We start from the raw sequence: 72,089 nt of genomic DNA, 5'->3' as shown, positions 1-72,089 counted from the left end.
ATACCAACCTAGCTCATCAAGAACATATCATCAGCACGGTAATCATTTCAATTTTAACCGACGCAATCTATCATGAACCGTTTTTCTTGCAAGATCGATGTTATTTGGCTTCTTTGTTTTTTTTTGTTTTTTTTTTTTGTTTTGTTTTTTTAACCTTTTTGGATTCGACATCACTGATTAGTCTTTTGAAGACGAAACGCGCGTCTGGCGTAGATATACAATTTAGTCCTGGTATCTATGATGAGTTTATGTATATAGTAATATGATTATAGAATGTGTAAACAGCATGAAAATACATCACCGGTTGTTTCACGTCAAACAAGCATGGGTTCTGACTCGCTACTCGAAATAAGGTCCAAGTTATTCGTTTAAGTATTTGAATAGAATTATTATAAGATGAATAAATCAAATTTCCTATGAATACTAACTTGTAGACACCCAACACGAGTAATGAATCTCCATACTTGTGTTCACTTACATAAACTGATGAATAAGTATGCAACATGATTAAAACAACTTTGATGAAAGAATTTCGATTTTATGCATTAGACAGTGTTAAATTATCTTTCAACCAGTATATATAGGTCAATATTGTCAATATTGTTAATGAATCTAGCAGCTACACGTATAATACACATATTCACTGTTTGGATGTTTATGCATGATTCATAAATATTGTTTGTAATGAGAGACTTGAAACATTTCAATTTGTTCAACATATATAAGTATTGACAAAGCAATCTTTATTCGCATACAATTGACAATTTTTCCAGTTGTCTATTTTCGTAGATTACAGTATAATAAAAAAAAAGTTATTGACTCAAGCATTAATGTTAAGTATGCAATTGTGTCAGTTTGTCATGATTGTGAAGTGTAAAATATGGTTTCATCTGGGGAATTTTCCGGTTTCCTATTTTTGTCCGATGAAATCTTCTTGTTATATATGATATACAGCAACAAATGTCGACCAATAAGAATGTGGCGGGATAAAGCTTGTAATGGTGCCTAACCCTTCCATAATATAACCTGGGAAAGTGGTGTAACAGGACAACATAGGAACAAACTGTACATGTCGATATGGAAGCTAGTTCAGAACCAGTTAAACTAATAAACATCAATGCATCAATGACTTCAAAATTAAGCAGTACACATCAAGACTATAATATGATCTTGTGCAATGCAAAATTTTGGTATCGACATAAAAGAAGACTGCAAATATTCATAGCTGTTTAGCGATAATAAATAACTTTTTATTCTACATTAGGGAGATATATCCCTATTGCAAAGCTATGATTCTTTAAAAGGCTTTGGCTATAGTTTTTTGTCGTTTTTGGACAATGAGCTCTTCATCTTTTAAATCAGTTTAGAATTTTCTATTGTTTTGGCATCGAGAATACCCGACGAGACATTTATTGCCGAAAAGCAAATCTGTTGCCGAAAAATTGGTTCCGTTAACGTAATTGATAACGCGATCAATGTTTGTACCGATAAAACATGATTCACCGATATTATTTAAGCATTAAGTGGATTAGCTTTTGCAAAAAAGTTTATTTAAATGATATATTTGTTTACACGAATCTTATATAAATTTACGGGCTCTTTAAACAATATAACTGTTAAGATTAACTTTTGATATCCAGTTTGTAATGGATTTAAAGATACAACGAACTTCCAATTCCAATTATAGATGCTATGCAAATCCCTTTTTTCAGTAGATATATATATATATATACGCCGCTAGATTAAAACTGACGTGGAAAGGTAACACATGCCCACCGAAAGCTCTTCCTCCGGAAACCCTCCTTGTCACTCTAGATGTCACCTCATTGTATACCAACATACCTCATGATGACGGCATACAATCTTGTAGGGAAATATGGGACTCGCGCAACATTTTAGAACCACCTACTGAATGTTTAGTCCAGCTGCTTACTCTGGTCCTGAAATGCAACAATTTCACCTTTAATGGTGAGCATTACCTTCAAATTAACGGGACAGCGATGGGGACGAAAATGGCACCGTCTTACGCCAATATTTTCATGGGCAAATTAGAAAAACAAATTATTGCAACATCTTTATCCAAACCTTTGTCTTGGTTCCGTTTCATTGATGATGTTGACATGAAATGGATTGAATCTCAACAAAAACTGGATGATTTCATCAGACATGCAAACAACGCCCACCATTCAATTAAATTTACGTATGAAATTTCCGACTCTAAGATATCTTTCTTAGACACAACCACATCTATAAAGGATGGTGTCATATCAACAGACCTTAACTGTAAACCCACAGATAAACATCAATACCTTTCTCCCCAAAGCTGTCACCCCAAACACTGTACAAAAAGTATCCCGAACAGTCAAGCTCTCAGAGTCAAGCGGATTTGCTCCTCTGAGGAGGCTGTCACGAAACGGTTACAGGAACTTCGCGGATTTTTGACAAAACGAGGTTATAAGAAATTGGACATAGATAAGGGGGTTGCACGCGCTAACAATAACAGCCGCAATGACCTCTTACAGTACAAACGGAAGAGGCGCAGCAAAATAGTCCCGTTTGTTCTTACATACAATCCAGCCTTTAATAACCTTTCACGTTTGATCCGTGCCAATTGGCAAACTATTGCCAAACACCCTAAATTATCCAAGATCTTTCCCAATCCTCCTGTCTTACCTTTTCGGAGACCAGCAAGTCTGAAAGACTTATTTGTTAGAGCTGACGTCTCCTCAAATAAAAGCTGTTCAATTGCAGGATGGTGCAAGTCATGTGGTAACAGACGTTGCCTGACTTGTCAACAAATACTGAATACTCAAACATTCACTTGCCACTCGACTGGGTCTGTGTACACTATATATTGCAATGTAACTTGCAAAACCCAGAATGTTGTATACCTCCTTCAGTGTCGATGTGGCATGCAGTATGTTGGCGAGACAGAGCAGCAGTTTAACAAACGCATGAATGGTCATCGAGGTGACTACACTTGCAAGCCCGACCTACCCGTAAGTCGTCATTTGAGATCACCTGGACACACACAAGCTAATCTCAAAAACCTTACCATCACGATCATAGACCACAACGAGGGTTGGTCGAAGGTCGACAGAGTCGCTCGGAAAAGATTTTGAATAAGAAAGTTACGGACAGTCTCCCCAGAGGGTATAAATGAAAAAAACATAGAACGAGTCCCTCATTTTCCCGTGACCACCTGTTTCAAACAACGCCGGATTTAGTACTGGCTTTACAGTTCGAAATTATTTTTAAAATAACAGTTTAAATAACAGGTTTTCATTGATTCAAAAGTACGTTGCCACGTTCAATTATTTTACCTCATTACATGTATACAAAACTTATTTTTTCAATCATTATCAGACTGCTATTCGTTTGGGAGGCTTAAATATGTAGTTTCTGTTGTAATTGCCCTACCGTTGCCTAATTTATACCATCCTAGATCGGTTAGGACATTTTATATTTTTTTGTTTGAGGACTGCCCTCAATGCAGTTATAACATCTCAACTGTCACAACCTTTGGAAATCTAGAGTTGTGCCATTTCACATCGTAAATAACTACTTTTATTTTTGGCATATTTCTGTAGTCTTTGCGGTGTGTTTGGAAATTTTAAAATTGTTCCAGCGTTCGCCTAAATTGTATAAATCAAGATTTTGATAGAGTCCCAATTTGAATTGACATGATTCATTTGTCATTGTGCAATTACCGAAAAAGGATATCTGATATTCGAAATATCTAATATTTGTATATTTTATAGTTATTTAATGGTGATGTTGTACCCTTTTTGACTTGTTATTTATTATATTTTGTAGTGTACAGAATCATATTACATGATCCATCGCCTTGTAAGATTGATCGTTGACTATTTATTCAGTCATTATATATATATATATATATATATACAACTCGTCTAAACATCAACCCAACAATGTTAGATCTGTAAATTTGCTTTCGCAAATTTTATATACTGTGAAAGTACTTTTATTCGTGGGGTACCAATTTTCGTGGTTTTCGTGGATGACTCAATCCACGAATTTAAGTGTCCAACGAAATATAACAACCATTGTCCAAATCAAGACATGGAAAGATCCCCATGAAAGTTTGACTACTGATATGATCTAGAGAATATATTGAATAACCTCGAATCTGAGAATACTTTAATATCAGTCACAGAACTACAACATGTACAACTGTATGCAGAAGTATTCCCATATAAACTGTACAACTTTTGATCTTTTATGAAAGTCAGATTTCCGTTATTGATATGCAAGTATGATAAAGTGTTCATTTTATATCTAGATTTATATCCTCATAGTTCTCGTACATATGGTAAAATATTATAATAATTTCATGCTGGGCTTGAATTATTTTACAATATTATAATAGATACGTTTATAGAATTTGTGTATAATACTGATTTCTTTAGGAGACATGTTTATGGCCTAATTAACACCTTTGATGGTCCTTAATCTGTTGATCACTTTACCTGTGGTTAATTAGTGTTGTCACTACGATTTACACAGGTCAATGTTGACTTTGCAATTTCCTTTAATCCAGACTATTTGTAACCTTCATTTCTAAAGGCTTTATTTTTTACTTTTTTTAGAAAACTAAAATCCACGAATTTAAAAACCCACGAACATGTAAATATTGGTGAAACCACGAAAATTGATACCCACGAATTAAAGTACTTTCACAGTATTATATATATATACATAAGTACGTCTGAGTCAGTGACAACTCTACAACAGATGTATCCATCGGATCGCCATCAATGATGGTGATACATGGCTGTGTACATAATGTATATACAACTCGTCTAAACATCAACCGAACAATGTTAGATCTGTAAATTTGCTTTCGCAAATTTTTGGTTCTTCCCTCGCCGGGATTCGAACCTATGCTACTGTGATATCGTGACACCCAATCGCCGGCACTGCAGCCGTCCCGCTAGACCACACGACCACCTGGGCTCTCATAAAAAGAGCTTTTGCTGGCCATGTGTTACCTTTCCACGTCAGTTTTAATCTAGCGGTGTACTACAGTACATGATATATAAGGCATGAAGATGTTATTGTTACTGCCCGCGTCACATGTCCCGATTTTAACGCCGATGACAACACGATTATGGAAATTTTCAAAATCGGGACTGATCGTATCCAGATTGGCTTTTCGTAGTGCCATCTTTAACCATCGGCCACTTTTTCTAGCCTTCGGGGACAACTTGTTAAAAAATCCAGGAATGTGCGTCCGATGTTGAGGGTTCGTATTGAGTTCGTATCACCATCCTCACCATCGTAATGTCACCGGGAATGCATCTTTGAACATCGTATTGCATTCGTGTTTCCATCGTTTCCATCGGGCAGTTTTGACATAACGATGTCTACACGAACGAATCACGAAGCTACCCGAAGGTCTTACGATGGCAACTCGACTTCGTGAAGACCTCGAAATCCCGTCGTGTTGCCATCGAATAAAAGTGCGAAGGCGACAAGATGGAACTTCGACGGCAATAAATCCAGCTATATGTAAGTTAATTTTAAAAAAAAATTAAAGTGCCATGCGCGATATGCACTGGTCAGTCTAATACGACAGTTAAAAAAGACGTTCACAAAACATGGAGCTCATATCATATGATTATATGAGAACAAGAAAGGCGACAGCGTTGTTTCCATGAATTCAAATGGAACAAGAACAGTAGCTATTACAGGCTCATGATTTACTTTTACAAGTAAAATATTATTTTTTGTCAATTTTTCATATCAAGTAATATAATGAAAATCATAAACGCGCCTCGTACACCAACACTGCAGGTACACATATATAGGGAAACCAACTTTTTCTTCATTATTCTGATTTTTTTATGTCAGAAACTATTTTGTTTTCTATATGTCATATTTTGCCGCATTTGTTGCCTTCCCGACATCCTTCCTTTGTCTATATTATTTTGATATTTTCTGGAAAGAACTCTTTTTGAATAAAAGGGATCTACGAACCCATTACCTTACTTTTAAGATAGATCAGTAAACATGGGCATAATTATGGGTGATTATTCAGACTAGTGCACACATTTGACAGTTCAAACAAGGCAATGCCGAGCGTGGCATCCCTTCGTATGTAACATATTGGGGACAAATATGGACAATATATTTGCATATGACACATGCAGAAAATGGTATATTGAATAAAGATATAGGAAGATGTGGTGTGAGTGCCAATGAAACAACTCTCCATCCAAATATGCATATTTGATACATAAACTATTTTTTTAGAAATCCACCAAAACATTCAGTTACTGAAAATACCTTTAATATTGTCTTTAGAACCAGCAGTTAAAAAATGAGCAACCAATTTCCTGTGTATTATGCTATTTCAGGGAGAAAAAACAAGTCAATCTGCATGACCTTGTCCTTTGGCCTTGAACGTAAAAAATGTCAGATCATTACAAGAAGGAACAATATACCAAATGTGGTTAAAATCTTTTGAAGCATATTGGTTTTAGAGTGTCCACAAGGGTGATATTGCCTTGTATTACAACTGTTACTGTGACCTTGACCTTTGATATTTAAAGTCAATAGCGCTTAAGATATTCTTAACGAGTAACACCATACCAAGTTTTGAGCATTTTGGTTCTAGAGTGTCCATAACAATTTTATCTACACGCAACTTACATGTAGTAAGCGAGGGGACAATAAACTAAGTTTCATAAGAATTAGACAAAAAGATTGATTTCCCGCAATGCATGGCAGACTTGTATAGAAACGATATGTTGTCGAAATTCTGTTCGTATCATAAAAAAGTTCAAAACAGGTAGAACGCACTTTTAGAACGTTTGTACACTTGTATTATGTACATACATGTATTTTACCTTTATTTGTCTTCTTTAAACGCGTGATGCCATCGGCATATAATTTAAATGCATCGTAGGCTGTACACGACGTCTTTGAGACATCGTATGGCCATCGCGCCATCATCGTAATCCATCGTGTAGCCTTCGTGATCCATCGTGTATACTTCGGCTGATATATGAAGCTTAAATACCGTCTTCGGTTAACCTTCGTATGTTCATCTTTTGCTATCGTATATAATTTCGGCACCATCGTATAGACTTCGTTATTCATCGTACTAGCTTCGGTCATTTTTTGGTAATTTAACGAGATCGGGACCAACTTCGTACGAACTTACAATTTTCTCATTCGGGTGTCCTTCGTATATAAAAATCGGGACAGTGTGACGCGGGCATACAGATCAGCTAAATTATCTATAGTAAAGGATCCTACAAATTAATGTAAGATACAGTCACAGAAAATAATTATATTCATAAGTACGTCTGAGTCAGTGACAACTCTACAACAGATGTATCCATCGGATCGCCATCAATGATGGTGATACATGTCTGTGTACATAATGTATATACAACTATACAATCTAAACATCAACCCAACAATGTTAGATCTGTAAATTTGCTTTCGCAAATTGTTGGTTCTTCCCTCGCCGGGATTCGAACCCATGCTACTGTGATAGCGTGTATATAGGAAGATGTGGTGTGAGCGACAATGAGACAACTCTCCATCCAATAACAATTTAAAAAAAAAGTAAACCATTATAGGTCAATGTACGGCTTTCAACACGGAGCCTTGACTCAAACCGAACAACAAGCTATAAAGGGCCTGAATGTTTTGTGCACAAAAGCAAAAGAAACAAAATAAGTGTTTGTGATTTGCAAATACATAAATGAAAACAAAACACCTTTGGTACAATACCTTTTGTATATACTTCGAAAAGAAAGCTCTTCTTTAAAGCATTTCATGTAAAGTCGGTCATGGAATACTGTCTCAACCAGAAGATAAAATGAATGTTAAAATATTCAAAATTTGCAAATCGAAACGCTTAAAACGAATGCATGTCTAGTAAAAAAATATATATTAGAACGCACAAAACCAACAAATATACCATACTTAAACCCCAGTCGCACAATGGTCCCAATGAATCCGGCTTACGGAAGTATAGACAGACATATATACTAATTAAAGGGTTAATAGATTTGCTTTCGACTCTGGTGATTCGAAAAATAAAAATAATACAACAAAAAACGGAAACGGAAATATCATACTTAGTTAAATACATATTATTTAGGAGGATGTTCACCTAGTGTTTTCCAAGAATGTCGATGTTATATAAAAAGATTTCACAAGTCGAGGTCATGTGTTATCATAGCATTTGAAACCACATCATGTTACAAATATTTGTCTTTAAAATACTTTTCTCATATCGTGATATACATCACATTTATCAGGGTCTAAAGAATGACATCCAGGGTTATATTCGTGACTTCATTCAGTAGGACTAAACCCTGAAACATATACACAAGAAAACATAAGTATGGATATTACAGTACATTTGTACTAAAACAATATTCCATATAGTAAATTTCTCAACCTATTTCCAATTGCAGTTTAGCAATAGCACTAATCATGTTAATGTACAAAGTAAAAAAATCTGCACATGGCCAAGTTCAATAGTTATCAAAAGTACCCGGATTATAATTTAGTACGCCAGACGCGCGTTTCGTCTTCATAAGACTCATCAGTGACACTAAAATCAAAATTGTAAAGCCAAAAATAAAGAAGTACAAAGTTGAAGAGCATTGAGAATCTAAAATTCCAAACAATTGTGCCAAATACGGCTATTATATGGTAATATATGCATGGGATAAATAAATCCTTAATTTGTCGAATAATTCAAAGTTTAGTAATCAGGAAATATATAAAACAAATGACTGCATAATTGATTTTCATGTCAACACCGAAGTGTTGCCTACTGGGATGGTGATACCCTCGGGAACGAAACGTCCACCAGCAGTTGCATCGACCCAGTGGTGTAAATAGTTAGCAAAGGTACTTGGATTATAATTTAGTACGCCAGACGAGCGTTTCATCTACAAAAGACTCGTCAGTGACGCTCAAATCAAATTTTTTAAGCCAAGTTATGTTTCATTTTACATACACATATTGTTCAATGTCGGGGACAGTAAACATAAAAGCAAAATGATAAAATTGAGAATGGAAATAGGGAATTATTCAAATAGACAACAACCCTACCAAAGGGCATAAAACCGCTCAAGGCCATCAATTTGTTTTCCAAACAGCGACAAAATCCCGCAGAGTGAGGCGGTCTTCAGCTGGCTTCTGTACAAAAATGTTTACTACTTCATTGTAAATGGACCTCACACTTAAACCGAAAAATATAAATGAATTGGAATTAAAAAAAAACAAAAACATACAAGACTTACAAATGCCAGGAGATCCTAAACTGAGACAGCTACAAAAAAACGGCTACCGGTATGATAAACATGTATTGTGAGATCTCAACCTTCTCCCTATACCTTTAGCTAATTTACACAGAAAAACTCGCAGTAAAACTTAGTTCAAAAGTCCGAGTCCGATAAATACCGTTAATACAATACAAATGTACAAATACAATAAAATTACAAATTATCTGTTTCACACATAATGTAACGTATTGGTGGACTTCTGATGTTGTCTGCTCTTTTGTCGGGTTGTTGTCTCTTTTACATAGTATTCTTATCTTAGTATTATTATCCTATAAAATAAAACTAGAGCTCTTAAATACGAGAGACATAGAATTGATATATCAGCATCAGCTGATTAATATTCGATATGACGAGCTTAGTGTGAAGATGGCCTTCTATGTTTCAAATATTATACAGTACTGTATTATTAAAATCATGCTGTGAAGTAATTTGGTCATATCTATTAATTCAAAATACATGTTCGCAAACTTTCATACAAATAGTGAAACATTAATGATGAGAAATTTTAGTAAATGACCTGTTAGTTTGGAATCAAAAACCAAAGTTAACTATCTGTCCTAGCTGTCTGATTCCTCGTCAAATGGATTATGCATAATGGGTGGAGTGGTCTGTAATGACTAAAATAGTATGTTGTCCTCCTTTATACAGTTCTAACGATGAATGTAACTGATGTTGGTAATTACAGCCCTTTCAAACTTTCTCCCTCTTTAAACATCTATCACAATGCATTATCAATTTTTCAATAAAATAAAATTGAGAATGGAAATTGGGAATGTGTCAAAGAGACAAAAACCCGACCATAGAAAAAACAACAGCAGAAAGTCACCAACAGGTCTTCAATGTAGCGAGAAATTCAATGTCTTTATTTATAAACTGCTGCAAAATCTAGTATCAGACTGATGGTCCAGTCTCTAACTAGATAATACATTTCATCATATAAGACTGCAAGCACCGTTGACACTTATCAGCAATTTCTGATTGGATGGCTAAACTATAGATCAGTACGTCGTTGATGGATCGGCAAATAGTTGTTGGACTGTTTGGACATATAGGTAAAGAGATTATTTCATGTGTCTGCTTGTCTTTTTTCTTTTTCATCAATGGCGTTGTTAGTTTATTTTCGATCTATAGGTTTGACTATCCTCTGGTATCTTTCGCCTCTCTTTCCTGGTTATCTGTCCGTTTTCAATGTTGTTGAATATTAAGCTTTTTCTTTTCTCTCTCTTTGGTTTTGGTAAAGGCGTCAAACTATTAAATTAAGCAGATAAACGACATTACTGATTCATTGATTTTATTCATCGTCTATAGAATCCAACTAAGTCAAAAGAACGTTTTATATTTTCTGGCCAACCGTTTTTATACTCCTCGGCTTGAAAAGATTGTTTGGTGTAAGGTTAAATATTTTTCTTTGGAATTTCATTAAATACCAGTTGGACCTTTCCATATTTTCCACAACAGTGCAAATATGATAACATCTTTATATACTGATAAATTTATAGTAAATCTCCTAAGATGTCTTTTATAAACCGCTGATATGTGGTCGAAGAGTTTGAAATTACAAAAATCATTCTATAATATTCGAAAAATCCAAAATGTCCAACTGTGAATGAACTGCGTCCTTCGTGTTTTATTTTATTATTATCACTTGATGGTAACCGTGGACTTCACATTTATAGTACTAAAATATTTATTTTCGGGTTATGTAATCTCAGATTTCCTCCATTCTTGATAAACTATTTGCGTCCTTTTTATATCTATTTTGAACTGACGATTATCTGAGCATATTCCCAATAATCCATGTTACATCTTATCTAATACTGCATTGGATGTCCAGGGGCTGTCATGATGCCTATCTGTAATACTTTACGAAGATGACTTCTGACTTCTTTATACATCAGATAATGTTCTTTGAAATGACGGTGATCTTTAAATTCAATTCTGTGTTACACATGTTTAAATAACCTACATATCCTACACCTGTGTCATCTTTCGAAAACAAATTATGATAACGGGTGAGTGTATATTGTTTTTTTTCTTTTCTAGTATTTCCTGTGTAACTAGTAAGTTTTTGGTAAATAAATGTACTTGTTCCATTAATGTCTGGTCAAATTCTTTTGTAGCTTTTGTCTGTGTTTTCAAAATAGTGACTTGTTGTATCGCAGGGTTAACTGGATTAGGTATAACTGTATATTTACACAGGGGTCGAATTCAAGATTTTGTGTTTACTGGCACAACTCGTTCGCTATGTCCGCGTTGTTTGTTGTGACGTTTTTGATTTTTACAAACGTAATCTATATAATACTGATAAATTTTCAAGCCAGGGATTTCGTTACCCCAAATAAATTTAAACCTTTACTAAATTCCTCATAGATATAAAGATTTGGGTTTGAAGTTCGATTGTCCCCGTGAAAACATTTTAAAACTTCAAAGTTCATTTTTATGGAGATGTTGTTTACCGTGCCCGAACATTTAGAAAGATAAAATGATCGATGCTTTCAATAAACTTATTCTTAAAGGTTTCCAATTTAAAACTGTAATTAGATCTTTGAATATCGTTTTAATTGGTATTCATATTGATTGTGTTATCATTAAATTGAAGCTAAGTAACATTCTTCTTATATACATATGCACATTCATGGATCTACAATCTGCCGATACTTGTATCTTGGCATTGCACAAGGTCATTTTCCCCTGACTGTTTATAACGTCTTTACGCTAAATCTATTGGATGTTGGATGTGTTCTGATCGATAATTTAGTCTAAGATGGCTGATGCATGTTTTTTTTTATATTAGATGTTAGTAGCGTTGAACTAGCTCTCAGAAACCGCGAATACTCTCAGAACTGTACTTAATGTCTTTTTGTTGTTGTGTCAGATATACAAATACCCGTACACGTCCACTATGTGCTTCTTTTTTTATATATATATTTCTTTATTTCTATCAATCTGACGAGTTAAACTGTTTAAACTGAAGTTGATAGTTCGTTCTTAAGTTGTACCGGATAAGGTGGAGGGTAAGAATCCAGCCAGTTTCTGTTTGTATGACCTGTCTCAAGTTAGGAGCCTGTAATTCAGTAGTTTTCTTTTGTTGCTGTGTTACATATTTGTTTTTTCTTATTGTTATGTACATAATTTAGCCTGTAAGTTTTCTCGTTTGAATTGTTTTACATTTGCCATCTCAGGGCCTTTAATAGCTGACTATGCGATATGGGTTTCGCTCATTGTTGAAAGCCTTATGGTGTGCTATAATTGTAAATGTCTGTGTCATTTGGTCTCGTGATTTTAGAGCCAATAAATTTAGATATGATCCATATATATGCTTATTGGACCTTTGAATAAACTTATTCAAAAGGTTATCATGTTAATACTTATTAACATGAACAGATCAACATCTTGTCTAAACTTATATTTTGGCATTGCACAAAGTCATAACATGACATGACACTAAATCCATTGTATTTGTACGGACTGATATTTTATCTTGTAACACATATATGTTAGTGGGAACCCAACTCTTCTCTCAACCTGGAACAGTGGTGCAACAGTACAAAATAAGAACGAACTTTATAATCAGTTGAAAAAAGCTGAACTCATCAGAATGATACAAATACAAATACTACACAGAGTGGACGTGGCCAGGTACTTGTATATCCCAACAACAAAAAGACAATGACAACAGATCTTATAGTACTCGTAGTTACTGGCAGCTAGTTCTTAGTCACTAACAACTTATAAAAACCATGCATCTATAACTTAATTATCAATCAGTACACATCCAATAATGGACTTTAATAGAATAAGACGTCATAAACAGTCAGAGAAAAGCACTACCTTGTGCAATGCCAAGGTACAGGTATCAACAGATTATATATCCATGAATCTGCAAATTTATATAACAACAATATGTAGTGTGCTTTTAATTTACTGATTATAAAATGAATATGAATACCAGTAAAAACAACATTCAATGAACTTATTACAATGTTAAATTGGAAACCTTTTAGAATAAGTTTATTTGAAGGATCGATAAGTTTACCAGGATTGTTAATTTCTGTTGTTTAAGAAGTGTTTATTTCAGTTGTTTTTATGATTTCTATTGTTCTAATGAATCAATTATTATCAAAGGTACAAGGATATTATAATTTAATATGCCATATGCGTGTTTTGTCAACATAAGACTCATCAGTGACGCTCAGATCAAAATAGTTATAAAGCCAAACAAATACAAAGTTGAAGAGCATTGAGGACCCAAATGTCCAAAAAAAAGTTGTGCCAAATACAGCAAAGGTAATCTATTCCTAATCTTTAGTTTTTGTTGAAAAATTCAATGTTTTGTAACAGGAAATTTATAGTCTTTTTCAAATGACTTTTTAGTTTGTTCTTGTGTTGTTCCACCATTGTCCCAGGTAAGAGGAAGGACTGGTGCCTAGAAACATGTTTAACCTAGCCACATCCTGTATGGGTTTGATCGAATTCATGATCTTAAGAGATTGGTTGTTATTTATCATATTGTTTGATACATAAATAAGAATATTAGATATATTTAAAAAAAAAATCCATGTCAGGGAATTTTACAGCTTGCTTTGTCATGTTTGCAGGATGTGTTTTACATATTGTTAAAGGCTGTTTGATTACCTTTAGTTTCTAGCATCTACCGTATATGGTCTCTGGTGCAGTCATACCATATCTCTTTAAATTAATTTCATTTATATATAAATAATAACCAAAACAATTTGTTTTATTTTCAATATGATTTTAATTTCTTCACCAGAACATACTGTTCATAGTGAATGCAGGCATGGTTTAATTTGATACTTTGAGGAGTTAGCAGTCATGAGTTGTGTGCAAGTTCAGTTGATGCATTAAAACATATACTATCAAAACGACACTGTTTACGTATTTTTCATAACACATGAATAAAATATAACCTTAAAGTTAATTTCGCTGAGAAATGGTGAGCAAATATCTCCCTTTCAATTCAATAATATTTAAAAACAGTTTAACAAAATCAAGCACAATTGGAAACATTAAACCTGCATAAATAATAAAACTTAACAAATGTATAATAAAATGGATATATTCAAAACACACCAGGTGTAATTTTTAACTTTAACTACTGGATATAAGTATAACTAACATAACAATATATACATCACTACAATAGTTCACCAGTACATATTTAGTGTCATTTCTAAATAGTGTAAAAACAAAATAATAAAAATTGCTTTATTTCTATTGTTAATAAAATCTTTGTGCTAATAGTGTGGATTCTATTTCAACTTTGAACGACATAAACAAATGGATAATTTTACAATTCCATATGTTACTTTAAAATTTTGTTGTATAATTATAGGCAAGAAATATTTGCATTTTTTTTTTGCAGTATCATTATAGAAATCATTGGCAGTGATTCATAGTAAATAAGAAATCTCTAAGTAAAGATAAGCCTCTCAATTTTGAGTTATACTCCCATTTGACAGTTAAGCCTGCATGTGTAGATGAAATAATTCAACTGTTAATTATTAGATCCAGATATATAAAGTCTCTCTCCTGACCCTGGTATTAAAAAAAAATCAAAGTGCCTGTAAGCACTGAAGGGCAAGAATATCTTTAATCTATCAATGGAAGATCAAATTATACATTGCATTATATAAAATATTGGTTAATTATGGACAATGGAAGCTATTTCCAATTTTTAATGATAACTTTAAAAACAATGACATTATTGATAATTTTACCCAATTTTTACCAAAAAATATCATTTTAATCGTTCAGATTTCCAAAAGATTGACAGCAGATATCAATATTTATATTTTAGATTTTTTCCATACAGATTGTCATTTAAAGGAAATTCCAAACATTTTACTATTAGTGCAAACAAGCAAAACCTTCAAAAATAGCCTCATTTTGAGATCGTGTCATTAATAAATACATATTATAGATATAGGAAGATGTGGTGTGAGTGCCAATGAGACAACTCTCCATCCAAATAACAATTTAAAAATTAAACCATTATAGGTTAAAGTACGGCCTTCAACACGGAGCCTTGGCTCACACCGAACAACAAGCTATAAAGGGCCCCAAAATTACTAGTGTAAAACCATTCAAACGGGAAAACCAACGGTCTAATCTATATAAACAAAATGAGAAACGAGAAACACGTATATATTACATAAACAAACGACAACTACTGTACATCAGATTCCTGACTTAGGACAGGTGCAAACATTTGCAGCGGGATTAAACGTTTTAATGGGCCCAAACCTTCTCCCTTTTTCTGAAACAATAGCATAACATCACAACATATAAAAACATACGATAAAATATCAATTAGCAGACTTAACTCAATCAAAAAACGTATGATTATAACACAAAGAACGAATAAATTTGATCTGCGATATCTGAATACAAATGCACAGTTAATTAAATATTAGAGACAAACAGTCATGACCAAAAGGCTATCAAACAAATTCAAACACACTGAGAAATATTTAACCAATCAATGTTCACTTTAGAAAAAACCCCGTTTTTTTATAATCTTGAAGTTTATACAAATGTTGTAAGAATAAGTGAAAAATTGAAGATATTACAAATAATCAAAGCTGGTATACAGCCAAGATCCATATAAATAAAAAATGACAAAAAAGCATTATAAACAGTATCAACAGGTCGAATTAACAAGAAAATACGATTTGAGAGTACTCGCAGTTACTGACAGCTAGTTAAAAGCCAAAACCAATTAATAGTAAAAAATCATGCATCAGAGACTAAAATCGACTAAAACACATCACAGGGATTTAGTATTTTAACGTCATTAATAGTCAAAGAAGACATGACTTGTGCAATGCCAAAAATAAATGTATCGACAGGTAGTAGTATAGTGAAGAGCGACTTCTATAGAAATAAAAGTTAACGTGGCTGTGTCCCCTATACATCTCGCCTCAAAAGATAATGAAATTTAGTTATGTTTTAATTTGCTAATGACAAAATCAATATTAGTGCCAATGTGAACTATATTCAGAGATCTAATTACAATATTGGTACGATAACCCTTACTTATAAGTTTGTTTAAAGGTTCGATGAGTTTACAAGGATCACATAGTGATTTCCTCGCTTTAAGTACAATATTACCATAAAATTTAGGATGAGAAATACCATTTTTAATAAGCTTTCTACAGGTATAGCCAAATTTACTAATCAAATCTTTGTATCTATGAAAGAATTTAGTAAAAGTTTCAAGTAATTTATGGTATCGAAATCCCTGACACAACAATTTACCAGTGATGCATTGATTACGTTCGTTAAAATCTATGACATCAGAACACACACGGGCAAACCGAACGAGTTGCGATATATAAACACCGTATGATGGAGCCAAAGGCACATCGCCGTCTAAAAAAGGAAAATTAACAATAGGAAATGAAAAATCGTCTCTTTTGTCGTAAATTTTAGTGTGAAGTTTCCCGTTTGAAATTGAAATGTCTAAATCTAGAAAAGGACAACTGCTGCTGTTTATGTTAGATTTAGTTAAAGTAAGTTCGTTTGGGTAAATTTCTGAAGTATATTTAGAGAACTCTGGATTATTCAACGAAAAAATATCATCCAGATAACGGTAGGTATTTTTGAATGTATCAACCAAATGTAACAATGATGGGTCTTTACTGAGTTTGGTCATAAACTGAGATTCATAGCAATATAGAAATAAATCTGCTATTAAAGGGGCACAGTTGGTGCCCATAGGAATACCTACTACCTGACGATACACTTTATCGCCAAAACGTACATAAATGTTATCAAGCAGAAAGTTTAAAGCTTCAATCATATCCTCACATTTCCAGTAAGTGTATCTAGCATACTTTCCTTTTTCGTTACAGAAAAAGGCCATAAACGAGTTACAGCAAATAAAATTACAATGAGATTTTTTGCCTTTATCTAAAATAATGATTTTCTAACAAATGTATTTTGCACAGATGTTTTAATGATTACTGAATTATCTTTTAGGGTTAGGCAGTGGATGATACTTTTTTTTAAATATGTGTAAATTAGTTGATTAAGGACCTACATTTCACTTTTAACATGTTTTGGACATCACAACTTTCTGTTCTTAACCAGTGTTTTCACAAAGGCAAGTATACAACTTCAAGTGTTTTGTTGCAATTTTAGGGGGAAACATAATGACTTTAATTATACCTCCTCCCTATTTTTGTCACTTTTTATACAAAATATATTTACTTAAGATAATAATTGTTTTAATGTTAATACTATAGGCTCTGGTAAGTATGTTTGACATTACCAGGGTTTCAAAAGCTGTCATATTTACAGGAGCTTTATTATACTAAGGTGTTCTTGAAACAATTTGACTTCAAAGAAGTAAAGATAAAGGTAGCTCAGGATAGTGTTTTTTTTTGTATTATTTGTTGTAATTGCAAGAGTACATTGATCAACTTTTCAATTTAAAATAAAAGTTCATAATTTTTATTTTCTTGGTATTCTATAAGATCTAAAGTGTTAGTTTAACGAAAAATAACCAAATTATACCTAAATTGCTATTATAAATTTATGAAATACATAAAAATGGCCATGTGTAATATAGTAATTTTGATTTTCACAGTCTGTATCATAATAATATTTGGTTATTTTCTTTGGGGTAAGGGCTGTAAAAAAAATAATCTAAGACCACTGCACACTTAAATTGCAGTCATCTTACAATTGTTGTTGCCATCCATATGGTGACATCCTTATCAACTAAATGATTATCACAAAATTCAGTAAAATGTTTTCTATTGAAGTGTTAGACATGGCTTTTGATAATAACAGGATAAAAAACCACCTGAACATTCTATTTTCATCAGGGATTTTCATAGACACAACAGAACTTTGATTTATAGCAAAGATTCTTTATAGTTGATCCAAAACCTTAATAAATAAATATTATCACTTCACAAGTACATTAAATTAAATGTATAACATGTATAATATATACATATACTGGTTAAATATATAGTACCTGATTCACTCTCCAGTGGCATAAATATTCATATAAATATATCAAATAATACCCAAAATTGAATCTTGCATAAAATTCCTGATAATATTTCCTTACAAAGGATAAACTGTCAACATGATATAAAATTAGCCTTCAAGTTCTAGCTCTTCCAACAAATCATCAATAAGTCTGAGTTTTTCATTAGCTTCCTCCATCTCTCCATATGTCTGTATACTAAATGTTAAATGAAACCTAATATTGTCAATGATATCTATGGTATCTGTCTCCTGTCTACCTTTCACTTCAGCAGCATCCTGTTTTACCAACTCTGCAAAATCTTCCTGTTCTAGGATCTGAAAAAAACATACAACAGTTTGCAATATTTTAAATAATACAAAACTTTTTTGCTCTCTAAAATTTAATTAACAGTCTTACACTGATTTCAATGTTCACTGAAAAAGGGACACACATACTAGCTGGACATCGTGTCCTATAGGCACATAAACTTGTTGTTTTGTAAATTTTGTATAATTTTATCTTTCAATATCTTTTATTCAATTTATCATTTCCAAAATAAAATATTATTTCTATTTGACTTTCAACCTGTTAAAGTTATCAGATGAATTACTGTGATTGTCATGGGCTGGTGTATATTTCTTAGAAACATATTATTTATTAAACATATATTTTAATGTATAATCATAATATCAACATATATATGTTTTGCATGCCTAAATGTGTAAAGAAAAAAAAAGACAACTGTCATTATTTTCCAGACTAATTATTAAAAAAGATTTTTTGAGTTTAATTCCAGGAGGGATATTCTTAAGTTGAAATCTGCTTATGATAAATTACCATTTATCTGATCTAAATTTAACTAAAGTTTAATGTGAAATAATCTAAAGAAAACAATTTACCTTCTCAATATTATTAGCAATAAACTCAGCACATTGATCTTCAAGTCGTGGTAATGAAAACAATTTTGCTGTCCTTGTAACCTGTACAACATTGGCAGTATTTAGATGTTTTCCTATATAATTTGCACAATGTCTCTTCAAACCAGGAAGTAAATAAAGATCAGCACAACATAACACATCATATACTGTCTCCTCAGATAGCTAAAATAGAATTTAGTAATTAATAAAACATAGAATCATTGGACAGCTGAAATTTATTTCATCATAGCATAACAGTCATACACATTCTCAGCAAAGTTCAGCTTTGATGACTAATATAAATAAACATGATAAAAACTATGCCTTTTTCAACTGATTGTTTAGGCATTCTTTAGGTGCCTGTTTCTAGTCAGTAGACTGTAGTTAAGTGGTTGTCATTTTTGAGAATAAAGTGCAAATGTTAACATTATGTTTTTTCACATCTATGCTTATGACGTTTCTTTGTACTTTTGTATGGACGCCTTCAATATAGATTTTGATCATAAAAGTAACACATTACAAAGTATATATATAGGCTTATTTGTTTATTACAATACATTTTGATGCGGTGACCAGGATGTCGAGAAAAAAGTACAAATGTTAAGGTTTTGTTTTCCTGTATTTACGTCTTATGTTGATCCACATTTCTTTGTACCTTTGTATAGGCACCTTGGATAGAGATTTTGATCATAAAAGTAACACAAAGCAAAGGAAAGGGACTCATTTGTTTATTACAATACAGTTGTTGGTCCATGACTGTCATAATTTTTTTTATACATTATTTTGTTATGAATTAGTCTGTTCATTTTCTTTACTTAATTGTTTCATCTTTTTTCTTGTCAGGGCCTTTCTCATCTCCTTATTTTTGTACAGTATGCAATTATATATTTTTGCAAAACCTATCCTGTCTCACTTTTTGACAACAATAAAAACATAGCAAGAAGGAGTAACTTCTAAAGGAGTCTATATTGGCCATAAAGTATTTTAATGATTATGCATGAAATATTTGACACAGGATGTTAAGCAACCATTGATCAATCTCTTTCAATAATCTTGATAAAATTGTTTAAATTTTTAGCATAACTGTGAAGAAAATCTTGTTTTTTTTGGCAAGGAAGTGCTGCAAGTGTTAAATATAAAATATCCAACTGACTTTTGAACCTTACCTCACAGCTATCTTGGTAAATATAATACAGAACTTTGGTGAATATATCAGAATTAACCTCACAAAGTCTGACAACAGGTATAGTACTCTCAGTGTCATTCTCTCCAAAATGATTATTGAGCAAAGCTTTAAAATAATCACTTCTTTCACAGAAAAAAGCCTGAAAATTAAAAAAATCAAATCAAATCAAAACAAAACAACTTGTTTTTTCTTTATCATAAAACTCTTAATGAACATTTATATGATCTTTTTCTGAGTTTATTTGATTCTTTATGATTAAATGAACAAACGCTCAGTGTTGAACGTTTAACTTGGAGAGAGTTTTCTCATAGGCACTCATACTACTTCTTCTTACATATATTGAAACATGTTCTACATCATTCAATGCATCTCTCAAACTATCATTTAATCTAAAAGAAATTGTTCTAAGTAGTTCTTAGCATTTTGTTAACATATGAAAGGAATAACCATAATTTTGGCAGATATATATTTTTTTATTCACATCACAAAACAGAAATGCTATGTTGTTCTTGTTAATATTCAAAAATCAACTTACTATCTCTGAAAATAAAAAAAAATAAATAAATAGATTACAAACTCTTACTTACTTTATGACCCAAAAATTTGTGACCTTCCACAGTAAAACAGATGTCTGGATAAACAGACTGATACTCTGGTTCAAATGGCAGTTCTCCATGCATCTATAAAAGATAGAAAAATGTATAAAATATATGAAACTGAATGCAAGTAGGCAAGGTCATATGATTAGATGAAAGAACTAACAACAATTGAAGAAAAAGGCTTTGGTAATTTTTGACTTTTTATCTAGAAAACTTATTCAATTTTACTGATTTATAAGGAGGCAGTATAATAAAAGCCATTATTCAGCCCTCGAAATTGCAAAAATAGTAAATTTACTTTATAAGTCTTTTACAATAGTGTTTTCATTGATAAAATGAACAAGTTAGTATAATCTGGACACTTTAAAGCAAACAGTTTTTTAGGACCCATTCCTCATTAGTTAAAAGTCATGTCCAATTCCATCTTAAATGAAAACCAAACTGACCATTCATGATCATCATTTCATTGGGCATGTTTAAAGCTATAAATTAGGATCAGATGCATATATTGCTGCTACATATATACAATCAGAAACAACAAAACTGGAATACTAATGACAACATCAGTTTGAAATTGTGTAAGACAATGCAAAAATAAAAGTTTGAGAACCTTATATAACAATTTAAAATCTAGTTGAATATATATGTGTGTCATACTTTTGTAAAAGTTTATTCCTGTAACTTCTTCATATTCAAATTAAAAATGCAGAAAATAAAATGATGTAATATTGTTTGGATTTACCTGTGTACAGAGTTCTGCGGGTAATGCTAAATCTGCCAGTCTACTGAGCTCCATCTGAAGTTCTTTACTGTCCAATGGCTGTTCCAGTACAAGGGTTGTCACATTTACACCAGGTTTGGTTAGTTCTGAACATGAAATCATTGTATATTTCAAATAGTTTCCCAAATTTTTTTATAATATCAATAAATTTATCAAAAACTATCAAATATAAAAGAGAAAACTTTATCTGCATGCATTTAATATTTTTTTGCATTTTCAAAAAAATAATAGGTCACACATACTTCAAATGATTTCCTTTAAATACAGAGATAAACAAAACGGGTTCATTGCTAGGTTCATTATATTTATGGAAAATTTTTGGTTTTATGTTAAAAATTGGGGAGATTGAGAATCAATTTATTTTACAGGGTATACTTTAAGTAATTTAGTTAAATCTCCTTTGAATCAAGACTGAACATATAACTTGTTAATTTTTCTTTTTTTAATTCAGTTTAAAGTAAAGGTTAGAGAACAAAATACTACACCTTTGTTGAAAAACTGTAATTTTGGGTTGAAGTGTTCTTTAGGCAGATGCTAATTTTATCCCCTTCCCTACGTTCCCTTTCATGAATGTGACCTACCGAATTAGACTATTTACCGGATTTGTTATCACATAAGCAACACGACGGTAGCCACATGTGGAGCAGGATCTGCTTACCCTTCTGGAGCACCTGAGATCACTCCTAGTTTTTGGTTGGGTTTGTGTTGTTTATTCTTTAGTTTTCTATGTTGTGTCATGTATACTATTGTTTGTCTGTTTGTCTTTTTCATTCTTAGCCATGGTGTTGTCAGTTTGTTTTAGATTTATGAGTTTGACTGTCCCTTGGGTATCTTTCGTCCCTCTTCTTTAATAAGTATCAGTGTCAGTGCTACTGGTGTTCTTTCGTGTTCATACTTGGATTATTTTTAAAACAAAAAAGGTTTTTGTATTTTTTTTAAGTGTTTTTTTGTTGTTGTTATAGATATAGACAATTGCTAATTGCCTTTATAGATACTTATCGTCTTTGGTCCAACATGATAAGTTCTGCATGTATTCAAGTTATTTTTGATAAATGTGTTAACTTTAAATTGCTTGAACTATAAATCATTTGGTATTGGAGGTTTGAGTCAATACCCATTTAGTTTCACATCAATATATATATGTATCATACAGTTGTAAAAATATTTTTAAACAATATATTTTATAAACAAGAATAAGAACTAGAGGCTCGTACTCTTAAGAGCCTGTGTCGCTCACCTTGTGTACATATAAAACAAAGGACACAGATGGATTCATGACAAAATTGTGTTTTGGTGATGGTGATGTGTTTGTAGATCTTACTTTACTGAACATTCTTGCTACTTATAATTTTCTCTATCTATAATAAACTTGACCCTTTAGTTACAAAGGAAAATATTTTGTAAAAATTTACAAAAAATTACCAAATTAATTACAAATGTTATTGACTATAAAGGGCAATGACTCCTAAAGGGGTCAACTGACCATTTTGATCATGTTGACTTATTTGTAGATCTTACTCTGCTGAACATTATTGCTTTTTACAGTTTTAGCTCTATCTATAATAGTATCCAATATAACCACAAACTGCAAAATTTCTTTAAAAATTAGAAATTGGAGGGGGGGGGGGGCACCAACCCAACAACCAGTTAACCAATTCATCTGAAAATTTCAGGGCAGAAAGAAATTGACTTGATAAACAATTAAATTCTGTCAGATTTGCTCTCAATGATTTGATTTCAGAGTTATAAGTCAAATTCTACATTTTACCTCTATGTTCTATTTTTAGCCATGGCAGCCATCTGTGTTGATTGGGTGGGTCACCGTAGACACGTTTAAACTAGATACCCTAAAAATGATTGTGGCTAAGATTGGTTTAATTTAGCCCAGTAATTTCAGAGGAGAAGATTTTTGTATCAGATTACAAAAATTTACGAAAAATTGAAAAAAATGACTATAAAGGGCAATAACTCCGTAATGGGTCAACTTACAATATCAGTCATCCTGACTTATTTGTAGATCTTACATTGCTGAACATTATTGCTGTTTACAGTTTATCTCTATCTATAATAATATTCAAGATAATAATAAAAAAAGGAAAAATTTCCTAAAAATTACCATTTCAGAGGCAGCAACCTAACAACCGGTTGTCCAATTGATCTGAAAATTTCAGGGCAAATAGCTTTTGATATTTCAGAGAATTGAATGTCACAAATTATGTCCGGCAATTGTTTTAAAATGGACAGACAACATATATATTATTAGTATGTCACTATCTGTGGAATACAGTCTTTTTCTATCTCTTGAACAAAGATTTTCAAAAAGTGGAATTAACTAATTTTTCAAAATTACATCAAGATTAGTTTGAGCATGACATTTTTAGTTGCTGGCATATGTAATTTCATATAGCTACTCTCAATACATCTAAAAATAGTTCTTTTCATAAGAAAGGACTATTTTATCATGAAGATATTCATATGAAATATTTATTTACAAATAGAACCTTAAAAAGGGGGAGTTTCAGGGTAAATTACAATGACTAATATTCCTCTATTGACAACTTTCTGCAACATTTACCCAAGATTTTTTTTGCAGCATTTTGTTGACAAAACATCCATAATTTTATATTTTATAGTCTGTTAGGTGAGGATTTCTGTGTTTTCGGTAAAATCAGATGTAAAAAATGACAAAAATCGGAAAAAATCATCCTGATTTTTGTGTTAAGTGGACCACCTTACCAAATATCTTTTTTTATTAGAAAAATTTGTCAGTTAGCAGTTTAAATGATTGAAATCTTCTCTTATACCCATGAAAATATCAAATCAAAGAGCAGAATGCTCTGAGGGATACGATTGCCATAGTTTTCATTGACACATGTATAGCAGTTCTGCCAAATTTTCATTAAACAAATGCATGAGATTTGGCCAAAATTGAAAAGATCAAAGAGGAAAAAAATAGAGCCAAGAATACTGCCGCAAAAAAGCATGAACATGCGTGAGTCTCAAGCATTTTTGGCCAGTAACCCTGGTATAGCTGGATAGTATTATTCTCTAAAATGTATATGATTTGAAAGTACAATGACCAATTTGTAGCTAATGTTCCTTGTATATTGGATAGAAAATACTGTTGCAGATGTAGATAATTAAAGTATAAACAGTTTCACCCGAAGAAAATTTTTCATGAATAATTAAATCTTAGCAGTTAGTCAAAATGATTGCCAAAATTATTTTTACTGTCTATAAATAACAATGAAATGTAACTGATTCCTGTTAAGGGGGTCCGCATTTTCCCCGCAAAAAAAGGACATGGCTTTCAACAATTGTAAACATAGCATTCAATTTGTGATCATGGATTACAGCTTTAATTAACTTAAATTGGATATATATATTTTCAACATGTTCAATTTTAATAAGGTACAGTTAAAGCAATGTTTTAACTTTCCTCTGGATTAAGTTCTACAGTGGCGGATCCAGAACTTTTCCTAAGGGGGAGCCCGCTGACTGACCTAAGAGGGGGCCAGCTCCAGTCATGCTTCAATGATTCCCTTTATAATCAACCAATTTTTTTCCACGAAAAAGGGGGGGGGGGGATGGGGCTGGATCCGCCTATGTTCTGGTTTGAAAAACAGAAACCCATAAAACATCATATTTTTTAATATATTTTTCTGAATGGTACGACTTCCCAGTAGTGGAACCCCTGTTGTGTTCACTTATCGCTACACTGACCTTCGGTGCGAAGCTATATATAGAACGGCGGACCAGTTTAGGAGGAACCCCATTTCTTACTCTTTAATTATTGAAGTTCCTTTTGGTCAGAGGGCATGACTCCTTTCCGTACACACTCCTCTGTTTACATTGAGACCGTTCTTAATATAATACGACGTTTATCAGCATTAACAAGTTAATTCTTCTTGACGAATACTTCGAAAAGGGAGACAACTCGAAACGATAATATGGAAGATTCCATTTCTGCTGAAGGGGTGTTATAGGTAATTTTTACGATGAAACATTTATTTTAATTTAAATTATGCATATGATTTAAAATTATGCAACAACAATAGCCCTCCATATGCAGACAGACATAGAAAGAATCCCACGAGTTTCAAATTAATCAATGAAGCGGGGAATCACTCAATCTGATACCCCTTGAAATCAGGAAAACTACACGCATGTGGGGTCTTACTAATTAGCGACAAAAACCGTCAAGAAGCGACAAGAAGAAAAAAAATTAGTGACAAAAAGCAACAAGAAGCTATTTAGCGACAAGAATACATTTTGTTATCACATACATCAAAATATTTTTTTAGGATTATATTGAAAGATGAAGAAATAAAAAAAATTCGAGGAAGAGATTGTGTACTTTTTATTATTTTTTTTTATATTGATAGATGAAGAAATTAAACATGTGTAAGAGCAAAGGAAATGTAAACGCTATAAAATGAAAATAAAAACAAAGATTTGTCACCTTCCTTTGGAAGGATTTAATAAAACAAAAATATGAAATATTATTTCCTTCCGAACTATACAATTATTTTTTCCTGATAGGACCAACATTAGCTGTGGATTCATTCTAAGGTAATACACAATTAAGAGCATCAAATGAGATTAACTAGGTGTGTGTCCTTTGTTTAATTGCTACAATAACATCCATTAACACCTTCATCAATTACATGCACCAGAATATACAATTATTGTACCGAATAGTGAACACCTGTTGAAAACTCAAGATTGTCATCAGTTTCTTTTAATCTTCAATCTTTATGCATAAACATGATAAATATCGTTAAATGAGACAAAACACTAAATAAAATGATGATCAATATTCACATTTTAATTATCTTTTCCTCTTGTTTGATTTCAGTTCTTAATTTGTATTTCACAATTTGTGTATGTATTTTCTGGACAATTATGCACAAATAATGCATTTTGCAAGTTAATTATATATTGTACAAAAATTGTTTTAAAAACAAATAAAAAGACAAAATATATTATTGTTCTAAAACACGAGTAAAAGTATTACCATAAAACGACAGGGTAAAGGTAATACTTCCTGTGATACCTTATAAAATATCATGTAAATAAATGTAGCAACTGAATTAGATTTACAAGTTTCATTTTTTTCCCTATCAAAATTAACTTTCCTGTCGTTGAAATTGTTTTCTTTTGCATATTTTTTTAATATTTATTTCGAATAAGTAATATAAATAAAAAAAATGTTTTCTTGTCGCTAAATAGTTTCTTGTTGCTAATATTATTCTTCTTGTCGCTTCTTGACGCTTTTTGTCTCTAATTAGTGAGACCACGCATGGGCATTAATACATAAACAAACCGCGACTTGTGATTTGGAACAAGAACGTTTATTAAATGATATGATGGATGGTTCTCCATTTCTTTATGGGAGTACAGTATCAAATATCAATTTCATAAAGGTAAAATAAAAAAATACTCCACTTCAGTTCTTGTGACAGAAATAGAATTATCGATCGGCTTTCAGAGAACTCTCGCAAGTTATCAAAATTTGGGAATTCCCTCTGACGTGTTTCTAAATTTATAAAAACACTAAATATAAATACTGTTTAATTCTGATTTTCCGTATTGTTAAAAACACGCATATAAGTCAAGGAAAATATCACACATGAAGATTATGAGTAAAACATTACAGGAAAGTTGTTTATGTTCAATTGTTTTGCTTGTTTTTACCTTTTAAAGCAAGACAATCATAAGAATATGAGATGTTGCTGAATGTTTAGAATAAAACGAATGACGTGAGGGAGTGTATCATAGGGTCAACGGTAAAAGTCTACAGATTGCTTGACAGCAATCGTATCCCAAAAATGATAAGCTTTATCCCATTTTCACCATAAAATACAATGTTAGCCATTTCTCCTTGCTATTCTAATATATACATATGATGTCACGTGGTTTCCATGGCAACCAGACTATTCAGATTTTTTTTATTATTTTTTTTTTAATTTGACTGTTAGTTTGGACCATTTCAACTTAAAAAAAAGCAATCGAAAAAAAATAATCTGGCCACAATTTTTCATATTTGGTCTATTGTTACAGAGAATTGATGATAAAATGTAATGAAAGTCATCACAAATGTTATTTCTATTACATATAAGGCACAGTCTTTTATTTCTTACTATATTATTCCACCTACCCTGTTCAATACTACAACAATTGGTACCACCAAAAGTTAATGAATCTACAGTATTCTATGATTTAATGACGATTCAAAGACCTTATTTTCAAAACACTCATGTATTATAAAGATCACAAACATACTAACCAAAAGAAAGTGTTTTCTTAAATCTTTCGTAAATCTGTTCCTGCAGATTGTGTAATTGGCACTGTTTGGCAAGTACCTGGCAGTCATCTACATTGTCTATATGGGTTTCAAGTCTACCTACAAAATAACAAAAGGTGTATTTAGATGTTTGCATTGATTTATTGCAATCCTGGTAAGAATTGTTATTTAATATTCATCTCTTTATGCCGTACCATATGAAACAATCTGCATTTCTTTTAAATTAAATGATTAATAAAATGAAATTGTTTTCTTCTTTTTTCATATAATTGATTTTACGACTTCTTAATGAAATGCAATGTCTTAGAAGGCTGTATTCAGTTGCTTTGGAGTCAAAATCAATATCAACCTAACAGGTGTTAACAGAGATGTTATGATGATTAACTTTTTCATTTGTTCTGAAATTTAAAAAAAAATATGAAGAACAAACAATATGGTCCTGAAAATTTTGTTGTTGGGCCATAAATTTTTTATAAATCATATTAATACATACCTGTATATAAATACTCTAAAACTGATTTGAAAGCTGAGGGGGTTATCTATAACAAAAAGGAAACAATTTTAAATACAACACTTAAAACTTTTTTGTATGCAAGTTTTTATGTAGAAACTGTACATGGCAGTTTTTGATGTTCAATGGTAATGGAAAAATACTTTTTAAAATTTGATCGATGCTTTTTTGTTAAATATTTGTTTGTTTGTGATTGTGAAACAGTGATGACTACTGTACCCATATTTTGACTATTTTACCAGTTGTGTCTGTTTTGTTCACGCATATAGTTGTAAATATAATGGAATTTGATGCGACTGTGAAATCCACCATTTTCTACATTTGTAGATGCCTGTACTAAGTCAGGAATATGACAGTTGTTGTCCATTCCTTTGATGTGTTTTATCATTCTATTTTGCCAATTGGTTAGGGACTTTCAGTTTTTGAATTTTCCTTGGAGTTCAGTATTTTACTTTTTATTTTTATTTTGTGGTATGACCAAATACAGAAAATAGGTGTATATAATTAAACTTTCTATTTGTTTATATTGTCACTAAATATTCGTTAATTTAAAGGCACAGAAGACTCACCCTTACAGAACTGATGCTGTTTCATTACTGTTTTAAATATATGTGTTAACCAACTGTGTAGCCCTCTATTTTAATACACAGATAACATGTGAATGTTAGCTGATATAAGCAAATTCATTTTACATTTTTTATTTTGTCCATATATTAACTTCAATGTGTAGTAAAGCATGATTTCAAACATAATTTTAGAGACACATTGTAATGATTTTTAATTGATCAAATTGAGACATTGATTGACAATAGTAGCTTGTTGACCACAAATTTGTTGTTTAACAATTATTCTCTTCAGACCATAGTTAAATGTCCCGTCAATAGACTTCAGTAAGAGTTAAATGTTATTCTATATGTAGTTGTTGAAAAATTATTCTTTTGTCTACAAATTGACAACATTAGTGATTTTTCAGCCACTCAATAAAACATGATAGCCCAATCTGTTATGTATAAGAAATGACTTTCTGTTTCTTGTCTTACCAAATGATGACTAAGAACTATTTCTTGTCTATCCTTCCATCTTGTTCTAAACAAATTGGCAAAGTAATCGCATCGTGCCGAGAGTACACATCTGTGTGCTGGAAACTCTTCTCCATGAACATGAAACACTATATCCTTGTAGCTTCCATTCTCTGTTAACCTACATATCATAAAAAATAATATTTTTGAAATAAAATATTATTACAATGCAATATTTTTAAAATAAAATATTATTACAATACAATATTTTTAAAATAAAATATTATTACAATACAATATTTTAAAAATAAAATATTATTACAATACAATATTTTGCATTTTCTTTTTAATATTTCTGAACATTCTTATTGGTAAACCAAAGGGCTTGTCAGCACAGAAGGGTAAACATGGCAAAGACTGCTGTAATTATTTTAAAGTAAAATAATTGTTAATTCAGAAATTATTGCATGCATTTGTTATCGTGATTTTATCATTTTAGACTAAAAATTGGATTTTAATTTTTGCGATATGGAGAAAAATCCTGTTTAATTCATATAAAAAAATTCAAAATGCGTGTTTAATTTATTGCGCTTAGCATCCTGTCGCATTTCTGAATTTACAGTAAATCTGAGTATCTCAGAATTTTGCATAGTATACAGCATTGGTTGTATTTGATTTAACTACAGTTCTAGACAAAGGAAGATAACTCCCATTTTAAAGATGACTTTGAAAATAAACTCATCATAGATACCAGGACTAAATTAGGTATATACGCCGACGCACGTTTCGTCTACAAAAGACTCATCACTGACCCTTGAATCCAAAAGAGTTAAAAAGGCGAAATAAAGTACGAGGTTGAAGTGCATTAAGGACCAAAATTCCTAAAAGTTTTGCCAAATACAGCTAAGGTAAACTTATAATGCCTGAGGTAGAAAAGCCTTAGTATTTCAAAAAATTCAAAAATTTGTAAACAGTAAATTTATAAATATATCATATCAATGACAATTCATGTCAGCACAAAAAGTTCTGACTACTGAGCTTGTGATACTCTCGGGGAAATTAATGTCCACCAACAGTGGCATCGAACCAGTGGTTGTAAATAAACTTATCATAGATATCAGGACTAAATTTAGTATAACATCATTGATATATTTAGAACAGATATTAGATTCCTGCACCTTGTGAAAGTTATGTAATTTTTTTAACAAGTTTAACATCCTTTTGTAACTTGAATATCTGAGCATATGTATTTCTTTGATAAATTTCTGGAAATGTTTAAGGACAAGATGTATTGAATATATGTTATGATCAATGCAATATATTTTGTGTATCTAAAAACAAATGATAAACCTTGAAAGATTTAGAAATAAGTCAGTACCATAATCTATTAATTCCTAATAAATACTAAATATTACAAACTGAAACAAATGCAATGATGAAAGTAGGTTTTTATGTTCAAAATGCTTTTCTGGGTGATTAATTGTGTGTTTTCTTAATATATTGCTTCTTTATTTTATTCTGCTTACAAAGTCAAATAAAATAAATTTATCTTTGTTTTTATCAATGTTGCAAGGAAATTAAATATCAATATAGTCTTGCCAAGAATTAAAGTAAGCTACTTATAGGTATATTTTTACCTCCTCAGAAATTCTTCATATTGATCTCTTCTCATTGTTTTAGATGATATAACATTATATGATTTCAGCAAATTCCTAATCCTGTTGTTCAATGCACCATACACACATCTTTCTCCATCAAATGTATTGGCCTGGCATTTGGCTCCTTCATTTTAATTATAAATGCATGTATTATATAGGAAAACAAAGAATTTTGCAATTAAAAATGAATATTGTTTTATTTGAAAACTTACTAAAATGTATGTAATGTGGAGAATCCGGGCACAAGAACAAGCTACACGAAGAGTCCCGAGTGTTCCGTATGGCAAGCTATGGACTAATGAGTTGTTACTAATCGGCCTAGCTGTACGGACGTGATCCTGATGTAAAGGACAACTAACAACTCCAACTGTAGAAGCTATACGGCGCCATACAAGGTAGTTATAGCTATATAATAAGTATAGTCAGATCACCACAATTGGTGTCAGAAGTCGGCAACGAATTCACTGGAACGCTTGTTGTGATGAGGAAGAGCGAGAACTAGTTAAAAAGGTTGCAGGAAGTTCAGTTGATGCAGCAACATGTTTTATGACCATATTTAAAAAAGCAGAAGGATTTTTAAGACACAACAGTTTGTGGGAGGAAAAACTAGATATAGAAAATACTGAAAGACAGACAAATGATGTGTTATGCCATACCAGTTTCCCACATGAACAGAATGTGGCAGTAGTTGATTCTAAGCTATTTCACAGGCACAGTAAAGGAGAGTCAGACGAAAATCATGATGAAATTGATGATTATAAGGTTAAATACCCTAAGTCTAAAGATGCAGCTGTTATCCATGAGTGTTATGACGGTAAAGTTGGCGTACGCGTTACAAATACGCATTATGCGCATCATCAGGAGTCCATGCATGCCTTTGGAAAAAGTACAGTAGAAACACAGCAACTAACTACGCCAGTACTAAATGTAGATAAGAGTAGTGAGTTTGACATCCATAACAACAACACAGATACGCGAGAAAGTTTTGAATTTAATTTGAAGGACAATTATGGAGAACTTGAGCTTAATAGACACCATGCAGATATGGCAGACGTTATAAAATCACGTACAGATGGATCAATGATGGATGCTTTGCAAAAGAATACGAAACTTACAGATGAAAATACAGCAGGATAAATGGAGCATGTATTACAGAGTTACCTGTTGAAATCAAACATAAAGAGAAGGAGAAAGTAAAGAAAGGTTCTTTAGAAAGAAATATGACAAGGTTTATGACCAAGAGAAAACTTCGTGAATTGGTGAAAGCGAATGTTAAAGAAAATGATAAATTGAATAGAGAGACAACAATGCAAGGTAAACAGATTGACGAATGTGCAAGCAGTAAAATCAGCTTGAGCCAAATCAACAAAGATCAATTTATCAACAGACACAATAAACGAGAAGCAAATGGAAACATTGGGTTATCAAATGTTTTAGATAACAATCAGAAGGTTAAGAACAAAGTGGAACTTTTTGAATTAAAAGAATTGACAGATGCTATTGACTGCCTGGCTCCAAATTGGATTTACAGGTCAAATAAAGATGAAAGTTCAGAGCTGCAAACCCGCAAGCATCTTTATTGGATAGTTCGAGATACCCACAACAAACGATGCAACGTTACTAAAGAGCAATCGGGAACACAAAAGAAAAACGTAGAATCAAGATGGATACAAAATGCAACACTAACTAGGCCAGTTGATGAACAAATGAAGTCTTTTTGTCAAAGTGTAGAGATTGCAACACAAACAAAACTTGAATATTTACCCTTTCAGAAAACTAAAGAACGCACGACAGAAAGGATGATTGGTAAAGGTGTAGATAAATCCACTCAGAAGAATCTCCAAAGATTGACACAATTGAGAAGCCAGTTGAAAGTTACATGGATGACAAGGGTTGTGCTATCAGTGATGTTTTATTTATCAGCACTAATTATAATTCGGATAACAAACTACAACATCGTTTGTATAAGAATGATCACTTTACAGGACAAATAAAAGACAAAGCACTGACAACAAAAAGGGAGAAGAAGATGGAGGTGAAGGAGGTGATTAAGAATAAGAAGGTAAAGGAGATAAAGAAGAAGGCGAGGTCAGCACATGAGTATGTGAGTCACTTTAAAGGCAAAGAAAGTAAAGACCAAGGCAGTGTGTGTAGAGAACCAAAGAACGGTTTAAGTAAGGAAGGAATTTCCAGCAAGTGGCAAAGGTGTCTGAAGTCCTTAATAATAATAAGAAAACCAAATGTTAAGATGATGAACAATGCGCAGAAATTGTTGGAAAGTAAAAGTAAAAGTGTTGACAAACTATTGTTGAGAAAAAGGGAACGATTCAAGGAATTGCCTCCCTTACATCTTTGAGTTGACAACATATTTATACAACATGTATGTGTAATGTATATATTCCAGTACGACGTTATTTGATGTATACTTAGTTCTTCCTATAGACATTCGATTGAACTTAACAATATAATATAATTTAATATGTATATATATGTTATTTCTGCAGGCTAATGTGTATATAAGATTTGTAAATATAATTTATGTTTATGAATATACAAGTATAATGTGTATTCAGTTAAATGGCTGTGATGATGATATTTCACAATGCCTCGTAATGTGGCATACGCCTCAGTAACTATGGAGTTACAGAGCATTATAGACTTCAAAGAAATTACAGAACCTATTTTATAAAAAGGGGAGGAATGTGGAGAATCCCGGCACAAGAACAAGCTACACGAAGAGTCCCGAGTGTTCCGAATGGCAAGCTATGGACTAATGAGTTGTTACTAATCGGCCTAGCTGTACGGACGTGATCCTGATGTAAAGGACAACTAACAACTCCAACTGTAGAAGCTATACGGCGCCATACAAGGTAGTTATAGCTATATAATAAGTATAGTCAGATCACCACAGTAACATTAAAACAATTAAAATTTTGGAAACTTGCAACAATTACACTGTGTTATTTAAGAAATATAAGTTCTAATAGATATGCATAAATCAACATGAGCTAAATTACAAATGAAAGTATAAAAGTATCCTCTAAATTAAAGTTCAATATATACATGTACATCATTGTACATGTATAATTACAAGCACACATTTTGGTCAGACTGTATCCAAATTATAGTATGTTGCCCAATCAAATAAAGGTGAAAAGATGATCGCCATAATGGTGAAACTGAATATTCTAAGTACATGTAGTTACATTCTTTATCAGTTTTGAGTCTCATTTGAAAGGTGAAGCTTTAAACTTTTATAATTTTTTGGTCAATTAACATGATTAAGTATTTTTAAGTTAATAATAATAATGTCACTACAAACATATAAGGACAAACAGTTAGTATATAGGAAGATGTGGTGTGAGTGCCAATGAGACAACTCTTGTTAGCTCTTGTTGTCTTGAACTCGGTTGACGCAAAATTTCAGATAGGTCAAACTTTTCCCACAAACCTGAAATTTTCCTATATTATATTATATACATGTGTATATATATGTATTTTGACTTTTGATGAGTTGAAATTGAATGAGTCTAAATTATGTATGACTCAAAGCAAATGTATGTTCCCAAGGTTGACAATATTTACTCAATAGCATTCATATGTCATGTATGTCGTTATTCATCTCGAACTATAAATACACATAGTTCAAAGCATGACCTCTGGGATTTAAATGGATTGAAGAGTTCATCTGACAATTCAAGCGTTATTAAATTTCTGGTCACTGACCAAGTACTTGATCCATTTATTACATTCTTTTTCAACAAGTGTTTACCCAAGATGATTTTTGATCACCACAATTAATAATTAGTGATATATTTTTAAAACAATTAACCCTAATAATTAATGAGCTTTACGGCAATGCACAACACAGGGATTGAGACTTAGTGATGAATCCATATTTACTCAATCAGCATCTTTCATCTTTTTGTATTTCGTTCCTCTTACAGAAAAAGATTGAAATAAATGAAATCTATATTAGGTTGAGTTGAATGAACTCAAAAACATTTTGGACTGACTATGAGATAAAGAGAGCCTGCGATGTATTCATGTGTTAAAAACTTACCCTTTTCCAGTAAATATTTGACCAATTCTTCATACCCACATAAACACACATAGTATCTACAATGAAGAACAATATAATTGCTTATAAATACTAAGATTTAATTAAGATACTTGTAAATTTGCCATTGCTTTTTGTATCACATTAAAAACTTCACCTAAAATAGTTGATAAATACACATGAAGGATGCAATGTATAACTTAAGGCGGTAAAGAACCTGTGTCTCTCACTTCGATCTAAGAGCATCTTCAACAATATGAAACTCTCGTATATTCTAGACAACAAAATAATTCAAGACAGGATTCTGGGAAGGAAGGATAACTCTGTTGAAGTGTTCTGACTTAAATTTCCAAATATAATCTAATAAGAAATATACAATATTGTTATCTAAGAAAATTTTCCTTTTAAATATATATTTAATAAATATCATTTAGAAATGTACCACTTGTTTCCAAGATATGGTCAAAAATGTGGAACTGCATCAGAGTGATACTACATTAATTTTTTTATTACAATATAAAACCTGGTTTAACCATATACATGTATATATAAGTGGGGGAGGGGATAAATATTGAACCAATATTAATAGTGCAAACTGTTACCTTTAAGGTAAAATCAAATGTATAAACGAACAAAAATTGTACTTACAATGGCGTACTATCCCACTTATCTCGCACATTTAGTTCAATTTCTTTCTGCTCAACTAAATATCTGGGAAAAAATAGTTTAGATGTACATGGAACATTATGAAAATGACATTTCATTTATTTCATACAAATTTATTTTTATGGTAAACTTGATAATTCATTCATTTCTTCAAAATATATATACATAATCATGTGCTATGTACAAATGTATTTCATCAGAAATGATTTCAAGGTACTATATGTGCAGCTACAACTTCTCAGACATGGGGTAAATGATGTTATTTGATGATTACCAATTGTTTGTAGAATCTAACCTACACAGGTATATGTTGTTTTAAAATACTTTGAAGAGTAAAAGAGTGAAAAAGTTAAAGTTACAACAATGTACCTTCTTATTGTGACAATTGAAGTTTACTATTAATAATCAAGCAAGACATTTTATATTTATAAACATTACAAAACAAATTTGAGATTGTGACTAGTTTACTGTCATATTGCACTGCAGTTCTCCATAAGAATAAATTTAAACCAAGTAGCATACATTTTTTTTTACATGTACATGAACAACATTTTTCATGTCAACAGTCAACCTGAAGTTTGCAAAGTTAAACCGGTCTTAGGTGGACTGTTATATCTCATTTGAAATCTTTCGTTTTCTTATATCTTATGTAAAAAGCCTAAGAGACAAGCATGACCTTTACAGCTATTGATTGGTGGTAAAGGGGAAATAACTCTGATATTTTCATATGACATACAAATGTATGACTGTTTTGTGATGGTTGACAGGCAAATTCCAGACTATCATATGCATGAAATACATCTAAACAACATAATATGTAGTTAGTTAATCTCTGGCTTTTACTTTGAACATAGAATTTTGAAAAGAATAAAAAAAAAGAAGTACATGTAAGAGTAATATTTCAAAGTCAATTGATAAAATTTGTGTATAAGTAAATGTACATTGTATCACAGATCTACATGCATGTATATGTATATGCCAAAGCTCATGATGTATGCTTTGTTATTAAATATCTTTCTTTATTTTAGCAAGCTTACATTTTGTATCTCAGATGATAACTTGTTTAAACAATACAGATAGCTTACATGAAAATAGTCAAGAAATTTGTTGCATAAACAGATTTTTCTTGTGTGTGCACATGCATACATGTATATGTCGTGTACATTTTATTATTTTATACAGGTTATTTCTTGTACAAAAACTTTGTATGTGTAATTACTTGTATGATGGCCATCATACAAGTTATTACCTGTACAAATATAATTGTACCAGTAATTACTTGTACAATTTTTGTTGAGAAAAAGATAATAACTTGTACAACACAATATCTTTGAGTTGTATGTGCTTCTACTTTTGCTTTAAACAAAATGTTTCATTAAAAAACTCCTTTCTTTGAGTTAGTAAGTCTGGGATTGTTTTGTCAATTGTCAGGTAATATTATAAATTTTCGTTTACTCTTTTCTCATATTTTTTTATTTGTTTGTTAATTTTTTTCTGATCAAAAAGCGTATGTATTTTTGAAATCAACTGTGTTTGTTTTTCTTTTTTTTTCAAATGTGTATCCTATACTTAGTGGGTTTTTGTTTTAGTTTTATCTGATATACAAGTATCCGGCCACGTCCCCCTATGTAGTATTTCTGATTGTATCCATCTCAAGCCTATTTCAACTGATTTTTATAGTTTGTCCTTCTGTTGTTATATTACACCACTGTCCCAGGAAAGTAGAGGGTTGGGGTCCTGCTAACATGTTTAATCCCGCCACATTATGTATGTGCCTGTCGGAATTCAGGAGCCTGTCAGTCAATGGTTGTCACTTGTCGATGTGTTACATTTTTTCCCGTTCATTTTTGTACATAAAAAAGACCGCTGGTTTTCTCATTTGAATGATTTTCATTTACCATTTTTGGGCCTTATAAAGCTGACTATGCGTAATGGGCTTTGCCCATTGTTGAAGGCTGTGATAGTGATCTATAGTTTTTAAATTCTGTGTCATTTTGGCTCTTGTGAAGAGTTGTCCCATTGTTAATTATATCACATCTTCTTTTTTTATATAAGTAATATTTTTGAAATGTTAGAAGAATTAATTCAGAAATACGATGAACGCAGAGTTACAAAATAACCTACCATGAGACATTGAGCAAATTAAGCTACTGGTGCAAAGTAACAAAGTTGTTAAAAGTCGTATCATATATATTGGAATTAAACGTAAAACCTGATAGATCAAATAATCTATTTGTTTGCACAAGACAAGGAAACATGACATCTGGAATTACACAATAAGTTGATCTTTTCATTTACATTTGTCTGTCTTACACCACTTAAAGAAAGCACTTGTACTGCTTCCATGACGTATAGCTCAGTGCTCTGTTGTGTAAAACATTGTCATATCCTTTTTCTGATTCTTTTCGATTAAAAGTTTAAAGTAATCATGATTTAAACTTTTGTTCCTATTTTTCAACTTTCTGCAATATTCAGTACAACTCCTTTGATATTTTTACAGTCAATCAGACCTCTGTCTACTATTTCACTGTGACATTGGAACTGAGTTTGGCTTCCTTTACATAACTACTATTCTCTCTGTATTTTTTAAGCGTGTGAAAGCAAATTATTAGATTTAATTATTTCTTTATATTTTTTTTCTTCACAGTTTTCCATCTTTACACTTAAGTTTTGACTTTCTTTTTTTTTTTTAAGTTTTGCTTATATGTTTGTTATTCAAAATGAACAAACATGTTGAAAGTTTATACCTTTATATGTTTAAGAAGTAAATTATTTGTTTAAAGGGAAATGAATGCTTGAGAACATCAAATATAATGATTTGTACAAGTTTATATCTTTTTCTCAGAAAAATTTGTACTAGTAATTACTTGTATATTTTTTTTGTACAAGTAATAACCTGTACAAAATTATAACATGTACAGGACATGTACATGTATATACTTTTCATGAAAAAGGATTATCAAGAGTTGCCTCACATATTGTATTATTTTGGCAAAGTTACAAAAAAATCAATCAGAAACCACTTGAATATTTTATAACCTTATTAATAAAAGCTTTCAAGATATATGAAAAATTGCTGCATTACACATTACATGCAATTACTTGGTAAAATGCAATTCATTACCATTTATTTCAATTACAAATTAACCCTAAGCCTGATTTTGAGTAAAATTTTCTAAATCTGTAATATTTGATTGTACATGTACACCAGGGGCAAATCTAGTCACTTTTAAAAGGGGTTCCAAACCCAAAAGAAAGAGGGGGTTCCAGCTATATGTCCCCATTCAATAGTATTGATTGTCCTAAAAAAGAGGATTCCAAACCCTATGACTCCCCTTTGAAACTGCAACTGTCCACAATGTTTATTTTAATAGGTTCTGAGTTTTCCTTTATTTTTACTGTAATCCGAATCAAAATTTAGCCTAAAAATGATTTGATACATGTAAATTGATGTAATGCATTGCTTTAGCAAAAAGTTGTGTAATTAATTTTATGCAATACATGCATTACTTTTTTGTAAATACTATATATCTTTAACATTGTTACATGACAAGTTACATAAATGTATGACAACAGGTCTTTACTTTTAGAATGAGTAGGATTAAGGATGTTTTTTTTAATAATGTTAATTCCTATTACACATCCTTAATGCTCATTAGTTGATACATTTACAATGTACATGTACATTGTACATGTGTACATGATAAAAAATGAAATTGCCTCCATATCATGTACATCATGTACATGGACAATCAGTGGTCATAAGTGTTTCATCATTTATAAATTTCAACTCCATATTTCATATAAAACACATTTTAATAAGAGTTTCAACCAAATCTATTTTGTAATTGTACACATTGAATGAAATTATGTTTTTCAAATTACAGAAAAACCTGTCATGCCTGTATAAAATATATTCTCGGATATCACCATCCCAAAACAAATGTGATGCAAAAATTTTTATTGATACATTGAAAGAAAAATAATGTCTCAGTATATATTTGTAAAACAAAATAAAAGATTTCATGTCAGTATGTCTATAAGATTTCATAAAATATTTCATTATGACTATAAAAATTATATTGCACCCATTGAGTTAAACAGGAAAAAATACAGCAACATTAGACATGTCAGAGTGGTGGAAATTAAGTTTTGATAATATCTAAAAAAAAATTATTGAGCTTCAAAATGATCATTTATTTAGAATTTCCAAGAGGATATAAACCCATTTAACCTAAGTCATTGAAACAAAGTCTCAAAGTATGCATGGTTTCTTCATGAAAAAACATTTAGTTTGACTGCTTACATTTGACATTTATTCCTGCTTAACTATTCTCAGTCTTAAATTTACATGTCAGCATCCGCATCTCAAGTATAACGCAAATGCAACTGGTTGTTTGCCAATATTTTTCTATTTCAGAATGTTTATCAATACTTTCACAATGTTAATTTACTAAGATAAACAAAATTAAAACATTCATTCAAAAATATCTTACTGCACTTTTTGTAGATCTCCACGCTTGCAACTAGCAAACAAATCTTGTAAATCCATCACTTGTCCTTGAGTTCACTGACACTGTGAAAATCTGTTTGTTTACATCTTTTCAATTTACCGCTTGACTCATTGAAAAATGTCAACAACATGCACGCCAAGTTTGTTCACTTCAGAAGAAACACAATGGAATTAAATTTTGGTTTAAATTATCTATCAAGTGGATTAAAAGTAATTTAAATTGACAAATTATCTCGCAATTGAATACAAAACATTAACTTTGATGACCGCTTACAACATTGATAGAAAATCTAAATTTAAATGTCACGTGATTTGTCATAAAAAATGCTTCTGGTTTATGTCTTTGGAACAATGCTTGTGTCAATGTTTATATATTTCAAAAAGATATTTCGAAGGACTAGAAACAAAGAATTGATTGTTTTCTCTCGATATCCCATTCCTGGTACAACAAAGACAAGGTTAATTCCTGCAGTTGGGGAGGACTGTGCAGCTTATTGTCAATTGAGAATGGTAAGCATAGCCTATTTACCTAGTCCTATAACATATGACCTCGGGGGCATTATTCACTATTTCTATTTGCTGTTCTGATATTTTCTTTTTACTATCAATGTGCCACCCGAGGTCATATCGCTATAGGCTAAATTCGCGTAGCAAAAAAAATAATCTCAAATCAACATGTTTACCTTGTTTTTAAGTGTGTCCAATCATACTAAGAAGCGAAATATCATATAATATTGCTTTAAATCCAACGAAAAGGTGTCAGAATATAATAATTCAACATTTTTCAACATTCATCAACATCAGGTTCAAACTTTCAAAACGGCTAATACAAAAACGGATTCCTTCGTGAAACGAAACGAAATTTTATTCTTCTGTGTGTAAACCTCCTTTGAACAGGAGCACATGATAATAAACCCTCACTATAAGATAACGTATAGACATAACAGAAGTTATTTTGTTATATGATAGATTTACATGAAGATTTTCTTTGTATTTAAAATAAAAACTAGATAGAATATAAAAAAAAAACTGTAAATGATCGGTATACTCAAAGTTGATTAATATTCAATTAACGGTCTCCCTGTACAGCTGAACTATCTCAGTCATTTTCTTCTAAGTAAGGAATGATTTTATGTTTAGTTTACAGTTTGATAACATTGCATTGGCTCAATTGCATAATTTTATAATTATGGTTTATGCTTGGTTTAAAAAAAAATGAAGTGAAACACCGATGATAGTATCATTATTTAATGTACAGTCTAGTTTGAACCGAACAACTCCTTGGACGAGCGAAGCAATCTTCATTCACCCATAAGTCGGATTGACAGTACGTATTGACATTTATTATACAATTCAGTTTTAACAAGACAAGTCTCTATGTACAACTCCATGGGTGAGAAAAGAAATCTTCATTCACCTATTAGTTGTAAATGCCACAAGAAACTTTTAACTTAGTTTGTCATCAACACATTCTTGTTTAAGGAAAGTCTGTACATTGCAAAAGCATCTCTTTTGACATGGACACTTTTTAATGCGCACAGAACAAGATCTACAGGAAGAACAATCACAATGTTCCAAGTCGCATCCACTGCATATATTACTTTCCGACAGACTTGCTACTGTTTTCTTGTCTGAAATAAGTGACAGTACTTGCGTACGGACACAAATGCTATCTTTGTTCTGTACGATTATCTATAGCGGTATTTTTCAAAGACATGTGGTGAACATGTCGTAAATGAGACTTAGCTCTTGTCGGCCATCCCTTGCACAACGGCCTGTCTCTTGCCACTAAAAGAGTACAGATTTAGGGCATCCAAATCACACATCGGTTCCTTCTTTCTTTCAGTTTGAAATTCTTTTAAAATTCTATCTTTTGAGTCTTGGTGTGTACTTTTATGGAACATTTCTATGAATGTATTATATGGGTTATATGCCTTTACTCCAAGACAGAGCAAAAAAAATATATTTAATTTGAATTTTTCATTTTTTGACATTAAGTTTTAATTGTCTGAAATACTTGCAACCGGAATTTAACAAACATCTATTTTTTGTTATCTTTATTTGAATAATTGTAGACATCAAACATGTATAATTAAATACCTGCTACTTCGTGTATGATATGCAAGAAATATTTCAGACTTTACCATGTTTACTAATTGAGCAAATCAATCTATTCGCGAGAAAACGTGTCTATGATATCAACATGGTCATACGCTGGAAATAACATTTGACATTCTTTTCACACAAAATGCCTCAACACGCAAGCAATTAGACAGGTTTGGTGGCTATAAGTAGGAGCACCAAATTTGTAGAAGATATAAAAAAGAAGATGTGGTATTATGCCAATGAGACAACTTTCCACAAAAGACCAAAATGACACAAACATTAAAAAATTATGAGTAACCGTACGGCCTTTAACAATGAGCAAAGCCCATACCGCATAGTCAGCTATAAAAGGCCCAGATAAGACACTGTTAAACAATTTAGACGAGAAAACCAACTGCATCATTTATGTAAAAAAAATAAAATTAACGAAAAACAAATATGTAACACATAAACAAACGACAACCACAGAATTACAGGCTCCTCGCTTGTGACAGGCACATTCAAAAATAATGTGGCGTGGTTAAACATGTTAGCGATATCCCAACCCTCTCCCTAACCTGGGACAGTGGTATAACAGTACAACATAAGAACAAACTATAAAAATCATGCAGTTGAAAAAAGCTTAACTCATCAGATAGACAAAAAATAAAAGTGGACGTGGTCGGGTACTTATACATCCGAAACAAAAAAGACACAATGAACAGATCTGAGAGTACTCGCAGTTATCTGACAACTAGTTCAAAGCCACTAACAACTAATAAAATAATCATGCATCTAAGACTAAATCATCAATCCGTACACATCCAACATCCTATGGATTAAGTGTAAAGACGTCATAAACAGCCAGAGAGAAAACATGACCTTGTGCATACTTGTAGGTCGTATTGCAAGTTGTGAGTTGGAAAAGCCGGAGGTAGTGGTTTGGCTTGATAAGGAGGGACGAAATATACTAAAGGGACAGTCAAACTCATTACTGACAACGCCATGGCTAAAAATGAAAAAGACAAACACACAAACAACAGTACACATGACACATTATAAAAAACTAAAGAACAAGCAACACAAACCCCACCAAAACCTAGGGGTGATCTCAGGTGCTTCGGAAGGGTAGGCATATCCTGTTCCACATGTGGCATCCGTCTTGTTGCTTATGTGATAACAAATCCTGTTAATAGTCAAATTCGGTAGGTCACATCATTAAAGGGAAGGATATTGTAGTTACGACGTAAGGAACATATCCGATATCATTTGTGTAACAGTCTAGAATGTGGCTACTTAGAAATGGAAAATTCACAATTTGAAAGCAGAAATCATCTCTTTTGTCGTAAAGTTTTGTTTTCAACCGACCCTCATTGTCAATTTCTCGATCTATGTAAATCAAGATATGAGGCCTACTTAACTGTGTCTGTTGTATCCTTTATCTCCAGTTCGGTGGGATAGATGCGTTAAACATAGTCACCAAATTTTGAATTATTTAGTGAAAGAACATCATTTATATAGCGGAAAGTATAGTTAAAGGATATTGCTAACTTCTTATCTTTCTTTCTAAGAAGTTCCTGTATGAAGTCAGACTCATAAAGAACCAAGTCGGCAAGAAGAGGGGCACAATTTGTTCACATTGGAATACAGATCTGTTAAAAAACACGTCCTCCGATCGTAACAAATATGTTATCAATTAAGAAATCAAGCATCTTGTCGATAATGTCAGTATCAGAGAATTTTTTTTTGAATCAGAGTGGTCCTTTACAAAGTAGGATTTATCCATCCCTAAGACAAGATACTTGTATCTACGTTGGCCATTCTTTTTATGAAACAAAGCAATACCAACTCTTTCAATTTGGAACTTGCGAGTTCACTAAAAAGGTGAGCTCACCGATATTTTTCGATCAATTTGTCTGAAACTAAAGATGGCGTAAATTAATATTATTACATTGGTTGCAATGAATTACATTGATTTCCCAGTTGAATAAAAACCGATAATTTCACATGTGAAATAAACGTGGTTATTTCGCTCTCTGACGTCATACAACACTAGGCGTTGTCAAGACGTCGATAACGTCGGATCAAAACAAATTGTGAATGCGTAGGAAAATAATATAGTTCCTTACATTTTCTACATTAATTTCATAAAGCCATTAGCCAATGTAATAAAAAGTATAACTAATCGCCGTATTTGAATGCGCACTCGTTTAATCCATGCGTCGTTCGATCACGCGTTGTCTTATTTTAGATATTCAAATACGGCGATTAGTTATACTATAAGTATCTATAAAGGCAAAAATATTAGAGGTTATTTTTTTTTTATCGTGTCCAATCTTTTCTACCAGACACTGGAATGAATATCAAGGACATGCTATTCAATTATCGTTTGCAGACGAGGACATCTAGCTTCAGGAAATTATTGAAATTTTCAGGGGCGGGTCCACGCAAGGGCGTAATGGGTGCACGCCCCCACCCTTTTCCACAAAAATAACCCCTATCATTATTTGCTTTATTAAATAATTAAACACATACTCTGAATTCTTTTTATACTAACTCCCTTTCCGATGGGTACTTGGACACCATTTTCATACAACAAAAAACGGTAAGTAAATCCATACATGAAATGGTAGTTTTGTGTGACACTTCTCCAATTGCCATTTTACTTGTACCTGGTGGATACTTACTAGATACATATAATACCGAGACGGGTATGTTCCGACAGACAGGGTTGCATTTTCAGCTTAATTGTCTGAAATGGGGTTATGTTTTTTCTCCTTGTATTTGAAAGGGTCAGGTTTGACTATCTAAAACGGGGTATTATAAATACAATGTTACACCATTGTTTCAGATAAAGTCGAATGTTTGATACAATTAAAATGATTAAACTCGTTGCAATTGTGTGCACCTGTCCTAAGTCAGGAATCTGATGTTCAGTAGTTGTAGTTTGTTGATGTGGTTCATAAGTTTTTCTCGTTTTTATACTAGTTTAGACCGCGTCGGTTTTCCCGTTTGAGTGGTTTTACACTAGTAATGTTTGGGTCATTTATATCTTGTTGATCGGTGTCAGCCAAGACTCCGTGTTGAAGACAGTGACTTTTTTTTTTTACCTATAATGGTTTACTTTTATAAATTATGACTTGGATAGAGAGTTGTCTCATTGGCATTCACACCCTTTTATATATATACTAAATGCAAAACAACGTTCAGAAATACCCATATAACAAATTTTATACTATATCTTAGGCTAAGCAGGAACATATATATTAACGGGACTTGACACTACCTAATTATCGCCGATTTCCTTGTCGTGAATTTAATAATAAATGACACGATACGGAAACGGACATGGTATAAATTCGTATTCGCAATTATGGTCGATAATTAACGGCTCTACATTTCCTAATCGAAACAGCTCAAAAACTATTGGTTTGGAAACTTGTTTTTCTTTATTCATTGAAATAGGAATATAATGAATCACTATTATAAATATACAATATAATAAAAAAAGAGAATATTGGATTAAAAACGGCAAATTATTGTTATAATCGTCTCCTTTGTCAAAATTAAATAAATAATAAGTTTTTGAACAAGTTTTTTTTTTATAAATTAAAAACAAACCTCTTCTAGAAAATCGTTTTATCTTGAGAAAATAGCTTTTTTGTTCTTAAATGATTTATTTTAGTTTCCATATTAAAATAGAAAGCCTTGGATAATTCTTTTAAAAAAGGAAGCATAGTGAAATAATTACAAAATTACTTGTTTATACAAGTCCTCATTAAACTTAAGGTTCCAATATGAATAATTGTTTTTATTAAACTGCTTTTTAGCTGATTAAAATGTAATTTCGAATTTGATTGCGGATCAGAAGATTTGATTAACGTAAACAAATATCATCCTAATTATAAATGATGAAAATATTATGAAAAACAACCCAAGCCGACCGAGAAAACTTGCTTTGATCATGATTCCTCAACATTCATGACAAAATACACACAAGCCCACAACATGAGAATGAAGTTTGTAAATCCAAATCATTCATTTGCTAACCATGTACGACAAAGAGAACTTCTTATCTTGGTCTGATGGTCTGCCTCTTTTCCAGTTAGGCCGATGCCTTAAGAAAGTGTATTGCTATAGCAAACAGAGTCTGACACTGCTGAGTTTTTCAGATGAAGAGTTTGAACCTTTAGCTGCCAAAAAGTCTAAAATTGCAATAACAACACCATGTCAGCCTAGCCAACTGAACACACCCTGTTATCAGTGTCCAGATTGTGATAAGACGTAAAAGTCAATTGCTGGGTTTAGAGGTCATGTACGACAAAAAGATTGGCATTACAAGAATAAAAGGAATTTTCTTCTATTCACACCTATGTTAATATGTCTTATTTTCTCAAAAGTCTTTTTGGAAAAGAAGACATATTAATATATATATATATACATTGCTGTGCTTTAAAAACATAATGATACCAGATGTGGAATGATTGCACATGAGCTTACTTTCATTTTTTGATAAGATTGTGCAAGCTTTTCGCACTTTTTCTAGTTCTAAATATATACATAATTTTTTCCGAAAAGGGTGTAAATTTTGTCGTGCTTGAAAGACAGATTAACATTTGCAATGCGAATGCTTAAGAATGTTTTTTTTTTGTCAGTGCATATTTTAGTATGGAAAACCTTAAACCTCAATCATGACCAGTTCTTTGGTATATATATTTTAAGTCTTCTTATCAATTGTATCCTAGTAAGATTGAATAACTATAACAAGTATTTTCCCATGTTTAACCCGCCACATTCTGTATGTATGTGCCTGTCCCAAGTCAAGAGACTGGGTTCAGTGGTTTTCGTTTGTTTCTGTATAACATATTTGTTTTTCAATGATATTTTTTACATAAATAAGGCCGTTAGTTTTCTCGTTTGAATTGTTTTACATTGTCTTATCAGGGCCTTTTATAGCTGACTATGCGGTATGGGCTTTGCTTATTGTTGAAGGCTGTATGGTGACCTATAGTTGTTAATGTCTGTCATTTTGGTCTTTTGTGGATAGTTGTCTCATTGGCAATCAATAATTTAACTGCTGTAATTCTTGCAATGATTGATTAATGTTTTCTATTTGTGACGATACCAATTAGACTTTTTTATTAATAATGAAATAAATAACAAACAAACTTATATATTGATATGCTCTCTTTAATAGAGAAAGGATCGCTTTGGTAGATAATATAATGTTCGATATTTTTATATGTCTCATCTTGCTCAATAAGGAAAGCTGGTGTCTGAACACTGCTTATATCACATAATACTATCAATTCAGTGATGGCCCAAAAAACTGTATCTGTATGAACTGTATACGTATCTGCAATAAAAATTATAATTTTACTAAATTGATAAAATATAAATTGGGAATGTGTCCATAGGGCACAAATTATACCCCTGCTGCAAAGCTTCAAAAATTCAAACTAAACCTAAACTATTATCATGATTATATATTTACTTTTGAACACATATACATATATTCATATTAAAGTTTAGGAAATGTGTCATTATACTTGAAAAATGAAGATTTATTTAATATTAATCATGCAAAAAAATATTTCTTGGAACCATGAAGCCATTTAGGTGCCAAGCCACTTTGACATTTTGTTTTTTTTAACAATAATATGATCATCTTTAATTTTATGATAAATTTTGTTTACAAAGTTTGTTTATATACAATAGTTCAAGAATAATACAAACATATTTTTTGTATAAATAAGCGTCTTTTATTCAAAGAAAATAATCAGAAAAAAATAATTGTGACTTCCTGTCCTACATTCGCTTCGTACACCCTCATATGCCACTTTTAAATTTTGTGAAGAAATGATGCATTTATGATCTAAAACTTTGGAAAAAATGGGACAAATAAAGGTTGCAATACTTATATATTATAAATAAAAAAATAGTGTTATTGTTGTAAAATAATGACATTTTTCTGTGTGTGTGTGTGGGGGGGGGGGGGACATTTATGTACTTTGACAACATCAAAATCACATATGCATGTCAAATTTATATTTATTTTAGTGTTTATGTACTTTAATAGGAGTTTTATTGTGATGGAGATTAAACAAGGTACACCTTGGAATAGTATAATTTAATAATATATATGTTCCTGGGTACACAGACTGGCCAGATAAGGACCAAAAATGGCAAAATTGATGACTCGATATTTCTTTTAATATCAATAAAATGTAATTAAAACTAAGTTACACGGGATGCCAGTGTATCAAACTTGTAATCTGCAACATTTTTTTTGTAATAATTGCATTCATTTAATCACAATACGTTGGACAATGCAAGAGGGGGAATAATAAAAATGGCGCCAATGGCATTTCGGAACGAGACCGCGAATGATGACTGATTTCTTTATCAATACCAATAAAATAACATCCAAACTACATGAAACGTGAAGCTAGTGTACTAAACTTGTAAACTGTCGCTTCAAATTTGTCATGATCGCATTTTTGTCATCACAAAATGTTGGGCAATGCAATCGGATAATACAAAAAAAATGGCACCAGTAGCATTTTTCAATGATCGTGAATTTGGCCAACGTAATAAAACACTGTACATAGAGTAAATCACTCTCATATTAGTTACTTCATGTGAAAAAATATATCTTCTTTATGCTTAAACTTACCAACTCATTAAAGTTGTTGAACGTGTGGAATTATGTGGATGATTCATTAGCAGTCACGATAGCTTTCAGTCCGACGCTTCCAGTCTCCATTAGTCTCGCGAAGTCTCGTGACGTACGGGAGTGAAATAACTTTATACTGAAATGCGTACGAGATTCATTTCCCGTTAGATATACTGTTCCCAGGGCTAAGAGAACTATTCAAGAGACTGCCAAAATATTAGTTGAAATTACTAAGGTATACGTAATAATTATAAAGACGCAAGAAAAACATTTTTATTTTTATTTTTCAACGTTTTCCTTTATCAAGGTTCTGAAACAAAATTCTGGAAAGGGGGGTAGGGGGTTTTGATTTTATTAAAACACAATGGTTCTCTTAGGGAAAATGTGGGAGTTTTTGCGATTGAGATTTAAAAAAAAAACTTTTCACAATGCATGATTGATGATCTGGTGTGACAAATTAACTCCCTTCTTTCAAGGATAGATTATCGTTTCATAAAACGCTAATAAGAATATCCTTTTTGTCTTTTTGAAACAAACTGTATTCTATTCTGTATCTTAAAACTATAAACTACGTTTCAACAACATTGAAACCGATCGTCGTTAAACGATGCCATAAGTTCGTTTTTTTTTATTTGGATTTTATATTTCGAAAATTGATCAAATCTGGGCGCCATATTTAAACTGGTGTTATTGAGCTCCAACTCGAGAATAAAATTTTCTTAAAGTGATGGATTAACTATTTCTTTAGCACAAGTAAGTATTTTTTTTAATAGTTTTCGTGCTCAAGTTATTTAAAATGATATTTGGCCCGTTAAATATTGGACCTAGAAAGAAGATTGAAGCATTTTTTTTCCGACCTGAAATCATGTCGGAAAGTGCTAAAGGAATTTAACGTACAACATGACGTATCTCGATATGACTTCGCATTCAAAAAAAATAAAAAATGAAAATATCAGTATAAAATCGTTAAAAATTGAATAAGAATGCGAAGTCATATGTTATAGGACTACCTATTTACCCATTCATGTGCTCACCTTACCATCTGTATTCACGCCTTTGTTGCATGATCATTAGAAGTAACGACTTTTTTCCGCCCACTGCTTTTGCATGACAAAGTATAATGGGTCTTTTGAATGCTGATCACAGGCCTGATCTTAGGTCAAACTTCACGACCGTGACATGTGTCTCTATATAAAATCAATTGGCATTTCTTGCTTAAAGTAATTTCTCATAGTATTTGGATAAACTTTAAAGCAGACAGCACAGGATCATGGTTTAAGGACTTGCCAGTTCTTGAAATTGCCCTGTCCATGCCGTTACTGCATGGCATTGAATGCATGTATACATGTATATTCAAAAATAATTTGAGATATACCCTATTTCGTATATTCTTTCTATGGTGGTGACAATATTAATTTTGTCCATTGATCAGAACTGTCTTATCTCAAATGTTTTCTCTTTTCAGTAGGTGTCTAAGGCAATATAATATGAAAATATTCTTTATGTTCCTTCTTTAATACATTAATATACAATGATATATGGTGTAAGAGATTTACTATTGGATTGCCATTGTTGCTGTATGCATTCAATCTGTTGTCTGCTGTTCTTAATTCCGTCAAATTTTTCATTTAATAGGGTGGTTGTTGCCCAATGTGGATTCTAACAATGAATACAATTTCAAAACGCTGTCAGGGGCGTAGCTAGGCAATTTTGATGTGTACGCAATGCAGGAGAAGGAAGTCAAACGGCCGGGGGTCTGGGGAAAACGGTGCAAAATCCTGCATTCTCGCAATTTCCGAGGACTTAAAATTACCTCACAGAAATCTTACTTTCAGGAGAAACAAGTCAACTTTGGAAATAAATACTGTAAATTCAAAAATTATTGCGAGGTTTTTATTATTGCGAATAATGCGACTGAGCTGTAAACCCAATAATTAAAACTCGCATTTTGTAATATTTTAATTGACTTAAGCATGACTTTTCTCAAAATCGTAAAAATCTAAAGCGCATTCAAGTGTAAAATGACAAAATCGCAATAATAAATGCATGCAATAATTTCTGAATTTACAGTAATCAGAGAAAAATAATGAAACCTGTACTGTTGTCTCAACAATTTGGTTTTTTTTTTCTTATGTGTAGTTGGTTAAAATGACTTGATAAGGTATATTTTATTTTTTTCCAAGTCATGCTGAACCACTTTAAATTAGAAAACAAACTAATTTTTAAGCCAACACTTTGCAAATTAAATGGTATTTCTTTTATTGAAAAATTACATAATAAAAATTCGAATCACATATCTTTATGTTTTATTTTATGAGTGAACAAGCAGTGTGTTTCAGCTTTTTTTCTCCCCAAGATAATTCTGAAAAATCAATACCCTTTTTCTGTTGCTTTTTTCTACTAAAGATGTCCAAAACCTTGTCTGCTTTAATTTTTTTCTCGGTATATATTCAAAAGACCGAGTCCAGATAAAAGATTCGTTTTCATTGTATTTCTCAAGTTGGTCTTCACTCTTCTCATGGTACTAAAAGACCGTTCTGCCGTTGCCGCCTAGACCGGCATACATGGAAATACATAAAAGTATCTGAAAGGTTCCCGGGTATACATTTTATTTCATCAGTTATTTTGGAATCTTCAAAAAAGATGTCAGGGTAAGGAGGTATAAAGACTTGAGTGACAATTGTGTATTGACACCTGGAGGACTCGTCCATTTTAAATTGTTTGCATCAACAACAGAATCACGATGCTGGTTTCGTAAATGAAAAGGGAAGACTAGTTTTCGGAATGGAATATAGCTACAAAGTGACCATTAACATATTTGTATATATTTTTTTATTAATTTCATTACTTTAGTTTTATTCTTACTAAATTTACCATATTTTTATTTTTGTGAAATTTTCTATGTGTACGCAACTGCGTTTTTGCGTACGTGTTGCTACGCGCCTGGCTGTCTCCCAGCCAGTTTCACTGATGGTCCATCTACTTTGCTATTTCAATTTTGTTAAAATCTTCACTATTTTGCAAACTTTGTATCTGACATTATTGTGCAATTATATTGGTCTTAAGGGACGTTGCCTCTTTTGCAGTATCGTTTGCCAACGGTTAGCTATCTGGTTTCAGGCTACATGTATATACATGATATACGCACGAGCAAGTATCAAATATAGTATAAAGTTGTTCGAATGATGTGTCTTAGTCAATGAGTGTCCTATATTGCTCTCTCGATCTATTGATGTCTATTATTTTGTAACTATAGGATATCGAAGAATGTCAGTTTAGGGTCACGATACTCGGGCTACATAAGTTTGTCAATCCGGTAATAATTTTACCATTATAATAAGTGTTTTTGATTGATGGTTTGCTGTGTTAAAAATCCACGAGGATATAGCTACAGCCAGTAGTATTTATTCTCTACTAGCTACTGGCCTTTTTAGACTGATGCCTGTGTTATTTTAGGATATTATAACTGTGTCTGTCCAACAACCCTGACAATAGCCATCGGTGATTGCAACTGCTGACGAGTATGTGATGTCTCCTAACAGGTGCTTGACAACCTGCTTGCTTTTGACTGTTTTTAAATATGTTCAGCTGTTATGGTATATGACCTACCAAGTCGATCTCAGTGCCCCAGTGTCCCAAGACAGTATATATTTTCCGTGCCACATTTGTTCTTGAACAAGGCTATGGTAGATTATTGTTGGAGCACCGGTTTTTGAGGATGCCACATGGACAAGTTTTGTAACACTACTGTAAGTTTGTTTACGTTGTGATGGGAGGATGTGTTATTCTTTTTCTGACCATAAAGCATCACCAGAACCCTCAAACATGTCTAAGTGCATAATGCAGTAGCATGTTTTTTGTCAGAATCTCATAAATTGTCATAATTTCTGTAGTCAAACGCTGCAGTGTTCAACACCTTGTACACAGAATTTTCTGAATTTAAAAAAAAAAGTAAATACTTACACAAGCATGACAAAAGAAAGGGATAGCGTATGCGACAAGAATAACCCTCTTAAGTGTTTTTTTTATGAGATATTAAGGTACCAAAATTCAACGGAGTTTGTTAATAATGGTAAATCATTGAGCCTTTTATGGGTGTGTCTAAGTAAAGCCTGAAATATTATACGAGTGTCTGACTGTCCGTGACTCTTTCTAGACAATATAGTACATTTATCGACTATCACGGCAACATTTTCGAGATCTCCTTACCGTCATTCCAGCCATTTAGATACGGTTAATACAAATGTCCAGGGATCATAACTTAAACTGTTTACTGGGATAAATATAACTGGACCATTACGTAACAAAACAAATAATAATTGTGTGTTTATTATTAAATTCTGACTTCTATCGTGTGTATCTCTTGAAGCACACTTGTATGAACAGTAGCATTAATTATTCATCCTATTTCAACTGCCTTTGCGGAGTTTTTTTTTTTAAACCGGTCATATCTGATACTGAGTGTGCATTTATAAACACAATTTTCTGAATAAATTAAATTGTTTGTGATTTGTCTTCTCTTTTCTGTCATGGAGTTATCAGTTTATTTTCGACTCAAAGTATGAGTTTGAATGAGCTCTTGGTAGTCTCCTCTATTTTGATTAGTATGAAGAATATATAGAAGATTCACAAGGGTTGTTTGTTTGTCTACCATATCCCATGTTAGCTGTTAAAGAAGGATCAAACATTACAAAGAAAGAATTACCCGACGATACAATGTTTTCGAACTGCTTTACCGGATTTGACTAAAATGATTTCTATATTGATTCCTCTTTAAAGAAATACAAAATCGGTACAATCCAACAGAAACAGGATGCAAAGAACACTGTCCATCGAGTGCAATGGGTCAAAGTAAGCAAGACACAACATACGAATTGTTGAAATGCTTTAAAATTGAATTTTAATGTATGGCTTCATTCTGGATGAAAATATTACATGTTATGACAATTTTTTCATCAACTATTCTGCACGTACATTATAAATCTGATAACATAATTTGAGCAGTAAGGGAGCTACCATTTGATTTTTATGGGGGGCTAGGATGAAAAATTTTGTCCTGCATTTTTTTTAGTTGTAATCTCTGTCCTGCCTTTTTATTTTTTACTCTATCCGGTCCTGGTTTTTTTTTATCCTGACTTTTTTTACATTAATTGTCATCCTGACTTTTTTTTTGCAAGTGTCTCATCCTGCCTTTTTTTTTACTCAAAACTCCTGTCCTGTCTATTTTTTTCAAATTTCATCCTAGCCCCCCCCCCCCCCCCCCCATAAAAATCAAATGGTAGCTCCCTAACTAGAACCACATGTAAATCATTGTTAAGTTTGAAATTACAGTTGGAATACATTTTTAAGAATCGTCACATTAATCTGTCATTAAACTACTCAAAGCAGTTCTATGGTAGAACTGTCGGATTAGTCCTCGATAAACTCTATGACATCATAGATCTTGTACGATAAACAAGCATTTGGTCTTCAAAAGACTCACCAAGGACACGCGAGAAAAAACCCGCCAAATAAATATGTATACATTGTGACGAGAATTTGAGTTGTCTTAATGGCACTAATACCACATATATTAATCTATAAATAAGGTAGCCGAACTGTCATGTTCAGTGTTCAGTCATTCGATAGAACTGACTAAATCATTTATAGGATAAAAGTAAATAAGAGAACATCTCTGGCAGTGATTTAGAACATGGACAATCGAAGCGAATGAATCTTCTTGGGGTTTTAGATAAATTAAGGATTGAATAGTAATTTATACTAAATAGCAGAGAGGAAGTATACTTGTAATATTTTCGTATTTGATATAAAAAATACAAGTGATATATTATCTTTATCATTATGTTTACAATTGAGTTAATTCTGTCAAATCCAATGTACGCAAAGAACAACAGTGAAAGTTCACTAAGGACGGTTTAGCCGCTGTGACATTGTATTAATGCAAATATGTAGACATAAGAAGATGTGGCAATTGCACACTGAGATTACTATATGACATTGTCTCGTTAAAAGACTTATGAGTTTTAATGTCCCTTTGTTATCTTTTCCCTCTATTCTTTTACACTTAGCTTTCCATGCACAAACGAGGACAATTATTTTGCAAATACAATTAGTATTATTATTAAAAGTGAACAAATCAGAATGACAACAGGACATGTCATGGTAAAATAAACATAAGAAAGAATATTAAAGATTCTACCCAACAAGTAATTTTTTTTTTATCTTAGATAGTACAATAACTACCAAAACAAGATAATCTGCAGAGCAATATCCTCCGGTCTAGCGAATAAGCCGTCACTGATCCTATCAGCGAGTGATGTAAATTTAAGGCAAGCGCTTAAAAACAACAATTTGTAAATATTTTTTTTCTAAACATGAGCTATACTGCTGTAGAAGTAGACTTGCTACATGTCCCTTCCTAATCATGTTTTTATTTCTTTTTTTCAATTTTGCCCCTTTAATAGTTTTACTGCTATAACTAGGAGATTACAATTATACTGACATCTGCAGGAGGAAGGGCAATCAGTAGGCTAGCACTTATCAGTAAACATATAAATTAGTGAGAGAAAAATAATAGAAAGGGAATTGAAGCAAGTCTACTGTAGAAGATTCATCATGCAAGTTAAAGTTATATCAATTGATTTTAGTAATGATTAAAAAACCTTTTAACCCTGCACGTTTTATTGAGAGTAGTGAGAAAAAAGAGTGAGTTTGCGATATAAGTTTTAGCGTTACGTTGATGACATCACGGTGATTTTTGATAGCATTAACACATACATGAATAAAAAAGCAAGAATGGATTTTCAACACAATTATAATATAACTTCTGAATACTTTAAAAACTAAATAACATACATCCTGATTTCAAATTTTAAAACTACTGATATCACAATATACAAACATGTTTTCCATTTATTATTTCAAAAGGTAGAATGGTTTCAAAATAGTATTGAGCTCTATTCACTAGTGGACGCCTGAATTTGGAAAGAGTTTAAGATATTTTCACTCTTTACCTGAAGTAAATGCTTTCGGAAATTTTGACGTTAAATTTCCGTTATAACCCTTCACACATGATTGTTTTAAAAGAAACCCTGTGTTTACAAATCATTATCTTGTTAACATTTACGTATTCTAGGAGTAAAACAGTAAAGTCCTAACGTAAGTTATTCTAGGAGTAAAACAGTAAAGTCCTAACGTAAGTTATGTATCTTTTGTTTGATTCTTAATGTATTCCATTATAATAAACTGTTTTATTGCCTTTTAAGACTGACCATATTTTAAACATCATAGAAGATTACTGTCGGAAGGATGATGACATTTCTGTGAACGTATACTATAATGGCGGGACATATAGTCAAATGAAATATTGGTTAGGACGGAGGAAAAATGAAGTCACGTGGCAGCAACAGGCAAACGGCGGCCTAGGAAACAAACTATCAAGTGCATTCAAAGACAGCTTTAAAAGGAACTCAAAACACACAATAATTATAGGTAAATAAGCAGAGTTTTATAAAAATTATGAAATTTTAAGTTTTGTGTCCATAAATATTTCGGTGGATTAAAGCTGACAATAATGCATATAATGATCTATTGTAAATATGAACAAATATATTGGTACTATAAATTCATTGACCGACATTCACATATTGGAAATCAACGATTATGCCGATTCACTCAGAAGACATTAAAAAAGTAGCCATTGTGATTATATAGCGAACAACAGTATACATGTATAACTTCCATGACAATATTGGCCTTCGTTTGGTTATTTAGAAAGTATAAATTCGTAGCAATAGAATAAAGAAATCCCTTGGGGATTTGTTAATGGCCACGGTTCAAGGTTTATGTTCACATTCATTATATGCTCATTTTCTAGGGCGTTAAAAATAACTTTTCCTTCAAAAATAAGAAAATGATGTGGTATGAATGTTGATTAAAACCTCTATATGCAAGATGGACAAAACAAAAGTAAGCAACTTTAGCAACATAAGGCCTTCAATAATGTGCAAAAATCCATAATGTTTACTAAAAGGTAAAAACACACGTTGGTTTATATATCTGTCATATTTGTTATTCGTAAAAAGTTTTGTAATAAATTAGGTCGTTATATAGTTTACTTAGTTATTTTTTTTCATGTCTGGGCCTCTATTAGCAGACTATACGGTTTGGGTGTTTTATAATTGTTTGAGGCCGTACGGTTGCTTATTATTACAACGTACAATTCCAATCTATGACGAGTTTTAGTTAAGTAACATTCGATAAAGTTGTAAAACTCGTTTCTTAAAAGGCTAGTTCGAATAAACATATATCCGTATTCATATATAATTACTGGGAAACATAAGAGGTTATTTTCACTTGTATCAGTCGGGATCAACGACCTTGCAACATAATGAATATTTTATATTTTTTCCAAGGTTAGCAACAGCAACAAAACAAAACAAGGTTAACAAAATAGTTTCATAAAAATTTGTAACACGTTTTAGTTATTTGTAGATGTTATCATATCTAAGATATGACTTTACTGACACAGGTATATCTCATTCTGTTAGTGAACTACAAGGTCTGGTGCTTTTATTTACTACGAAATCGACCAAGCGATGGCATATTAACTATTCAATGTCCTTTTGTTCAAGAAATCGAAGGTCGGAAATATATAGATGAAATAAAATTCTGCCAACAAACATTTTATCCTATCCTGTGTGGTAAAAAGTAAAGGTATGAAGTGTTCAGTAAGGCGTCGATAACATTATAAAGATTATAAACCATATCTAAACCGATTTATTAGAACGTTAAGTAGTATTCGACCTTCAAGCTACGCGAATTGTAACGGATGTTCACAGTTTTATTTTATACTATGCTTTTACACAACTGTCCAAGGTGAAGGGTAGAGTTGAGCACTCAAAACATGTTTTATTTAACCCCACTACATTCGTTAATATGTGCATATGCTTAGTCATCAGCATGCAGTTTGGTGGTTATCGTTGACTTGTTGCTATTGTTTTATTATTGATTAGACTAATAGTTTTCTCGCTTGATATGGTTCAAATTTTATGTCCCATTTATGAGCATTATGTTTTCTGGTCTGTGCGTCCGGTCGTTACAGACAAACGTTCACGTAATCTGTCTCAGTCAATGGGATAATTTAGGACATCAATCAATGGCCACAGCCACACTGTTTTGCATATGATTCTAAGACTTCACTAGTAATATTTTTGAAAATTTAAGAGATAATTTTTTTCTCTGATTTTCATTTATGGTTCAACGAGCCAAAGTTAATGTTGTATAGAAAATTATAATGAAGTTTGAGACATAGCCCATTCAGTTGTACATTGACCTTAATTATAAACGCATGCAAAGAACCACAAATTCATTTATTCCAAAAATGTATTTAGAAGGACATCCTTAACCAAAATCCTATTAGGAGCACATCCGTATATATTTGAATGCTAATGATTTAATTTTGGTTGACGACGTATTTCGTTGCAACCTTTTACAAACATGTAAAATTTTCCACGTTTTCTATCAAAATACTTTCTACACCAACCGTACGTTGATAATTAAAATGAAGAAGAAACAATTAATTGATTAATTTATTTACTTAATCCATCAACGCCTTAATAAACACATAAGTAAGAATCCTTATTGAAAAAGTCACCAGAAGTTAAATGAGGACATGCCCTTACCGAAAAATAAGCCCTGTGGCAAACATTTGCCGCAAGTTTACAGCAAACATTGCCACAAGCTTGCAGCAAACGTTTGCTGCAAACTTGCCGCAATCATTTTACCATGCAAATGAAGTTTGCGGCAAGCTTGCTGCAAACATAATTATGCAAATTAGATTTGCCGCAAGCTTGCGGCAATTGTTTGATGCAAGTTTGCGGCAATTGTTTGTTGCAAATTTGTTGCAAACTTGCGGCAAACTTGCAGGAACTACACATATACCAATGTCATGTGTGTAGACACATTTAATTTATCTCTTTCAAATTACACAGCAACATTTTTAAAAAGTCAATTTCTGTCTTTATACCAAGAGTCATTGAAAGAATTCTTGCAAAGTCATGAGATTTAAGGAATTACATACATGCATTTGAGTTTTGAAAAAGGGACAGGAGTCATACTCAAATGACATAATAAACCTGTATTAAAAAATGAAAAAGGTAAAATCTCAAATGTTTATTGAGTATAAAGCTAGGTTATAATTGCATTACAGAATTTAATTTAATCTTAATAAACATGATCATGATGGTGCAGTACATCAGTTACAAATTCAAACTTATAATAGCTAAGTTTTTCAATCACACATACATGTATATATAGTTGCTTACTTATAATTATGTATGATGATAACATTAATTATTTTATTAAAACATGCAGTTCTATGAATCATTTGTACTCACAAAATTACATACTGTTTGTCCCATATTAATTTTTGAACCAAAATGTCTCCTTGATCTCTTATATGTGAAATGCATTTCTAAACACAACCTACATGACCTAGCCACAATTTCAAATTGTAAGCATCCAGGAAGTGACATCTAGGCATGCGAAGTCAATATTGTTTAATTCCTGCAATGTTCTGGCAAACATATAGAATGGTCAAAGTTTTCGGCAATTTTTCGGCAAACATTTAGAATATTCAAAGTTTTCTGCAATCTTGCGGCAAACATTCTTTATTATTTTAAACTTTCTGGCAATCTTACGGCAAAAATTGATGTTTCTGCAAACTTGCCGCAAGCTTGCATCAATGTTTGCCGAAAGTTTGCAGCTAGCGGCAAACATCTGCAAACACTATTTTCTGTGTTCCTGCAAACGTTTTGTTTGCCGCAACCTTGCAGCAAGTCTGCTGCAAGTTTGCGGCAAACAGTTCAGTTTCATAAGGGTGGTTTCTTAACAGCGTGCGTGTTTTTATATTAGATGTTGTTTTCATTGTGTATGTTTGATATGTATGTATATGTTTATTGTGTTAATACGTGTTGGTAACAAACTGTTAAGTTTATATGACAATAAAATATTTGATTTTAAAATTTGAATTGTAATTATTTGATGAATTTATGATGCATGTTTAAATGCAGGTAGTGATATTCCTGGAATAAATTCAAATGTAATATCAGAAGCATACCACAAACTACAGAATGGATCTGACATGGTGTTAGGACCAGCCGCTGATGGTGGATATTACTTAGTCGGAATCTCAAAGTCAGCTAATGTTAAATTAGGTAGGTTGTAATAACCCATCAAAGATACCAGTTGCTGAAAATCTGTACCCTTTACTATGTAGCAATTACATTGTATAATATACAAAATGGAATGATACAGTAACTGTCCAAAACATATATTAAAAACCATTATAGTTAAAAGTTATGAGTGAGCAACCAAACGACTTAAAAAGGTCAATAGACGTGTTTTTACGCCAAAATGATCAAAAGAGCACTGAAAGTTTTTGACACTGCAAATTTATACAGCAGCCAGCATAATGGTGTAAGGAAGGCATGTAACATGTATATATAGTATACAATTTCTTCACTCAGATCAGAATTTGTGTTAATATATTTATTTGATTAATTTAAGTAAAATGGGTTAAATATAAGTCAAGCGTAGGTATGAAGTCTTCGTACCATTAAAATATGAAAACATTACACTATGAGCAGGCACGTAAAGAGAACAATTTATTGGATACAATACTAGTTACAATATATATTTTGGTGATACCATCTTTCTTAATCAACTTCCTCTTTGATAATACCTGTATTAAAATCTGGAATATGAAGGACACTTCAATGGTATATCACTTACTCGGTACGGTTATTGTACTGAGGTTTTGAATAAATTTAGGATTTGAACGTTTTAAAATGTTCCCAAGTAATTAATGTATCTTTCTAAGCATTCTTTGCAATATATTTTATTGTTAAGAACATTCTATAAGAATAGCTTTGCCTCAAAGAATAAGCTTCCTTATAACTCTGTTATTTGTTATCAATCCCAGGATTTTTTGTGGTTATACTAATTCTTCTATTGAAAATTAACATTAGATGACGTGTTTAGTGATATAAACTGGGGTACAGAAACAGTGTTCAGGGAACAGTCAGAAAGAGCGAAATATCTAGGAATATCATTAGGCATATTAGACACACGTTTAAATGATGTGGTAAGTAGATTAAAAAATGGAGTAATATGCAGAGCTCACAAAATAGTTAACCTCACCACATTTTTACGAATGTCTCATGTCAGGAGCCTCTGGCCTTTGTTAATCTTGTATGTTTTTAAAATTTTAGTTCATTTATATATGTTGGAAATCAGTGTGGCTTACATTTTCACTGAACTAGTATTATACATCTTTGGTTAGAGGCCAGCTGAAGCCCAACTCCTTGTGCGGGATTTTCACACTATGTTGAAGACCAATTAGTCATAGGCTGTTTTTTTCTGCTTTAGTCGAGTTGTTGACTCTTTGATACACTACCCATTTCCATTTCCATTTTAAATTATAAAAATACCACATTTATTATGACATTTAAAGCTATAAACGGAACTGTGAAAGACGCATATATTATTGATGCTATATTCGAGCAATTTGAAATCTGAGACAATATACAATGAAATAAAAAAAAAAGCTCGTATGTTTCCAATGTTGATTATCCTTAAAACTGTCATATTTTGTTTTTAGATCAGTGAAAAATTGTAGAATAGTATAATTAATTATCTTGATTTATTGTTTATTTGAATTCATACAGGACGTTGCTGCAGACCTTGAGGTACTCGAAAATGAGTTACAAGTAACCAGAGAACAACTTGCTCATCCAAAAATCAGTATTATAATTCCTGTATACAATGAAGCAGATAATATTTTATCAACACTGGAGACAGTTTTAAAGGTATGATCTGTATATAAATATTTTGGGTCTCCCAGCATATTGAATGGGCACCATGATTGTAGTTCTGAAAAACTGTTACGCTGATAATTATGTTTACCGTGAAGCTGGTTTTGAATTATACTACTTTTAAATGAATTTACAGATAACAACAAAGCTGCAAATTGGACGTCAGAATATTGGTTTTAAAATTTGACATACTATGCATAAAAAAAGATGTGGTATGATTGCCAATGGACAACTACTTTCCACAAGAGACCAAAATGACACAGAAATTAACAACTAAAGGTCACGGTACGGCCAAATATGCTTACATTTAAAAGAATTTAAGGCTGCAATGAAAATTGACAGCAAACTATAAGACACTTTTAAATTGCATTAAATTAAAAAGGTAATTATTTATATTAATAAGTGTACTTTCTAAATTTAGAAGTGCTCCAGAACAAAGGCCATAGAAGAAATTATAGTAAGTGATGGTGGAAGTACGGATGATACAGTTTCTGTTGTTGAAAAGTTCGCTAAAACAAAAGACGTAGCTATAAAAGTGGTTAAAAGTTCTCCAGGTATATTACATTATACTTGACCCTTACATTAACAATAAACTTGACCGTGACATTAACAATTTATTTGATTTTTTTTTTATATATTGTATTATAGATTAATATTAAACGAAATGGCAATTTAATGATAGCAAAGCCATTGCAATCCAATTTTTTGTAGACATGCTTTCCTTCATTTTATCCTGTGCTGAAAAATTTCCGAAAAAGCACTTTGGACGCATTAATTTTTAACGTATTGTTTTAATGATGTTTTAGTTTTTGTTTTTTGTTTTTGTTTTTTTAAAGGATATAATTTTTACTGTAATCAAAATTTTAATTTAGGCACACTTATCCGAAACTTTTTTTAAATTTTGTTTTCGAGGAAGAGGATTTCAGCAAAAGTATGGATCAGAACAAGCAAAGGGAGATATATTTATGTTTCTTCATGCTGACACAGAAGCACCAGATAAGTTTGACCATGCAATAGTCAAATGCTTGCAGAAACCTGGAAATGTAGGAGGATGTTTCAGATTAGGCTTTGATGTAGTAGAAGCCCCTGAAAGGTATACATGTTAGGAAAATAGCAACAATTATAACACGTTTTTGAGATAGAAATTTTGAGCATTTGTATAATGAGACTTATCACAAATGTTTGTTATTGGGCTTTCCAGTTTTTCAGCAAAGTTATGTTAAGGGGAACATGTGAGATCAGGTACAATTCATTTTAAGCAAATTTCAATGGTTTAAGTTTATTAAATACTAGTACATAAACACTTCTGTTGTCTTGCTCTTATCCTTTAGTTTATGAAAATTTGCTTAAAGTATCAAAAACACTCTGACAATAACACTAAACTTATGTGTAAGTCTAAGGCCGTGTTCACACCAAACGCAGTGTAGAGTAAACATGTTTACAATTAGTTTAGTGTAGTGGACACTGGTTTCACATTACATTTGTTCACATCTATACACCTTGTTTAGCTACCTGTACATAAGATTTGTTCCCACTTGTAAACTATATGTCATTTAAATGTTCATTACGTAGAACTGAATTCAAAATTTTTGAAATTTTTTTCTATTGGTAAGGGAACAACCATTTGCCTTCAAAAGGGGGGGGGGGGATGGGAATGGAAATATTCCGATCCCCAATTTAATAAAAAAAATAAATGGTCATACGGATGATAAAAAAAATATTCTGAATCAAGAGTTTCTCCATACATTATAATGTTAAATATTGAAAAAAAGTATTTGATAACCAGCATCGAAAAAAAGGAATAAAAACGTACGCGCGAAAAAAAATCTGACTCAGATAAAAAAAATTAACCCTCCCCTTTTTTTAAGTTAAGTGGTTGCTACTTTATGAAAGCCATTTTTATAATTTGCAGTAGTTTTAATATACTAGAGATGTCTCGATAACGCATTAGAAAACGTTAGCTGCAACAGCGTGCTTACAGCCGAAAAAAAAGGATTGAGATATAAGGGATCACTACATTTTTATCTTTTCTGTTCGTTTCAAATGGTATTTTTTCTCCAAGGAGTATTTGGTAAAGGAATAGGGTAACGTTTTTTTTAAATTAATTTTACGTGTTATTTAACAGATCTGAGATACTCGACAAACATATCATTTACCTCACACTTTTTTTAGTCATGCATTTATGCGTGAATCGTTTTTTGAGTAAAGACCAGTGGCGAATATTTCTGTGTACATCAAGTCGATTCGGGAAGACCTTTTCAAATGAATTAGGCAGCAACTATTTACTTATTTTTTTTGTGGAAAGGGGGGGGAGGACGTGAGCTATAAATTTTTTTTCAGGAAAAATTTTGGTGGCAAGTCGAAATCAATTTTAGCATTATATATAGTTGCAGCTGAGGGTGAAACAAACAAAAAAATTTTCAGGGCCAAAAACTGGAAACATTTTTTGTTTCCAAAACAAAATCCATAGCTAACCACCCCCTCCCCCTTGCCTTTATGTTTTAAACTCAACTATAATAGCCCCTCCCCCCGAAAATCAATCGGTTGCTGCCTTATGGGTTCGACAATGATGCTGCTTTGAGTCTTGATAAGGGGTAAATAAAGTGTTATTTTTTTTAACAAAAAAAAATCTGTAAAATTTAGATAACTAATAATTATTAAAAATATCAATTTTACTCAAAAATAGTTTCCTCCTTAAATATATACACGATAAAACTAATGTCCTAAATGCCTAGTTTTGTGTACAATTAACCTACACAAGGCCTACATTGACTTTTGACTGTGTGTAGGTAAAACATGATTAAAACTACATGTAAACATTTAGTTTTATCAATGGGAACGCAATTGTGTTTGGTTTACGTGTGAGTTACACTAACACAACACCAAATTTAGGTCAATGTGAACACGGCCTGAGCCATATAATATGAAACAAAAGTAGATGTAGACTATATATCAATCAGCAGCCAATAACGCTAAGATTCTTGAAAAAATTGAAAATGAATTCAGCAACATCTACTGAATCAACGTTATCAACAAAAACACATTTAACTTCCCTTAGTGACTATATACAGATACTTTTAAGACTGTTGTTAATGTAATGATAAACTCATATTTTGTATGTAGTATCATATATTTAAGGAATAAGATTTTGAAGTACCTGTTACGAACATCTTTTTATATTTGCACAGGGAACAAAAATGCAGTAAAATTTTCAAAATGAAAATGAATTTTTTACAATGGATAACAAATAACATAAGAGTGAAGTATCTAGGTAAGATATCCTTTGTCTGTTATACTTTATTTTTTATCAAGTCACAGTCTTTTACAATGTTGATACCTGGCTATACCATATGAATTGTCCTCATCGATGAAGGCTTTTCGTTGACCTATAGTTTCTTAAATATACACCAGTTGTACTCTGTGTGATAGTTTTCTTATTGTTAATCATACCGAATCTCCTCATTTTATATGTCCTCTTCCAGGAATTTAAACAACGAAGAACTGGAAACAACAAACGTATATTCATTAATATAATTATCAACGAGTTTTTAAATCAGTTAGAATGTAATAAGTATTATCATTATTGTATTACTGGTTTTGCAATAAAAGTAGTAATGGCAGTAAGAATCGTCTGCATTATCTCTCTTCCACCAGTTTTGTATGTGTGGCTTTATTTCTTCATTCTTAGCTCCTTTTTTAAAATAGTATTAATACAGAGTTCTGGGAACCAAATGTTTATAAAAAAAGATTATATTTACGTAAGTATGATAAGATTGTGTTAATTTGCCAAGATGTAAAACAGGAACACCGTTTTTCAACATAATTGAACTCTAACCTTTATTTAGAACGTCCGTATGGTGATCAAATCTTGTTTGTCACAAGGGAGAATTATTTCAAAGCTGGTGGTTTTAAAGAAGTTTATTTGATGGAGGATTACATGATGGTAAGATAATTGTAAAAATAGTTACTGAAGTTACTACTAGTATTCTTTGAAGAACGTTGATATGGAAAATACGCAGATACTTAGTTAAATGCAAGTATCCTTTTCTATAACGGTTTAAAAGATAAGAAAGACAAAATCCTAGTAATATTGCACCTGTAAAACGTTTAGTTGTCTAATATACCTTCAATGTAGTTATGTCGCATCACTTTTCTCCACTATCGGTGCTCCTTTAGGGGAAAAAAGTATTTTTCATGTCCCATTTACGGATATTATGTTTTCTTGTCCATCCGTCTGTTCAATCGTTAGTCCGTCCGTTCATTCGTCCGTCTGTGCCGCTTCAAGTTAAAGTTCTTGGTCAAGGTAGTAGTTGATGAATTTGAAGTCCAATCTACTTGAAACTTAACACACATGTTCCCTATGATATGATCTTTCTAATCCTAACGCCAAATTAGAGTTTTGACCCCCAATTTCACGGTCCACTGAACATATGAAATTAGTGTGCGATTGGGGCATCCATGTACTAGGGACACAATATTATTTGGTTTTTGTATCATAATTTTTTTTTATCAGTTATGGTATTTATCTTGAGCTGCAATGTTAAAACTGTTACTGATCAATATTAGGAAAAAACTCGAATTTTGAAGATTTTGATAAAAAAAAACTCGCCCTTACATTCAAAAGATGTTGGTATTTCTTGACATTGATTAATCATTGTATATAATTAGTTATTAAAGGTACGAGTATTATAATTTAATACGGCACATCCGCGTTTCTTCTACATGATACTTATTAGTGACGCTGAGATCAAAAGGTTATAAAGCCAAACAAGTACAAAGTTTTGAGCATTGAGGACGCAAAATTCCAAAACAGTTGTGCCACATACAGCTAATGTAATTTTATTCAAGGGATAAGAAAATTCCTAGTTTTTCGAATGAATGACCATATAATTGATATTAATTTCAAACCGAAGTGCCAACTACTGGGCTGGTGAAACCCTTGGGGGCGAAACAACGTTGGCTGTACTTCGAAGTATACATGAAATATTTATAATGCATAACGAGTGAGAATTGAAGATTGCTTAATATAAATTCCTGTTATTTGATTAGATTTAAGGCTCGTTTTTTATTCTATTGAAATTGAATAACTGGAGTTGATATTTAGCGATCTCACAACTTATTAAACAATTAAACACATGTACGTATGATGTCCTATTCATGCGTAAAACTCTTACACCGCGCAGACATCTAAAAAACGTGTACGGTTGAATGTAACAAAAATTGATCAAAAGCAGATTTCAATGTGAAAAGTTTGATTGTTTTGTATATGTTTTTTAACGAATTGGATATGTCCGTTTGACATTGTCGAAATGTACATAGGCTTAACCCTTTAAAGAAATCAAAGAACTGACTAAAAGTAAATGGAAATGTCGTTAATTCGTATCATGGTTCTTGAAAAGCCAATCAAATTAATGAAGTTTTCATATCACATTCTCGTATCACACTTCGTTAAGTTCGAAACGAGAAATATCTCTTCATACAAGAAATAAATAACAGGTCACATCTATAAGAGAAAGTAACTTAATATAAATGGTAAATAGACATGATCGAATTCTGATGGAAACATAACACTTGAAGATAACAAGCTTATGATATTGCACACAAGACGCGCGTTTTGTATACACAAGATTCATCAATGACGATAGAAAAAGTTGAAATGCAAAATAAAGTACGGAGTTAAAGAGTATTGAGGTACCAACATTCCGAAAGGTTTTGCAAAATACATCTCATTGTGAATGAGTTTTTCTTGGAAAACAATGGTATTCCATATTTTAAATTTTTATGTTATTTTAAAATATAATATATAATAGTGGTTCATCTATTTGTTTTCATCAGGTTGAGGACCTAAACAAATTTGGGCACATATGTGTTGCTGATGCTGATCCTGTTATAACATCTTCACGACGTTGGAAAAAACTGGGACTTATAAGGGTAACTTGTCTCATTTATATGAATATAATGACGACGACGATAATTACAACTTGTCTAAATAAACTATGCTATAGAAATAAAATCAATTACAGTAACAATTGAACTTGTACTGTAAAGTAATGTTTTGGCAACTATTAGAAAACATATGAATAATCATATAAAGTGATATTATTTAATATATATTTGATGTACAAATGTAATATGTATTTTACAACTAATCATTACCCTGTCAGTGAGTAATTAGTGGATTGTAATAGGGAAAATCAGGAGGAACTTGGACTCCTGAAGGAAATTGTAACAAGCCAATATTTGAAATAAATATTTAATTAGGTTGTTAAAAAAAACACAAAAAAACCAGTTGAAATTGAATATAAGGTAAGCATTTGAGTGCTCTGCAGTCCCTGCGGAACATGACGTATATGACTATGGAACTGTTTGTCACATTCCAATACTTATTGGAAGAAGGAACGTGCAATTTCAAAGGAAGGAAATGCACCTGCCAGATGGATAACACACCAACGGTGCCAATTTTACAGCACTTGAAGCGCATTGTTGCAATTAATGTTTTTAGTGATGCACGAGTCAAAATTATTAAAAAAATCATACATAAAACAAACATTGAAAAGTCGATACAAAAAAATACAATACCTGGACACAGAAACTTTAAAGGCATTTCCAAAATGTTATAAAAGCAAAAAAAAAACAATATGACAGAACCGATCAAGTGGTGACTGAGCTGGCCATCTGACAATGCTCAGTAGAGGTATCCATATCAGTTCTTAAATGATTGCGTACAAATGAAAATCTATATGTTAAAAAACGTGCACGAATCTTTTATGTTGTATTTAGCGAATCAAATTTAAAACGTTTTGATTCGTGTTCGTCTTTTTAAGAAATATTTTCTCATCAATAAATTCTTCATGGCTTATCGGTAAAACAAATAGGATAAATTAATTGCAGCCTATGTATTTGTACAATACAATCACTATGTACACCAGGATTCGAATTTTGGTCTAAAAAAAGACTTATCATTAACGTTCGAAAATAACCCAAAATTCTAAAAGGTTGTGCAACATACAGAATAGTTTTGTTAAAGTTTTAAAAAACAGTTAAATATATTATATTTATGACCAAATCAATGATAATTTATGTCAAGACATGTTATGCTGACAGCAAGTCATGTGTATGGCTAGTTCAACAATAATGTCTTAAAGTTATGATTAAAAACTTAATGTCTATTGTTTCCCTCATATGTCTTGGTTATTGTGTTGTTGAGTGTCAGTCACATTTGCGTAATCAACGCACTTTATTTTTAAAATCCGTAAGATGATGTAATGTATATTTTTACATATATTACAGACTACTGGAATGACCAATTTAATAGTTCTCGCATACAAGCTTGGTGTTCCACCTAACAAACTAGCTGAATGGTATTATGGAGATAAATTGAAAGAGATACAGAAAAGGGCAAAGCAAACATAACTCAATATTCACAGTAATCCCGGTTGTGTGTTATAAATTGTATATACTAGTAATTTAAAAATGCTGCTTTAAACATAAAAAGTGATATTTCGAATGGATGCATACTTTCAGTGATAGTTCATTAATTATATATAAGCTGATGTTCATTGACATTCTACTTAACGTCCTTCATGGGTTGTCGTCTTACAGAAATAACATTTGCAAACATTCACAAACTTTCTTATCTTTTAAAAGTATTGGTTTGAATTTCGATTGAGAATGGAAATAGGGAATGAGTTAAAGAGACAACAATCCAACCAAAGAGCAAATGAGCAGAAAACAGCACAAGGCCACCAAAGGGTTATCAAAACGTGAAAATATTGTACCCGTAATCATGCTTCAGTTGGTCCTTATCAATAATGCGAACTAGTTAAATGAAAATGAACTTCATAGTAAATTCCAAGACATATATATGCACTGAAATTAAAAAAAAATGTAAGGACTACAAAGACCAGAGTCTGCAAACATGCGGCGGGATTAAACATGTTTTATGAGATCCCAACCCTACCTTGTACCTCTATCAAATGGAGAATAAACAAACTCACAGTAACATGCATGGTAAAACTATGTAAAAAGAAGTCAGAGTCAAATGACAGAATATGTAACATGTCTGTCTGTCTGTTTGTCTGTTTGTCCTTTGAGTAAATTTCGTACCATTTGAATTTAGATTGATAAAACTTGGTATACATATATATGATGGGCTTGGTTGTGTAATATACTTAAGTGAAGTCACTCAGACCTTGGAATTCTGTTAAAGTTAATCTGAATTTGTACAATTCGTTTATGGTTCTTAACTTTTGTACCGGATAACTTAGTTTAACCTAAATTAATATAAAGATGCACCATGGACTGAGGAGTGTATTATATACCATTTTTTTTTTACCTTTGAACTTTTGATAGCAAACCTTGCATGTTTTTTTTCATCATTCCTGATCATTAACTTATTACTGAAGAAATTAGGTCTGGCGTCGGTAGACAAAATAATTACGATTCACATATTTGGGTAGGCCTTCTACAGATGATTCCGACAACAACAGTAGGCCTGTTATACACCTTTGTGTGGAAAAATCTATTTTGATTAACGACATAACAAGTTTTAGAGGGGTTGACACCCGATACATCTTCATATAACGGAATTTCGCGACCGTCTAACATTTTTCAAAAATGCGCCTTAAGTACCCTGGGTTATGTCAAGGTATACAGGATTTTTTTCTGAGACAAGTGCATGTCCTTAGAATGACAAAAGTGTGTATGGAAAAGCATTATATCAAAAATACAAAACCCAGGTTACTAAGATCTTGACCTCAACCCTTAAATTCTGATACTGTAGTGTCACAGTACTGAATTTGACAGCAGCAACTAAAATGCACGCACGTACTCAAATAGGCAAAAAGCGTTTATACGATTCCCTAAGATTTTGTTCTCTTGATTGGGATATTCAAAGTAGATTTACGAATTTTTATCATTGACCAATACTTCCTGTTATTGGTATAATGCATATGTTTGATTGAAAGCTTTTAAAAATCAAAAGTGAGAATCCATCATTGAATCGAAATATGTAAATTAACGCCTTTTAAGTTTCGAATCTGTTTGGATATTCTTTTTATTGAGCCACTGGTTTTCAAACCCTCTGAAAAAGTTCTTTCATATTTTTCTAGTTTAACCTAGAACCTAAGGTTCATTGTACAAGGACTAACGTTTAAAAAAGTATGTGTATCTAAGTTATTTATTTATGCACTGAATCAATATTATAATTAAAAAAAATTAACGACAATATTTAAGTTCACATTGACTGGGCAGATCCAAAACAATTTCAGGAAATTATTAAGAAAATTGGTCGTGTAAACTGTTATTGATGTCTCGTTTTTAGAATGGTCAGTGTTTTGAGATGATTAATTATTTTAATTATGTCCGTTCATTTGTTCAGTCAGGATATTAAGATCGTTATGTCTTGCTTTTGAGTTTCAGTCACATTGAAGTGAACAAAACATTCCGTTTTATTGAAATATCTTCAGATTTTTCTCTACATATATAAAGCTAAGGGTTCAATATCAGACAGACTATTGAAATGAACAACTTGATTTTTCTTGTATACAAGCTCCGTGTTCCGTCTAACAATTTACTTGTATGGTATGATGATTTTTGTTGTTACCCACAACATAAAATTGTTTCTAAGTAGGGAAAGTTTTGACATCATGTTTCCGTCAATTTTTATATTTTGAATAGATTTCCTCGACACCTTCACAGAATACATCTAACATACTGTACATGTCAAAGTGAATATACTTTTTCTTTATTGTTTTCAATGCTCTCGGACAAAACAATACTTTCCTGTTTCAATTGTTTTTGAATGATTTGTTCAGTCGGATTTATTTCTTAATAAATTTAAATAACCTGTTTACAGAAACTTTATTATCATAAGTGTACCAGCAACTTGTTTAT

At 31.9% G+C, this 72,089-nt stretch overlaps 2 protein-coding genes across 6 annotated transcripts; one reads left to right on the top strand and one right to left on the bottom strand.

The window, feature by feature from the left end:
* Window positions 1-17,266: 17,266 nt before the first annotated feature.
* Window positions 17,267-40,683, bottom strand: LOC134685182 (ankyrin repeat and BTB/POZ domain-containing protein 1-like). Its single transcript, XM_063544673.1, has 12 exons — window positions 40,543-40,683; window positions 36,029-36,091; window positions 35,384-35,439; window positions 31,300-31,444; window positions 29,684-29,843; window positions 28,626-28,671; window positions 28,115-28,231; window positions 21,787-21,911; window positions 21,033-21,125; window positions 20,426-20,584; window positions 19,242-19,442; window positions 17,267-18,677 (listed from the first exon to the last, which is right to left on the bottom strand). The coding sequence occupies exons 1-12, from the start codon at window positions 40,596-40,598 to the stop codon at window positions 18,471-18,473; spliced, it is 1,428 nt and encodes a 475-aa protein (XP_063400743.1). The 5' UTR covers window positions 40,599-40,683; the 3' UTR covers window positions 17,267-18,470.
* On the top strand, window positions 31,617-69,760 carry LOC134685154 (uncharacterized). Of its 5 annotated transcripts, XM_063544640.1 has the most exons (12): window positions 31,617-31,715; window positions 34,014-34,190; window positions 56,586-56,811; window positions 60,393-60,536; window positions 61,350-61,465; window positions 62,049-62,189; window positions 62,617-62,749; window positions 63,108-63,288; window positions 65,384-65,466; window positions 66,041-66,138; window positions 68,031-68,126; window positions 69,486-69,760. In XM_063544640.1, exons 3-12 carry the CDS (start codon window positions 56,679-56,681, stop codon window positions 69,606-69,608), a joined length of 1,248 nt encoding a protein of 415 aa, XP_063400710.1. In that variant the 5' UTR covers window positions 31,617-31,715; window positions 34,014-34,190; window positions 56,586-56,678; the 3' UTR covers window positions 69,609-69,760. The 5 variants fall into 5 exon arrangements, with proteins under 5 accessions (XP_063400710.1, XP_063400703.1, XP_063400718.1 ...); XM_063544633.1 differs by lacking the exons at window positions 31,617-31,715; window positions 34,014-34,190 and adding an exon at window positions 40,839-41,069; XM_063544648.1 differs by lacking the exons at window positions 31,617-31,715; window positions 34,014-34,190 and adding an exon at window positions 54,963-55,098.
* Window positions 69,761-72,089: the final 2,329 nt, after the last annotated feature.

This window comes from Mytilus trossulus, chromosome 1 (genome assembly GCF_036588685.1).
Source record: "Mytilus trossulus isolate FHL-02 chromosome 1, PNRI_Mtr1.1.1.hap1, whole genome shotgun sequence".
Taxonomy (NCBI): Eukaryota; Metazoa; Mollusca; class Bivalvia; order Mytilida; family Mytilidae; genus Mytilus; species Mytilus trossulus.
Note: the sequence above shows the minus strand (reverse complement) of the source record. Positions and strands in the feature narration are given on the sequence as shown.

Bases quoted from the DNA above. Each gene is read 5' to 3' on its own strand.
- LOC134685182 (XM_063544673.1), bottom strand. From the start codon at position 40,598: ATGGATTTACAAGATTTGTTTGCTAGTTGCAAGCGTGGAGATCTACAA. The intron at 36,092-40,542 runs GTAAGATATTTT...ATTTTTTCCCAG, and splicing joins GGAGATCTACAAAAAGTGCA to ATATTTAGTTGAGCAGAAAG. The intron at 31,445-35,383 runs GTAAGTTTTTAA...ATTAAAATGAAG, and splicing joins CAAATATTTACTGGAAAAGG to GAGCCAAATGCCAGGCCAAT.
- LOC134685154 (XM_063544633.1), top strand. From the start codon at position 40,884: ATGCTTCTGGTTTATGTCTTTGGAACAATGCTTGTGTCAATGTTTATA. The intron at 62,750-63,107 runs GTATATTACATT...TTTGTTTTCGAG, and splicing joins AGTGGTTAAAAGTTCTCCAG to GAAGAGGATTTCAGCAAAAG. The intron at 66,139-68,030 runs GTAAGATAATTG...TGTTTTCATCAG, and splicing joins TGATGGAGGATTACATGATG to GTTGAGGACCTAAACAAATT.